The 63,458-nt window shown below is 38.0% G+C and overlaps 4 protein-coding genes and 2 long non-coding RNA genes across 6 annotated transcripts; 3 read left to right on the top strand and 3 right to left on the bottom strand.

Annotated features, from left to right (window-relative positions):
• The first annotated feature begins 2,769 nt into the window (after nucleotides 1–2,769).
• Nucleotides 2,770–7,053, top strand: LOC122092318 ((3S,6E)-nerolidol synthase 1-like). The gene is made up of 7 exons (XM_042662638.1): nucleotides 2,770–2,985; nucleotides 3,264–3,531; nucleotides 4,584–4,956; nucleotides 5,110–5,334; nucleotides 5,447–5,573; nucleotides 5,666–5,923; nucleotides 6,635–7,053. The coding sequence occupies exons 1-7, from the start codon at nucleotides 2,770–2,772 to the stop codon at nucleotides 6,923–6,925; spliced, it is 1,758 nt and encodes a 585-aa protein (XP_042518572.1). The 3' UTR covers nucleotides 6,926–7,053.
• An 11,504-nt stretch (nucleotides 7,054–18,557) lies between these two features.
• LOC122090626 lies at nucleotides 18,558–19,719 on the bottom strand. The gene is made up of 2 exons (XR_006143710.1): nucleotides 19,102–19,719; nucleotides 18,558–18,849 (listed from the first exon to the last, which is right to left on the bottom strand). It is a non-coding gene; the product is annotated as an uncharacterized LOC122090626 (long non-coding RNA).
• A 5,546-nt stretch (nucleotides 19,720–25,265) lies between these two features.
• LOC122092317 ((3S,6E)-nerolidol synthase 1-like) lies at nucleotides 25,266–28,171 on the top strand. Its single transcript, XM_042662637.1, has 7 exons — nucleotides 25,266–25,457; nucleotides 25,568–25,838; nucleotides 26,101–26,473; nucleotides 26,622–26,840; nucleotides 26,945–27,083; nucleotides 27,176–27,433; nucleotides 27,881–28,171. The coding sequence occupies exons 1-7, from the start codon at nucleotides 25,266–25,268 to the stop codon at nucleotides 28,169–28,171; spliced, it is 1,743 nt and encodes a 580-aa protein (XP_042518571.1).
• Nucleotides 28,172–29,216: 1,045 nt separating this feature from the next.
• Nucleotides 29,217–30,772, bottom strand: LOC122090602. Its single transcript, XR_006143688.1, has 2 exons — nucleotides 30,332–30,772; nucleotides 29,217–29,583 (listed from the first exon to the last, which is right to left on the bottom strand). It is a non-coding gene; the product is annotated as an uncharacterized LOC122090602 (long non-coding RNA).
• A 3,902-nt stretch (nucleotides 30,773–34,674) lies between these two features.
• LOC122090721 (organelle RRM domain-containing protein 2, mitochondrial-like) lies at nucleotides 34,675–40,412 on the top strand. Its single transcript, XM_042660405.1, has 4 exons — nucleotides 34,675–35,046; nucleotides 38,664–38,732; nucleotides 38,811–38,917; nucleotides 39,999–40,412. The coding sequence occupies exons 1-4, from the start codon at nucleotides 34,755–34,757 to the stop codon at nucleotides 40,101–40,103; spliced, it is 573 nt and encodes a 190-aa protein (XP_042516339.1). The 5' UTR covers nucleotides 34,675–34,754; the 3' UTR covers nucleotides 40,104–40,412.
• Nucleotides 40,413–41,580: 1,168 nt separating this feature from the next.
• On the bottom strand, nucleotides 41,581–50,276 carry LOC122091743. The gene is made up of 3 exons (XM_042661860.1): nucleotides 50,018–50,276; nucleotides 48,209–48,377; nucleotides 41,581–45,399 (listed from the first exon to the last, which is right to left on the bottom strand). Exons 1-3 carry the CDS (start codon nucleotides 50,129–50,131, stop codon nucleotides 41,780–41,782), a joined length of 3,903 nt encoding a protein of 1,300 aa, XP_042517794.1. The 5' UTR covers nucleotides 50,132–50,276; the 3' UTR covers nucleotides 41,581–41,779.
• Nucleotides 50,277–63,458: the final 13,182 nt, after the last annotated feature.

The raw sequence follows: 63,458 nt of genomic DNA, 5'->3' as shown, positions 1-63,458 counted from the left end.
CTCTTCTGGCACTGGCTCGGACTTGTCGGGCCAGCCGGTGTTTAAGGTCACCCGTGCCATCATAGCCCATAAGGAACCTGCTCTAATTTCCTCTGGCACGGTTCCTGCATGGTCAAACCGGTTCAACCACGAAATCAGACCGGGTTTAAGAAGCGGGGTATTACAATAACGACGTAGGATATGGTCACTAATAATAGCGTAAGGAAGGTTGTCGATGAATTGGGATTCAATCGGAGCTCATTTGGGCTGCAGGTAGGTCATACAGGCGGGTCAGGGAACCCACCAGTGAAATCTACAAGATTGGCGGGTCATACAGACGGGTCAGGAACCCATCGATCTTACCCGTCGATAGAACCAGAGGTGCAGGAGAGACTGGTAGGTCACATCGGCGGGTCAGGCAACCGTTGGTCTCACCTGCTGGTAGAACCAGAGGGCTCAGGTGTGACTGGTAGGTTTTCACCGGCGGGTTAGGCACCCACTGGTCTTACCCGTCGATTTTCTCAGATTTTATTATTTTTCTTCCTTCTTCCATTCCAACACTTGAAACTCCAATGGAGTGATTCCCACACCATCTAAGCTTTATCTCCTGGATTTCATCATGGATCTAAGACAAATACAAGATTTGGGGGAAGAATCATACCTTTGCTTGTAAAAACCCCAAATCTTAAAACCCTTTTCCCTAAACTTAAATGCTACTTCAATAACCTCCAATCTTTATTCCTTTCCTCAAATACTTCAAAGAAAATGACACACAATGGCTTTGTTACCCTCTAGACCAAACGTATACAAAGAGGGTTTCATCAACATCAAGATTCATGGTGTTACTTACCTCAAAATGAAGATCTCAAGTCGTCAGATATTATTCCGACGAAGGAAAGGCGAGGTGTGCCTCCAGAATCCAAGGGGTGAGCCTCCTTTCCCTTTCTTCTCTTATTCTTCCTCTTTCAATGAGGGAGAGAGAGAGAGAGAGAGAGAGAGAGAGTTATAAAGGCTATTTATACCCTAGTGTTATAAATATCTTGTAAGGCCTGTTTGGTTTTGCCCATTTATGAATCAAAACACATTAAATAGCGTTTTCGGGCGATGTAACTGACATCTTTGAGCATACAAGACCTCATTACGACGAGGAGGTCAAAATGTACAAGCTCATCCAAGTAGAGCATGCTGGGGTCCACAAAACCCCAACAGGTGGATCACATTGGTGGGTCTCGCACCTACCAGCGACACACACTAGTTGGCTAGACAAGACCTTACTGTATTTTGGAGGAAAACAGAGTCTTAACATGTACTTCACTCCCGCCACATGTTGTGAGTCAAGTTCCTACCATTCAAGTATGATAGCGTACATTTCCTATTCGTACATGGCCTTGTGATATGTGCAAGGGCACGACTTAGGCATGTGGATCATCTTGGATACCAGCTCAATCTCATTCAGCCACCCAGCATTTGAAGTCACCATTTCCATCATGTACCACAAGGCACTGGCATCAACCCATTCTGGTTCAGACCCTGCAAGATCAAACCGAATCAATCGATCAATAAATCGGGTTTAAAGAGCAGGGCTCTACATCCGGTGGCAGGGAGAAGGTGGAGTTTGAAGGAAAAGAGTGGGGAGATATGATAAGCAAGGAAAGGGTGAGGACTGAGATAATAAACAAGGTTTCGTACTATCTCTCTCTATCTTTCTTCTTCTTCTTCTTCTTCTTTTTTTTAAATAAACTGAAACAAGACCAATTCCGTTCCAAACACTTTTAGGGAAATTCCCAAGTCCATCTCACGGACGATATACTAAAATACCATTTTACGTATAATCTATTACAAAACTAAATATAACAAGCAAAAAGAACATAACCAATCATTAAACCCCAAAATTTGGAAAAAACTTGGTGGTATGTTCATTAAAATAAAGAGAAGGCATAGTAAGATAAAAAGAAACAAAATATGCAAATGGAGGGTCAGGTGATGCTAAATACAATAAAGTACAAAAAATATGAAGTTATGTGGAATTCCTTAAATGGGTAATCAACCTTTATTTTCTAATAATTTGTCCCATCATTTCATAGACCTATGCTTATTATTTAGCACAATACTGGGCAAATGACAATAGTGTCTATAGTGCTCTCCACATCCAAGATACGTTTGAGAATATTGTTGAAATATTAATTAGCATATTACTATAGTAAGGAACGGTGTCTTTGATGGTGAACATACCAGGGGTCGATGTTCAGGGATCGATTGGAAAATGGTAAATGTGTCACTATAGCTTACCTTACTCATATGAAATCCAAAGTAGCATTCAATATCATCTATATTTCAGTAAAAAAAAAATTATCTTAAGTAGAAGACTACCCCCACGTGCATTTGCACGAGTATTTTCACTAGTATATGAGAGAGAGAGAGAGAGAGAGAGAGAGAGAGAGAGAGAGAGAGAGAGAGGATCTTAAACCCTATTATAGGTACCCATCGATCACACCAATATTATTCTCCCCTCGGCCAACACAAAATGGCTTTTAACCATTCATTTTCCAAGACACACCTGATTTGATTTGAAATGTTAGCGTGAATGGCTCTTAACCATTTATTTTCCAAAGAGCCATGCCATATGAGTGGATCCACAGTAACTCCTATAATCTTTCACTGCTCCCCATGATCCGAAAGTGCATTATAAATTAAGCCCATCCCATACTCCTGGAGACTCATCTCTCTCCCTCTATTCAATAATACTTCAAACTTAAAAAATCTTGGAAGTTCATTTACTTTATTCTCTTTATGGCCTTCTCTGGTTCCATTTCATTCCCTTCCACCACGATCTGCACACAAAATGCAATTCCAAAAGATAAGTTCACCACCCAAGTTGCTGTCAGAACAAATCTTTCCACTACTACTACTACTTCTCATCCTCGCATGTCTGTTGCCTGCAAATACAATGAAGCAGCCACCATCCAATCCCTCAACCTCTTCTCTGAACCCTCTCCCGACTCTATGGCAAGCATTGCAACTCATCACTCCTTGCATTTTTTTAGTAGGGTAAAGTATTCTTGCATCTCTATCTAATACTGATCCAGACCCTCTCTAATGACTAATGCTTCAATCACCCTTCCACTTAGACACATGCATGCTTAGGGCTGCGTACTTCTAGGTGTTGGTATGCGTATCAATATATGATTAGAGGATGATTGGAGGAAGCAATAGTTGGAGAGGAGCTGAATCCATCTAATACTCCCTTTGATATCGACTGATCACTTATCTATCTGCTTTTGTAGGATGAGCTTCAGATCAAGCACGTAGAGAAGTGCATGGAAGCTAGGTCTACTTTGAATAAACTCCAAGACCCATTAGAGCGTATGATCATGATTGACGCTCTACAACGCCTGGGCATCCATTATCACTTTGAACAAGATATCAAAACACTCCTACCCAACAATCATGGAAGCCTTAGTTCGCCCACTTACCCTTTTGGCGATCATAATCTGCATAACACTGCACTTCACTTTCGATTGTTGAGACAAGCTGGGTATTGGGTTCCTACAGGTAGGTCTTTCCCTTAATTAACAAACCACCCTAGGTAGAAGGAGTGTGGCTCTTGCACATGGAGGTCAATGGAAATACCAGTAGAAGCATCAACATGAATGAAATTTTCACTTTTCATATGGGGTGGGGGTCATTTCGCCCCCCCCCCCGTGTCTAGGCATAGGGGTTACGCTGTTCTTTTAGGCTTCTTTTTCCCTTTCTTTAATTATAAGAATATGCATGAAGAGATACTAACCATCCAGTGTATCTATTGACTGGTGATGCATGCAACCAAGGATTAAAGTATTGGTATCGGTCACCGTATCGGTAGGCCAAAATTAAGATACGTATCGGAGGGTATCGTATCGTATCGGAGATACACTAAGATACGCTAAAGATACACATATAAATGGATAGGAAACATTTTTTTAAACATTTTTGCATAAAGAATTTGTTAAAAAAAGCTATTGATAACATGTATTATGCATAAACACTAAATTGAGGGTATCGTACTAAGAATTCAAAGTCTGTAGTTGTCCCATAAATGTAAAATCTTTGTTCCCAACCTTGATTTCCACTTTAGTTAGAGAGAAATATGGCTGACAGCAACTTTTGAATAAAAACCCTTAAAAAAATCGTTTTTTTCTGCAAAATTACCCATATTGGCCATTATATGACCGGAGCGCCGATACATATCGATACTCACTGATACGTACCGATATATATATATATATATCGATACTCACCGATACGTGCTGATATATACCGATACGTACCGATCGATACATACCGATACTCATCGATACGTACCAATACATACCGAAACGTACATTTTACCTCAATTTTATATTTTTCATAGAGTCGTATCGAGGCATGTCGTATCGTATCGATGTGTATTAGTGGTGTATTGATGCATATCGGTATGTATTGTAGGATGTATATCGATACGAAATGATTTAAAAAATTCAATGTATCGTATCGGTGTGTATCGTATCGGCTGACTAAATTTAAGATACGTATCGGAGGGTATCGTATCGGTATCGGAGATACTTAAAACCATGCATGCAACACAGATGTGTTTAGCAGCTTCAAGGATAAGAAGGGAAACTTCAAAGTAGAACTAAGAGAAGACATAAGAGGAATGATGAGCTTATATGAAGCTTCACACCTCGGATTAAAGGGAGAAGAGATTCTCGATGAAGCACATGACTATGCTCGCATGTACCTTCTTGGTTCCCTGGTGAACCTCCCATCAAACTTAGCTAGAGCTGTAAAGGATACCCTAGAGAATCCCTATCACATGAGCTTAGCTAGATTCCAGAGCAAACGCTATCTCTGTAGTTTCCATGGCACATACGGCTGGATGGGTCTCTTACAACAACTTTGGAAGATAGATTTTAATTTAGTCCAATCCATACATCGACATGAACTCCTTCAGATTTTTAAGTAAGTTACAGAAAGTCATTTTTAATTGGATTTTCTTTGTGGGTTTAGTACTTTAGTGCCTCTTGGTGGCATCTTTGCCTTAACATTTTTATTTTTATTTTTATTATTATTATTATTTATTTATTTATTTTAAACCTTCCTTTTGTTTCTCAGGTGGTGGAGAAAACTGGGTCTATCACAGGAGCTAAATTTCGCTAGAAACCAACCATTAAAATGTTACATGTGGCCCATGATGGTCCTCCCAGATCCAAAGTTCTCAGAGCTTAGAATTAAGATGACCAAAATCATCTCACGTGTCTACTTGATAGATGACATTTTTGATGTTCAAGGGACATTGGATGAACTTGTTCTCTTCACCAAGGCCATCAACAGGTGGGCATTGATGATATTAATTAGGGTTTTCGTAACCTTAATAATCAACTAATTAAACAGTTAAGTATGGTGATTCAACTAATGAAATAAATAATTTTCCATGTTGATGGGAACCCACTGCCATCGAGGGACTACCAAACTACATGAAAATGAGTTTCAAGGTTCTAAATGAAATCACCAATGAAATTACTGATAAAGTCCTCAGAGAACATGGGTGGAGTCCTGTAAACTCACTAAGGAATGCGGTGAGCTTCAAATCTTAGCCCCTCCCAACTGTAAATGCAATTATGATAATGTGTATACTTAATAACCTAATACCCTATTCTCTTTCCTGTAGTGGGGGAGCCTCTGCGATGCGTTTCTGGTGGAAGCAAAATGGTTTGCTTCAAAGCAGCAGGTGCCCAAGGCGAAAGACTACCTGGAGAATGGGGTGGTGAGCTCAGGAGTGCATGTGGCATTACTTCATGGGTTCTTTCTCTTGGGTGAAGGTATAACTAAGGAGACTGTAGATTGTATGGCACAGTGTCCAGGCCCAGCTCTCATATCTCGCCCAGCCAGAATCCTTCGTCTATGGGATGACTTGGGGAGTGCAAAGGTAATTATCAATTGGTCAACTACTTGTTTAGCTTAATATTGTCTATCAAATTTCAGTATTTGATCAACTGAGGCTGCGTTTGGTAACAATGTTTCTTGTCAAAATGTCTCTTTTTTTTTTAGAACAAAACTGGAATGACGGAACTACCTTTTGTCGTACTGTAAATTCTTTTTTTTTTTTTTTTTTTTTTTTCAAAAAGATCGAAACACGCTATAAATGCACCAAACGCTTTATTCCATTTTTTTCGTTCCCATAGAATGAAAAAACTCCAGAAAACATTTTTTTTAGAACATTACCAAATGCAGCCTAATTATATGATCAATGGTTTTTAGTTGTTCCTTCTGTTTTTGATGGGTGTACTTAAAAAAAAATCTCGTTGTTACCTAATGCAACCCCTGTGACAGCCAAAGAAATGGAATAATTCATTTCTCTGGCCTTAGGTTCATAAATATCCTCCTAACTAGGTTTTAGTATTTTTCAAAATGCAGTTTAAAATTCTATTTCTTTGACTACCATTGGGGTTGCAGCTAAATTTTGTTCGGTGTAATCCCCCATCTTGATGTGCTCCTAGTTTGCTTCTATTTTTGTGATTTACCCGTGTCGCATGACGTTTGTTTTTTATTTTTTATTTTTTAATATATTATTCATTCACCCAAAAAAAAAAATTTTTTTGATCAACGGACGTGGATGTGGATGTGGATTAATAAATAGGATGAGGGGCAAGATGGACAAGATGGGTCATACTTGGAGTGCTACTTGAAGGAACACAAGGGTTCTTCAATTGAGGATGCACAAGCACATGTTTTCCATTTGATTTCAGATTCATGGAAGCAACTCAACCAGGAAATCCTATCATGGAACTCTTTCTTACTCTCACTTACCAGGGTCTCGCTTAATACTGCAAGAATGGTCAGTGTGATGTATGCTTATGATGACAGTCAACGTCTTCCAGCTCTTGAAGAGTATATCAAGTCATTGCTCCATGAGAGTATTCCTTCGTAGTTAAAACCACGTTCAGATTGTGATCAAAACCATACTTGTTTTTCCCCATTCTCTCTCTCTCCCTAAGGGGTGTGTTGTAAAAAAGAGTAATGGAACTTTTATATTAATGGTCAAACATAGTAAGGTAATGGAATGACCAAGTCAATTGCATTTGCACCTGTAGATAATGGAATGACCAAGTCAATTCCAAACTCATGTTAACCTTATCGGTCATCCGTATTACTTGTAAACTCTTAACCTTCGTAAAACTTCTTTTGAGAGGCTTATTACAAATGCAATACTCCACCCCTATCATAAGACAAGAGAAAACACAACACATGACTAAGGGCCGTTTAAATTTGTTTTTAGAAACGTATTTTTTCCATTTTTCTATGCTTCGGAACAAAAAAATGCCCCAAAAAATCGTTTGATTTTTCTATTTCATTTCACTTGTATTTTGGAATAGAAATAGAAATTTAGGTATTTTTCTATTTCTAGAAACAAGTGGGAGGGACAAAAATTGTGACAAACTCGAAACTTCACTCGACCTACCCCAACCCCAACCCCAACCCCAACCCATAGTTAAAACATTTTGCTATCCAGAAGCGGCAACTCCAACCTAGTTGTGCGAAGCTCACAGTTCCGGAGTGTTTTCATCGTTCTGAAGCTCATCTCCACAAAGCATAACTGCAACTCTGACGCCATGCTTCACTCGTGAATTGCTTGATTACCTACAACGTCATGCCTTCACTTGTGTCTTGAACCCAACTATACTATTGAAAACGTTTCAAAAGATAAAAAAATCAAACACATTTTTGCAATTTCAAAAATTGTTTCTTAACATAGAAACAGAAAAAAATTTATTTTCGATTTCGATACATAGAAATTTCTAGAAATAATAAAAACAAAATCAAACGGATCCTTAGTGTCATTCTTAAATTCTATTTGTCTTAATTGCACTATTGTATGTTGTAATTAAATTATAGAGTTGGTAACAATAGCAGACATCATTGGCGGCATCTATATTGCCGGTGGTCTTTTTTCTCACAACATATATACGAAGATAAAAGAGAAATGAAAAGGCTGGACAGAGGAAAATGGAGAGAGAGAGAGAGAGAGAGTAGCAAAAAATAAGAAAGGGTACATGAATTTTTTTTTTTGTAGAAATTAAGGGGGTCAATTTTTAATCGAAATCGAATAGGCTCCGTTTGTTTTAGTGTGTAAAATTTTACATATTGTTTTAGTGTGGAAAATTTACACGAAAATTAGATTTTCCAAAAATCATCTTCCCTTAATCTTTACTCTGCAACCTTCTCCTACCTCGATCAATACAACCATATTCATTCCATCACCATCTCATCAATCGCAAAAGGGTAGAAACTCGTTCTCCTCGGAGTCTCCGTCCCATTCGCTCCCAACTGTACTTGCTTTTCACTGACGACCGAGGAGATGAAATCAAGGAATGTCTCTGTAGAGCTCTTGGAGTATCGTTGGACTTGAGGAATAGCAGAGATGGGGCTTCCTAAATTTGGGCAATCGATCCAGGAGATTCTGTTTGGATGCTCTAATCGGTGTCTTCAGGAGTGTTTGTGTGGACGGAAAGAAAGAAGGATAGAGATAGAGATGAGGTTAGAATTCCCACTTGCACCGAAGCGTCGAGAGGATATGTACGGTTTTTGAGATCGATCAGTTGATCGGAAGCATAAGCTCCGAAGAAAAGCGAGATCTAGGGTTCGGGAAGATAGAGAGAGACGGAGACGAGAGAGAGTGTGTGTGTGTGTGTGTGTGTTAATGGGTTTAAGCCTAGAAACCTAATGGACCCAACATTTAATGGATTTGACCTTAGATCCATCATCATATTGTCTAATGCCTAATGGATCATGAACAATACCCTATCAGGCTCTTTTTGTAACTGAGCCCCCCAAGCCCCGAGGAGCCCGAGCCCGAGCCCGAGCCCGAGGCCTGCTGAGTGCTCTCTTTGTGCCAGGCTGCGGTAACTTGTAATTCACATCTTTTGGTGCGCCTCTTATTCCGTTTGTTCAGAGATTCCTTCTCCATATCTTCACTGATGAGTTTTTAAATTAACTGGCTTTATATTTGGATTATGGTTGATGAGATATGTGGGATAACAGGTTGTCAAGAAGCTTTGAGAAAATTTTTTTTTTTTGGTAAATAAGCTATAAGAGTTGAAAGCAAAGAGAAGTAATTTCCCTCTTGCAAACAAATGCTGGAAAATTTTATTGTAACATTTGACATCCTAATTTCCCTCTTACAAACAAACGTTGAAAAATATTTTCACAACGAAAATTGTACATGTAATTTTTTCCATGTAATTTTACGTTGAAACAAATGGAGCCATATTGAATCTGAAACCGAGCTAAATTAATCGAACCAAATCAAATTGATTCGGTTCAAATTCAGTTTGAGTGTATAAGTATTCACCTCAGTTCAATTCATTTACGGTTCAGGGTATAAGAACCGTTGATTCAAATTGAACCGAACCAAATTGGTATTGATTTGAGTATACGAGTATTCACTTTTTTTTTTGGCTTTTGGTTTTTGTTTTTGTTTTTTGTTTTTGTTTTTGTTTTTGTTTTTGTTTTTGTTTTTGTTTTTGTTTTTGTTTTTTTTTTTTTTTTTTGTGGTAAGTATTTTTTGCAACTCAGTACACATATTCACATGTTAAGATAAGTTTAGAGTTGACAATGACCTTAATATTCATAACCTGAGCCCATTATGACATTTGGTTCATCACAATCATGGTCCAATAGTGGAACCTTTTACATAATCGAATTAAAATTAAGTAACAAAACCGGATTGAAACCGTATTACAGAATTGAATTAAAATTGAAATTAAGCCAAATCAAATTAATTCGACTTGAGTATCCAAATATGGAGCCGAGTCAATTCTCAATTTGATTTCGATTTACCTCATCATCCCTTTAAACTAAATCGAAAAATCAAACCCGAGCCAATTACACCCTTAGTAGAAGTCGACGTGGGAATTAATAAATAGATAATGGTGTTGTCATAACCAATTTCCTTATAGGCATTACCAATTCAAATAATTGAACAGGTACAATCACGAACACAGCAAAACAGAGCTTGCCAGTTGCCAGTGCCTATACTACTATGCTTCTTCTTTCTAATGATTTATCATTATCTTGAAAGTCTTTCTAATGTGTTTGGTGAGATTACCAATTCAAATGATTGAACTGGTACAATCATGAACAGATCAAAACTCTTTCTAATGTGTTTGGTGACATACCAATTCAAATAAGTGAACTGGTACAATCATGAACAGAGCAAAAGAGAGCTTTTACTCTGCTTCTTCTTTCTAATCATCCGTGATCATGTAGTTATTCTTTCATGGTCGATGTGTTGCTCTTAAATGTAATGGTTTATTCATCCATTGATTAAGGTATTGGGATCAGATTGATCAAATTGGTATCAGCTGCAAGGATAAAAAACATGGGAACGGTCAAGTCCGATACCATTTTAGTACCTTTTCAGAGTGGATTGAATCGACCGTATCAAATAGATATACCTCTATTTTCTCAGAAAAAAAAAAAGAAGCTATTTTTACTGTGGTTTTACCTTTTAATGATACATGTGGAACGAGAGATCTGAAAGGTCAAGATCTGGGAACCGTCAAGGCTAATACCATTTCAATCTGGACGATATTGATGGCTCCGTTCTGTTTCTTAGAACCATTTTTTAGCTCAATATGAACCTTTTTGTTTGACGGAAAAAAAAAAATACTTATCATAAAATGAGTGTTTAGATAAATGGGGTAAAAACTTATCATACAAAGACAATTATAATTGTCTATAACACTCAACTTTTTCTCTCCACCCACTTTAATTTCATGGAAAAATTGATTTGTCTCTCCTCCTTCTAGTTCCTCTCTTTTCAATACAATCTCATGTCTCCCCTATTTATTCTCTACTAAAAATTACATATTCTATCTTTATCCAAAAAATAAAAAAAAAATCATATATTTCATTATTTTCTTTCCTGCCCTTTTTGTCAACCCAACCTACAGTATGTGTGGGACTTATCCTCACAAGTTTCTCAACCCATTATATCCGTCAAACACTGCGAACTAAATCATTGGTGTGGTTAGTACAGTGAGGTTATGAGTCTTTGAAGTTTGTCTATTGTCAGTGTCACTCTGAGAATCAGCTAGAATTCAGGATTATTCGAACTGAAGGAGTCTTCCACAGAGACAAAACCATCGTTCGTGAAGTACATGGTTGAACAGCTAGCGGCATATTTTTGGATGCGAGAGGAGCCGGCTGTTGGAATGTAAAAGTCTTCACTGCTTCTATCATGTGTAGGTTATAAAGGAATCTCACCTTCCCTGCGTACTCTCTCTCTCTCTCTCTCTCTCTCTCTCTCTAACAAAACGAGATTTTTTTTTGAAACAAATATGACTCGCGACAAAGTTGTACGAAGGTCCCTGGATGTTTAGATTTTTCAATAAGAAGAGGATTGTTGGATATTTTGAGATGAGATGTGTGTTCATCAAATTTTATTTAATGTGATTAAATTAATTAATTAGTTGATAGTTTATAATTAATTTTTTGTGTAAGAATTTTTGGTTTATTATGTGCAACAATCTAAAATCACTAGTTTTTTGTTCACAACTGTAGACAAATTTTGATACTCTATTATTCGATTTTCGTATTATATATTTTCTCAATAGGGATTGGTGTGGAAATATAGATGCGGCACACATTGATCAATTGAGATTTTCCTGACTGGTTTCATTGCCATTTGTGTCTGGGTAGCTATGGAAATCTCCAGTAGTTGCTTTTTCCATATATGAGAAGTATTTACTATTAATTCATGGCTAATGTGTGCTCTTAAAGGTAATAGTGTACTTATCCATAGATTAAGGTATCGGCTGTATATTGATACCAACTCAATACGAACCTTTTTTGTTTTATAGAAATAAGTGGGAAAATGTTAAAAAAAAAAAAAGGTGAAAAATTTATACTTGTTTCCCACAAACTATTATAATATAAGTGTTTGGATAAATGGGTGGAAACAAATATGGCTCACAAGTCATAACAAAGGTGCATGCATGTCATATAGATTGATCCGAAGGGCTCTAGGTGTATAGATTTTTTCAATAAAAAGAGGATTGTTGGATATTTTGACATTAAGTTAATTAATTAGTTCTAGTTTATTACTATTATTATTATTATTATTTGGTAAGAAGTTTTAGCTTATTATGTACTTTTATAGTTTTCATTTTATAGGTAACAACATAAAATCACCACTTTCTTGTTCACAACTGTAGACAAATTTGGATACTCTATTCTAGGATTGTCGTATTATATATTTCCCCAATAGGGATTGCTGTGGAAATAAAAATGTGAACAAACGTTGATCAACTGAGATTCCTGACTGGTTTCATTGCCAATTGTATTTGGCTACGGAAATCTCTGGAAGTTGTTTTTTTTCCATACATGAGAGGCATTTACTATTGCATGTGCATCTGTGATATGCCAATGATTGATGACTACTGATAGGATTGGCTATTCATCAATTGCTCGACATACAAGGTATGAGTATGAATGGAGGTAACGCTCAATATGATTTTCACTTCCCTACTAGGGAGAACATCTAAGTGAGAGAGTTATTTACTGTAGCTAGTAATTTGGGGCTTTGTACTTGTTTTGTAATAATTTTGTAAAATTATTTTGTTATTAAAATTTTATTAACTAGGAAGGTTTTGTCCACAGCCGTGCATGGTGGACGACCAATAGGGTGAGGGGCCGTGTACCGTATATAGTCATGCCCATCCGTATGACCATGTACATAACATTTTTTCTTAATATTATTTGAGAAATGTTTACAAAGCATTTTGGGTCCAATTACAGATCATGATCAAAATCTCATATGAACTGTTAGCAGAGGAGTTGCAGAACTTAATAACCTTACCAATGGAGGAGTTCGAGTAGCTGTGGGAACACAACTGCATCTCCATTGGATTTCTCTTCATATAAATGGTTACTTTTGACTTCGTTTGGTCGCCTGGGGATTAAAGAAAATGGAAGGGAAATTTTTCTACTTAAAAATAAAATATTTGTAATCATTATCCCATGTGATTATATCATTAACTTCAAATTATTACATATTTTGTTATTAAATTTCACTTTAATCTATAATGTGTAAAATAAAAGTTACAAGTAAAATGTGTTATTACTAAATATGATTAAAAAAATTAAGTAGTTTATACAATCACATGGGATGACCACTGTTAGTTAAAATAGGAACGGCAAAAAAAAGAAATGTACGATACGGGTTTTAAACAGATAAAAACGATAAACGGTACGGTAAAAAAAAGGGTCAAAAAAATAGAGAACTGCAAACGGATGAAAACAAACGGTACGAGTATTAAACGTGTAGTTTTCAAAAAAACGAAACCAAAAAAACGGTAGTATACTCATGCAATTTGAGAGATTATTACCCGTATACATGCATCTAATTAGGGGTGTCAACGGTCCGGTTTGGTGCGGTTTCGGTCCGGTTCCATCGGTTTCGGTGTGATTTTAGACCTGACCGAAACCGACCCATTAAGGATTTATCGGTTTCGGTCCGGTGTCGGTTTCGGTGCGGTTTGGGTTCGGGTTGATACCGGTTTGGTTTTATCAAGTTGATTTCGGTTTGGATCGGTTTTTTAAACCGGTATGGTGGAGCCATTAGGAAACAATAAACTGACCTGCTGAAAACCAATATTTGACAATTCAATTAATATTTGAAAAATGAAAAACAACCAATATATTTAACTTAAAACTAATTAACTATTTAACTTAAAACTAGTTAAAAATTCCCCATTAAATTATTATGTTTGGAGATTGTTAATTAACTAGGACTTGATGAGATAAAGAAAACCAATTCAAAACAAGATTGTATCTATAGAGACCTTATACAACTTGGAGCCTTAGACGAAGACAGGTAAAAATAGTTTGAAGTGGAAAGAAACTAAAAGCAAAACTCAAACAGAATTCCACACTATACTAGGAATATAATTCTCACTAAGACTAGAATTTCTAAAGAAATTTGGAATTTTGAAACAAATGAAACCGTGCGCCATTCTTCTTCTCTTGGCATTGATGCTAGTGCCTTGATACTGCATCTGGATGCCATAGATGTCCTCTGAGTCTGGGTTTGATGGCTTCCATACCTCTGCTAGAGATGATAGTACATTGACAAGTTTCTTTACCACAACTTTGGGAATCATTGAAGTATGATGGCACTGTTACCACAGCTTTGGTGATTTTGTCATTCAAAAACTTTGATGCATCATCCACAAGCTTTCTCAACACCTGAAAGCAGAAAGAATTAGTGTTTTCTCATTAGCAAGATAAATGAAAACTATATTTCAAACCCCACGAGTGAAAAATAAAATTCAAGCATACAGTAGAACACTAATACAGGGAAAAGTTTTCCCAACAAGAACAGCAGCAACTAACGATTTATCTTTCTTACAATATATACAAATTAATTGTCATTGAAAATATTATAAGGCCTAAAAAACGAAAAATAATCTACAAGTAGAACAAAAGATATGACAATAACTCCAGTAGATCCAAAAGCTTTTAAACTAAACAAAGCACACACATGAAAAGCATAGTTGTCAAGGTGGCTAAATGACCCAAGGCGGTGGAGAGGTGAAAAACAAAAATGACACCAACAAGCCGCCAAGGCACACCTTGACAACTATGTTAATAGAAATCTAGATCAATTGTAAATGCTTTAAAATTGAGAAGACTCACTTCCTTCCACAAAAAATGAAACCAAGTGCTACAGTAAAAGATGCGACTGGGAAAAAAATGAACAAACAATTGCACATCAACAAGTGAAGATATCATGTAGAAATATTAAGAAAAAAGTCCAGGTTGATCACCATGAGATCCCTTAGACTGTAAAGCAATAAGGCTATAGTTCCAAAGACAAACCTGCAATAAATATCTTTCCAATGGCTCCCACAACACTGTTGTCATTTATCCACAGGTATATCCAAAGACAAACCTTATCAAATCATCTACAGTTAGACCATACAGAAAATAACAAGCAATAGAGGCATTATAATACCTAAAGCACTAACCAATGTTCAACTAATGAATATATGTAACAGAATAAACTCCTTGAAGATATAAATTTGGATAACCCATGTGGTTGTGCAACTACCACAGCATGCAAAAAGCAATAACAACCAGCAAACAAATCAGAGATGTTAGAATTTGCAGGTATCTAGGAAGGTCTTTCTCTTGTTGCAGGCACATTGAGCTTATCCTTCTCTAGGAGTAGGACCAGCTGAAGAACTAGCTACTGCACCTCTCTCATTTTCAATGTGCAATAGTTCCAGTATATTTCCAAGTGCATTATCCACATCAGTGGGATCATCAAAAGGCTCAGCTACATACAAAGTAAAATAAGACACTAATTAACTAATTAAGACAATTAAAAATGAAAAATATACTAAATGAAAAATTACCTCTGAAGTCTATATCAAACATCCAATCCCGAAGGCATATTAATGCTTCAGCATTGGTAGGTAGGAGTTTGCTCCGATATTTATCAATAACACGGCCCCCTGCGCTAAAAGCCGACTCTGAAGCAACTGTGGAAACTGGTATAGCCAAGACATCACGAGCCATTCGAGCCACATCTGGATACCCTGACCCATTTGCTTTCCAGAATGCCAACACATCATACTCATCATATTCATTATCATTGAATGGGACCTTGGGTTCATCTAGATATATATCCAATTGAGATTTATTTCCATTATCCATCTCAGCAAGCTCGGATACCATAAATTCCTATGAAAATTGAGAAATAGCCGAAATATGAATCATTAATAAGATTAGCAATGAATGTTGAAAAATTGTATTAAAAAATAAATCAAAATTACTATCAGAATGTAAATTTACTTACAAATCTTGTTCTAGATCTCCCAGGACGATGGGTAAGTGTAGGAATATCATAATCACTTGGTTGCATACTCTTGTACTCATCAAACAATTGATATAAAGAATTCCTCACATTGTGGCACATTGTAGATGCATTTAAGTCCAGATTGCAAAGCTTAGAAAATGCCCAAGTCACAAAACTAAGTTTATATCGAGGATCAAACACCAAAGCAATGGCCAAAATTGGACTATATTCACTCCAATATTTGTCAAATTTTTTCTTCATTTCCACTGCCATTGGCTTCATAAAGTTGAGCCCACGTGATACCTCTTCTAATAAACTTTTGTGAATCTCCCAAACATTTTCAAAATATAAATTTGCTGTGGGATACTTGGAACCAGAAAGCAAAATAGTAATTGCATAGAAGGGATACAAAAAACTCGTTAATCTCTCAATCTTCAACCATTGTTCAGAACTAGGACAAGTTTTAAAGTTGTCATCCACTAGTCCAAGGTTCTCAAATGCTTTACAATAAAATAATGCAGAATCAAGCATGAGATAGGTTGAGTTCCACCTTGTGGAGACATCAGCACGTAAGCCCTTACTACTTTGTAATCCCAATTGCTTACAAATTTCTAAGAATTTTACTTTTCTTGCATGTGATCCTTTCACATAGGCTATACTAGATCGCACCAACACCACAGAGTCATCTATGTGTTTCAGTCCATCTTGTACAATAAGATTGAGAATATGTGCACAACACCTATTATGAAAGTGTAATCCTCTACATAAAAGAGCATTCTTCAAATTCAAATTTTTCTTCAGCAAGTCAACAAAACAGAAATTAGCTGTGGCATTATCTAAAGTAATTGAAAACAATTTCCGATCAATACCCCAGTTAGACAAGATTTTTGAAACCATTTCACAAATATGGATGCCAGTGTGTGGAGGTGGCATGATGCAAAACTTCAACAACTTCTTATGCAACACCCAATCCTTATCAATGTAATGGGCAGTCAAAGCAATGTATCCATCATTAGTGATAGATGTCCATAAATCACTTGTCAAAGAAATCCTCCCAGGAAATGAATTAAGTAAATTCCTGATTCTAATGGACTCCAAATTGTATAACCTCAAAATATCTGACATTTGTGTGTTTCGAGCAATATGGGTATAGCCCGGAAAAAGGTATGTAATTAACTCTCTGAACTCCTCATACTCAACAAAAACTAAAGGTAACTCATGTCTCACAATAAGCTTCGTAATTTTGTCCCGCACAAAATCTTGGTCAACTTTTTGGTCTCTTAACATCACTTTCCCATCATTTACACCCAAAATCATTTGGGTGCTTGTGTTTCCTTTGTTTTCCCTTTTTGGGCAATGTAGAATATGTCTCCTAAGGCTTCCAGTTCCATTAATATTACTATCAGCCCTATAAACTTGCTTACATCTTTTGCATTCAGCTCGATTCTTCCCATCATCAAAACCCTGCCCATCAATGATTGTGAAATCATCCCAAACTACACTCCTTCTTTTCCTTTTGGTAGTTGCATTTGTTTCAAGTGTTACGACACTTGAAGGTTCTGTTGATGGAATTCCAGGAATATATGGTCCATCATCAGACATAACATCAGCATCTGACCCACAATCGGGCTCATCTTCTATATTGATGGGCATTTCTATAATTAATAAGAAAACATAAATAAGATATTAATAAAATAAGAATACCAAGCATTACAAATTCAAAAATGACCTCTTTAAATTAGCCCTATATAATACACTATTGCATGCTGAAATTTGATTCAAACACTCATATTTGAAGAAGTTGAAAAAACATAAATAAGATTCAAAAATAAAATACGGAAGGATAAAATTGACTGAAAGGATATACCTGGGTCCTGGAGGCTGGAGTACCAAAGAAAGAGCTGAAATTTGTAGAGAGAGAACTTGAAGGTTGCAGGGGTCTCAAATCGGCTGTTGGATGAGGGAAACATTAGTTCTCAATTAAAACACAAGCTTTACAACTTTACCTGTCGTCGCTGTCGATGTGCAAACCGTGCAATAATGAAGGAGTGATGTAATTTAAATAAAAATGAAGGGTAAAATAGTCAAGTGAAAATGTCTGACGCATCTTTGCAAATAATTTATACAATATACAAAAATAATTACCAAATCTTGACATAGACCTTCAGTGTTTATATGCACCAAACTGAATTGGAAAGTTCTATATTATGATATTAAGGGGGAAAACAAAGTAATACTGATCAATTCAGTCCTTCAATCCCCTCATTTCAATCAATCAGTAATACATAAGATTACTTTTCTTATAATTAGGTAAAAATGACTATAAGGACAAAAGACACTAAATAATGTACATGTAGAGATAGATGCAGGTACAAAAATGGTCTTCAACAGAAAGAGAACATAGATATGGCTCGTGTGCAACTATATATTGACAACTAACTATTGTATCACCAAGAAAATCAGCAAGTTATTTTGCAGTAGTCAAAACTCAAAAGTCACAACTAGGTTTATACAAAACTCACCTTGTTGCCCCTTCCTAATTAGAAGACATTAACAAAGTTTTAAAATGAAGAACTACTTTGTATATGTATAATGCAAACAGGAGCCTAGAAAAGGTACCACAGATAGAGATAATGAAAGAATCATTCCAAAATATGTGCTTGTGTTTGAGAGAGAGAGAGAGAGAGAGAGAGAGAGAGAGAGAGAGAGAGATCCATCATGTATGATATCATCGTTATTATATCATATTTAGCATCTGGAAATTTAAAAGGAAGTTTAGTTGTGACAATTCATAATCATCGAAATTATTGTTCATTATAAACCATAGAAACTGTGAAAGGAAATCTAAGCTCCAAAATTAATAGAAAATATTTTAAATCACCATTATCAATGGCAAAAAGACCGTGACAGGGAATGTCATACTCACGGAGATCAACGATGCAAGTCTATGAAGTCCCGAGGTCATTGCTTGCTGAAGCCATGGTACAAGGCTACAAGCATATGGACCATCAAAAACCAGGTAGAAAGTATTATTGGAACACCCTTGAACAGAGAAAATCCTACAGATTATGGCATTATGCTATTCAAAATAAGACTTAAAGTCAACATGGGCAATTAAATAATTAATAGCAATTCGGTGAAAAAGAACCGCACTCCACCAATGGAAGAACCAGAAGAGTAGAAGACAATCAACTACTTGCAAGTTGCAACTAATACCATGACCTTGGACAGCAAACAATTACCTTTTGCAGCTTAATATAGATTCATATGCCTCTATACTCTATAGCATCAATCTTTGCCAGGTTTCTTTCAACATCATCTAGCATCATTCTTCACATGCATCAGTTTTTGGACTGTAACAAAGGATGTCTTCAAATAAGATTTGCGGAAACTAGACAAATGCGTTTTCTGCAAAAATCGAGCTATGTAATTAGGCACACATTTGACAAAGAAAAAAAAGTAAAACATAAGCATAACACTCCATCGATTTACCGTCAGGGTCAGGATGGCAGCAAGCCAACCCAATCTTAAGCACCTCCTCCGTGTCTTCCACCTTGTAGGCTTGTACTCCCCTGCAATCCTCGAGTCAGGGGCTTCGTCCGCTTCGATGAGCCTCCCTTTCACTGTTTCGCATAAATCTCTTTCACGGTTTCACCCAATCGGCCAATCGATCAGCAGCGGCTCGTCATCAGACGACTTTTCAATGGGTCTCCGGCCGCACGCCACCTCCAGCACAAACACCCCATAAGGCCATAACTGTACTCTGTACACATCGCTTGCCGCCGTCGCTATTACGTTCGCCAACTCCGGCGCTAGGGCCCATGGCCATAACCGCTGGTCCGCTGGCTGTTGGCCGCTGCTGCCTGCTGTTCACTCGCTCACGGCGTCACGGCGTCACGGCGTCACGGCGTCACGGCGTCACCAACCTGGGCTGCCTGCTGCTCACTCGCTCTTTGAAAAATTAGGGATTTAGGGTTTTCAGGTTTTGAAAATTGAAAGGTTGAAGACTTGAAGTGTTTTGGGGTTAAAATGTCGAATTTGCAATTTTGTATTTAGGGGTTAAACGGTGGGCTCGGGTCGGTTTGGATCGGTTCCGGTTTCGGTGCAAATTTCCGGCGCTTTCGGTGGCCCAACGGGCTAACCCGAACCGAACCGAGACCGAATTCAATTTAATATACAAACCGAAACCGGCCCAATAAGCCATCGGTTCGGTTTGGATCGGGCTTAATCGGTTCGGTCCGGTCCGGTTTAACCGGTTCGGTTTGGATATTGACACCCCTACATCTAATATTCCAAAAGCTCTGGGAGTCCCAAGATAAAATAACCCAATGGGCTACAAGAAAATGAAGATGTTACTAGCTTTAGCTTCTCCTTACTCAATGGGCTATAAGAAGATGAGATTTTTTTCCTATAGATAGTATGGAAGTTAAAAACCAAAAACCAAGTACCATATTGTCTTCATTCTTCACTTTTACTAATAGGTTTTTTTTTTTTTTTGAATTAATTAATTTTTTAATAAAATTCATATTTTACCCTTAAAAAACGGATACGCGTTTAAAACGGATTCTTTTGTCGTTTCTATTTTTTTCCGTATTGTATAATAGTATACGGAAAAACGCGTTTTAAACGGCAAAAAAATACAACTGCATTTTAAACGCGTTTTAACTAACAGTGGGGATGACATGAGTAATGATTATAAGAGTTTTTCTTTCTTAAGCATAAAAATTCCACTTCCCTTAAATATCCCTTGCAACCAAAATAGCTTTTATAATTTTATTCTTAGAAATCGGAAAATGTCAGTTAGCTCTGTCGCACCAGCACTATTCCTAATTGAATTTCTGTTTTTCCTTCAAAAAATAGGTCGAACGAGTGGTAAAGGTAGGTTGAGCAAGGGCGATTGATCATATCCAATCATAGATTCCCTGTCTCCTATCAACTACTCGCCTTCGAAACTCTCTTTCCCGGCCGACGAAGGGAATTGTAGCTGGGATTTGGCCGGCATAATGGGGACTATGGGGAAGATATCCGAATTCCTCCCCCTTTCAGAGACTCTTGTTGTTCCTTCGGATTGGCTTGAGGAAGCCACGAAGACTGCTATCGGAGATGAAGGGCATTGAGGAGCCTCTGTTGCCCCTCTCTCTCTCTCTCTCAAACAAGGTGAGGTGGAATGGTACAGTAATTTCTTTTAATTTTTTTATTTTGATTGATCATCTACTTAACAGGTGGACCCACACGTTAGCCTATTTGTCATCCCGTACTCCTCTCTAAACAAAACGGACCCTTAGGCCGGGGCGTGATTCATGAACGACTTCATATGGAAATGATATTTATGGCCACAAATCTCATTCGTAGTACTTGACGCAAAACTTTGTCTTAAGCAATAGGCCATTTGGTCATGTTACAAGAGTAGTGATCGATGTGTACAAGGAAATGGCTTTAAACCATTCATTTTCTTAAGACTTTCAAGGCTTTGATTTGAAATGTTAGAGAATGGCTCTTAACCATTTAATTTCCAAAGACCATAACCGTATGCGTGGTGCTTCATCAACAGCCCTTCTACTTTTCTCTTTAATTTCTTTTAATAAATAAATACTCATAAAAAGAAAAAATTTTGTTTTTATTTTCTATTTTTATATATTTTTTTTCATTTTGAATTGCTCCTTTTTTTTCTTTTTTTTTTTAGGTCTTTGAAATACCAATATTTGATCCTTAATTTCCAAGGTACAATATACGATTTTAATCATTGAGGTGCCAAGGGCATTGATTGGTAAATTGAATTTTAATGATAAGCGTGTATAGTAAACATAGATTCCAAATTATTAGCTTTGACAAGTAATGAAGTGGAAATTAACTAATCAGTCCCATCAGAACAGACCCTCATGATAAGAAAGTCTAATCAAATTGTTTTCTCTTTTGGAGTAAAAGAAAAAAAAGGTGAAACTACATGATTACCTATTTGGGTTGTTCCCCTTTATAAAATTAGACACTTAAAGTTTTAGGAAAAAAAAAAAAAAAACTCCTTTTTTTCTTTTTAAAATGGGTAATGATCCAAAATCAGATTTGAGTTTAGATAGCTTTCCACCAAAAATTTTATTTAATAAAAATACTCAAAATCAGGTTAGGGTTTACAAAACTCACATACACTCACGTATTTTGGTAACTGAAATTTTGAATGGATAATTTTATAAATCTAAAACTGATTTTGGATATTTTTGTTACTAGAAACATTGAGTGGATAGTTTTGTTTTGGGTAAGGGTGTCAATTGGGAATCGAAACCAAATACCAAAACCGATATTAGCTGAATTAATTGAGTCGAATCGAATCAAATTAATTCATGTTCAAATTCGGTTTGAGTATGTGAGTATGCTCCTCAGTTCAGTTCGGTTTTGATCTCAAGTGTAAGAACAATTGGTTCGGACCGAAACCAAACCGAATTGTCTGCAAACCAAAAAAATGAAAAAAACCCTAGTATAATAGTATTGTTAAGACTCAAGTGGGATTTTTTCAATATCCAATTTTGAAAATTCAAGAGTGTTTTTTGCTAGTTCTTTTTTTTCTTTTTAGGTGGTAAGTTTTTTTTTTTTTCAATTTATCATCACATATTTACATGCTAAGACAATTTTGGAATTAGCAATGGCCATAAGGGCCATAACCTGAGCCCATTATGGCCTTTGATCCATCACAATCATGGTTCAAAAGTGAAACCGTTTTCATAATCAAACTATAACCAAAGTACAAAACTGAATTAAAATTGCATATCAGAACCAAATTGAACCGAGATCGAACCAATCCAAATTGAATCGTCTTGAGTATCTAAATATGGAACCGAGTCAGTTCTCTGTTCGGTTATGGTCCACCTCACCATCATTTGGAATTGAACCGAAATCAAACCAAACAACCGGAATCAAACCGATTAACACCCATAGTTTTGGGTATTATTGTTTACTGAACTTTTGGATGAATAATTTTTTTAAAAAAATTAAAAATGAACAATCATATAATTTTCCAAGAAAAAATATAGGGCGAGTGGTAGCAGTACGTACGTATTGCAATCTTATTTTCATTTTCTTTTAATATTAACCGTCCATTTAATATTAGATTAATCTAAACCATTTATTAGTTTTTTAAATTGTAACTGATTCCTAGTTTTTAGGGTGGAGAGATGACGGACGTGGTTACTTAACTTGTCTAATATTTTATATATATATATAAAAAAAAAATCCATTATAAGCGAACTCCTCCATTGATGGGAAATCTCAATTCTCTCTCTCTCTCTCTCTCTCTCTCTCTTGTTTTGCTCTCAAAATAGGATGAAATAAGAAAAAAATCAACATAACTATTTTCAGGCACTAAACATATAAGAGACTTGCCCACACATATCCAAATACCATGTTTACATATTAATCATTAGAGAAGGGATTTGGACAGTAAAGTTTGCATGTATGGCAGAGGACAAATTTGAATTTATAAAGTAAACAAAGCTCTTGAATATCTAGGATTTAATTACACTCCCTGGGTAGATATTATTAACCTATGAGAATTTACCATGGATGCAAATCTTCAATGAGATTGATAAACAAAACTTCAACTATACTGGAGAACGTTGAAAAAGGAAGAAGAAAGAAGGAAGGGCCTTGAAGAAGAAGCAAGGAGAGAGAGAGAGAGAGGATCGAGATTTCTAAGCGGAATCAAAGGAGGAGTCCAAATTGATATTGAGCTGAATTAATTGAGTTGAGCTGAACCAAATTAATTCATGTTCAAATTTGGTTTGAGTATGTGAGTATGCTCCTCAATTCAGTTCGGTTTTGATCTCAAGTGTAAGAACAATTGGTTTGGACCGAAACCGAACCGAATTGTCTTAAAACCAAAAAAATGAAAAAAACCCTAGTATAATAGTATCGTTAAGACTCAAGTGGGATTTTTTCAATATTCAATTTTGAAAATTCAAGAGTGTTTTTTGCTAGTTCTTTTTTTTTTTTAGGTGGTAAGTATATTTTTTTTCAATTTATCATCACATATTTACATGCTAAGACAATTTTGGAATTAGCAATGACCATAAAGTCCATAACCTGAGTCCATTATGGCCTTTGATCCATCACATTCATAGTTCAAAAGTGAAACCGTTTTCATAATCGAATTATAACCAAAGTACAAAACTAAATTAAAATTGCATATCAGAACCAAATTGGAACCGAAATCGAACCGATCCAAATTGAATCGTCTTGAGTATCTAAATATGGAACCGAATTAATTCTCTGTTCGAGTATGGTCCATCTCACCATCATTTGGAACTGAACCGAAATCAAACCAAATAACCGGAATCAAACCAATTAACACCCGTAGTTTTGGGTATTGTTGTTTACTGGACTTTCGGATGAATAATTTTGTAAAAAAAATAAAAAATGAACAATCATATAATTTTTCCAAGAAAAAATATATACTTCTCAATTGTGAAAACTTATGAATAACAGGCACAGTTGAAAAAAAAGTGGACCTAGACAATTTATAACCAGAAACAACGTAAGTTGTAAAAGTCAAGAGCGTCATCCTTGGTTTGCACAAGTCTATTACGTACCTAACTTCTTCATTAATTATTATTATTATTATTATTATATTATTATTATTATGTGGGTAGAAGTTATTGCCATGGTGAAATGTTAAGTAGTTAATAAAAGTTGGTAAGTTAGTAGAAATTAGAGATAAGTATGGAAGTGAAAGTAGTGGAGTGTATAGTGTGGGAATACGTGAAGCAAGGTTTGTAACTACTTATTAATTAATAGGAACTTATATGGAATAAAAAAAAATGGGGGAATGCAAAATTATCTTAAATTATCTCTCTTGATTTTATCTTGAGTACAGGCGGTTACTTCTCAATTAGCCAAACATTCTGCTTCGTCCATAAAGCCAAGAGGTAGACACCTTCTAATTAGCCAAAACCCTATTTTCTCTCTATCTTCTACTTTCTCTCTCTCTCCACCGTGTACGTATCAAGGTAGGTCCATTACGGCTTTGATCTTTATTTGGCTACAGCATACGGGCGTTTTTGGTCAAGCACACCGGTCCCGATTCAGATGTTGTCGGATTCCTTAATAATGTGTTCATGCATGCAACACGTTGTGAGCATGTGACTTACTACTAGGGTCAGTCCTTCCTCATCAATTCTTGTAATTCTACGTCCTTGCGTACAACATTTTTCTTCCCCTTTGTGTGTGTGTGTGTGAGAGAGAGAGAGAGAATCTTGACTGTTGAAATGAGGAATCTTTTTTTGCTGGTTGTGTGGACGATGAAGATCTTCCATGAGAAACACATCTTTCATGGACAGAGAGGCGATAGTGCATTATAAATTAAACCCAACCCTTACTCCTGGAGACACACCTTTCTTTGTGGAGTTCATTCATTCTCTATATGGCCTTCCCTTGTTCCATTTCATCCCTTTCTACACAAAATGGAATTCCAAAAAGGAAGCTGATCACCACCCAAATTCATGTTTCCAGTACTACTGCTCCTCATCCTCACATGTCTTTTGCCTACAAATACAATGAAGCAGCCACCATCCAATCCCTCAACCTTGTCTCTGAACCCTCCCCTGACTATATGGCAAGATCTGCAACTCATCAATCCTTATACTTTTGAGTAGAGTAGTAGTCTTGCATCTATATCTACCATATACTCACTTTGATACTGACTCACTTTTATTACTCTTGTAGGATGATGGGCTTCGGATTAAGCACGTAGAGAAGTGCATGGAAACTAGGTTTACTTTCTACCAACTCGAAGATCCATTAGAGAGTATGATCATGATTGATGCTCTGCAACGCCTGGGCATCGATTATCACTTCGAACACGATATCAAAACCCTCCTAGACAAGCATTCTGGAAGCCTTAGTTTAGCCTCTTCCCCTTTTCGAGACCAAAATTTGCATGACGTTGCACTTCACTTCCGATTGTTGAGGCAAGCTGGTTATTGGATTCCTACAGGTGGGTCTTGCCTTAAATTAACAAACCCTAAATAGAATGAAACTTGATTGCTGATTGGGTTATGGTCAAGTAGTTGGGATCCCTGGTAGTAGCAAGGGGAATGGAATCTTAAGAGTAAGGATGGAAATTTCCACCCTGGGAGGGTATTTTTGAACCTGGGATACCAAAAATTTGGCTGCTACCAGGCAACAGCTAAATTTTTCCACGTAAATAGATATACTAACCATATTCAGTATCTATTGATTGGTGGTGCATGGAACAGATGTGTTTAGAAGCTTTAAGGATAAGAAGGGACACTTCAAAGTAGAACTAAGTGAAGACATAAGAGGAATGATGAGCTTATATGAAGCTTCGTACCTCGGACTAATGGAAGAAGAGATTCTCAATGAAGCTCATGACTATGCTAGCATGCACCTTAATGCTTCTTTGATGAATCTCCAACCGCAATTAGCTACAGCCGTAAAAGATACCCTAGAGAATCCATATCACATGAGCTTGGCTAAATTCCAAAGCAAACGTTTTCTCAAAAGTTTTCATGGCACATATGGATGGATGGGTCTCTTACAACAACTTTGGAAGATGGATTTTAATATCGTCCAATCCATTCATCGACATGAGCTCCTTCAGGTTTTTGAGTAAGTTACCAAGGCATGGGTGTCTTTTCATAGCTTGATTCCATCGACTAACTTTCTTTTTTCTTATATTTATTTATTCACCTAAAAAAAAAAATTGTTTGATTTCTTAGGGATTGTATTAATTACAAAGTTCTTGGCAAATGATCAGGTGGTGGAGAAAATTGGGTTTATCACAAGAGCTAAAATTTGCTAGAAACCAACCTCTAAAATGGTACATGTGGCCTATGATGGTCCTCCCGGATCCAAAGTTCTCAGATGTTAGAATCGATATGACAAAAATCATCTCACTTGTTTACGTGATAGATGACATTTTTGACGTTCGAGGGACATTGGATGAACTTGTTCTCTTCACCGAGGCCATCAACAGGTAGGCATTAATGATGTAATTAGGGTTTTGTAACCTTAATAATCAACTAATTAAACGGTTTAGTATGATGATTCAACTAATGAAATGAATAATCTTCCAAGCAGATGGGAACCTACTGAGATCGAGCGATTACCAAACTACATGAAAATCTGTTTCAGGGTTCTTGACGAAATCACTAGTGAAATTTCTGATAAGGTCCTCAGAGAACATGGTTGGAACCCCATAAACTCACTGAGGAAGGCGGTGAGCTTTTTCTTCACCCACCCAACTCTGAATATTGCAATAATGGTAGTGTGTAAACCTAATAACCTAATACCCTATTCTCTTTCCTGTAGTGGGGTAGTCTCTGTGATGCGTTTCTGGTGGAAGCAAAATGGTTTGCTTCAAAGCAGCAAGTGCCCAAGGCGAAGGAATACCTGGAGAATGGGGTGGTGAGCTCAGGAGTGCATGTGGCATTACTTCATGGTTTCTTTCTCTTGGGTGAAGGTATAACTAAGGAGACTGTAGATTGTATGGAAAAGAGTCCAGGGCCAGCTCTTATGTCTTGCCCTGCCACAATTCTTCGTCTATGGGATGACTTGGGAAGTGCAAAGGTAATTTTTTTTTTCCCCTTAAAGATCAGAATTTTTATTAAAAAGATAAAAATAAAAATAAAAGTAAAATTACATCTCAAAATCAGATTTACAAATCCCCACCTTCGGCATAGCCATCAGCAGTTGCACTTTCCTTGGGGACCTCTGCTTGGTGGGTCACTCCGCTCTACTTCCCTGATCTGATTAAAGCTGCACCATACCTTCTTTTAAAAACTAAAGGTGCGAAGAGATAGACATATGCTTTACCTGTTGTTGGTCCAAAGGCTAGCTAGTGAGAATAAATCAAAAGAAATTAACAAAAATGAAATCTTGGTCTCGTTTCAGCGTCATGGGCAATCTTTGATCTATGCCAGTGTCAACTACTTGTTTAGTTTAATATTGTGTATCAGTTTTCGGTAATTGGTCAACTAATATGATTAGTGGTTGTGGTTATGGATTGATGAACAGAATGAGAAGCAAGATGGACATGATGGGTCATATTTGGAGTGTTATTTGAAGGAACATAAGGGTTATTCAACTGAGAGTGCAAGAGCAAATGTTTTCCGTTTGATTTCAGATGCATGGAAGCAACTCAATGAGGAAACCCTATCATGGAACTCTTTAGCACCCTCTCTTACGAGGGTCTCGCTTAATTCTGCAAGGATGGTCAGTGTGATGTATGGTTATGATGACAATCAACGTCTTCCAGCTCTTGAAGAGTGTATCAAGTCATTGCTCCATGAGAGTATTCCTTTGTAGTGTAAACGAGATTTGGCTTGTCTTTCCCAGTTCTCTTTCTCTCGCTTAAGAAGGGGTGGTGGGAGGGATTGTCAAACAGAATAATGTAACTTTAGTTTAATAAGTCATACTTTTCTGTTTCTCTCTGGGGGGTTAAACAAATTAGTAAGGTTGTACTTTCCTGTGTAATACTATTTAGACAAAAGTTAAATAGTGAATCCTATTATAACCAAAGTGGTGATAATTTTTTTTTTTTTTTCATTTTTTTTATAATGAGTAGAAATATATTAAAAAAAAAAAGGAAAAAAAAAAAAAACAAAAACACAAAAAACAAAAACACAAAATCCAAAACAAAGCAAGCCAATCCGGGAATCTAAGGGAAGGCCATGACTCAAAAATCTAAAGACACCACCAAAAAGGGAGATACATGAATAGGGACAAGGGGATACACGAATAGGGGGCTCAACCAAAAGAGGGGGAGAGTAAAGAAACAAAAGACAAAGAAGATGCATCAAAATTAGTAGGTGAGTAATAAGAGGCAATCCCAAGATTGGGCAAGATGCTTATTTCCTATTCGAGTCGGGGCACACTACACAATTGTGAAGCATTTATTACAATTCTCAAATAAGATAATGTCCCAAATTTGCCTTTGAATGTTTTTGGTATCCACCTCTATTCTATGTCAAAAGGGAAGATAACTCTAGAGGTCGACCAACACTTTTTATTTCTGACAGAGAATTGGAGGCATATAAAAATGGGAAGAAAAAGACTTGTTTACTTTTTGTTCCAAAAACACCATATACAATTGATTATTTTACAACTTTTTTGTCCTTAAATGTAATTTAAAAATATCAATTGTATTGATTAGAATGTGAAAAACTCGTAATTTAAGAGTTTCAAGCCTCTAACAATCATGGAGTTGAATTAGGCCATATTGTATACATATCACCAATAGGGTCTTCTTGGCTAGATAGTCAACAATCCTGTTAATCTCCTTAAAAATTTTCTTAAATCTACATTCATTAAAGTAAGTATTTAAATGACGAATGTCCTTTACAATAGGTTATACTATAATTGGGATATTATTAATTAGATCCACGGGTTACATACGCACGCAACTCTTCACAGTTTGTTTCCATGAGCAAGTATTCCACACTTCCGATAGAGCTTCTAAAAGGCCGTTTTGGATTGCCAATGCCTCCCCTAATAGAATGTTTTCGAAAGTGGTTAGTTCCAACTTTTCCAAGCATAATCACGAGTCACCACATCTTGCCTTCCCTTCTTCTGACCACTAAACCAAAGTTGCGCCCATTTTAAGTTTATAGAAAGAAAAAAGAGGGGGTATCCACATATGGCTATCATTGCGAAGGGCCTCTGCTTCATCCTCAATTAGGAACTCGGTTTGGTCCTACCTCTAGCAGTGTAATGCCCATCTGTTATAGAAAACATCAACAAATATGAAAATAAACAACCAACAGATCCGCACAATACAAATATTTAACGAGATTCATAACTGGTGTGGTGTGTTACGTCCTTGGGCAAATAAGATGTTTCAATATGTAGAAGAGAGATTACACCCAAGCAACGGCGAATATGGGGGTACAATAGGTAAGACGATTAGGGATCATTTCCGTTGTCATTTGGACTAATTGCAAAGAGATAGTTAGGCTTTTAAAGCTGGGTGGAGATGTTTGGACGTGGGAGATTTTCTCTTTTTTGTTGGATATTCATAATATGATGAAACATTTTATTTCAGATTTTGCTGATGGCCATGCTGAAGGTGGTTAAACTTGTAAAGCAGGCAAGCACTACCACCTAGATTGAAACTCCTCATTTATTGATTTAAACTAGGACTTTCTACCAAAAAAAAAAAAAGAGATTTAAACTGGGACTTTCAACAAAGGCCTAGATATAGATTTATGTAATTCTCTTTTGATTAGTTCGTTATCTCTTCTGACGAGCCAATAAATACTTTGCACTTTCTCTTATTATTTTCTAATACCATTCATTTGCCGACTCTTAACAGAAAATTATAAAAAAAAAAAAAAAAAAAAAAAAAAAAATCTACTTGCTGATTCTGAGATAGCGAGAGAGAGAGGAAAAAAAAAAAAAAAAAGGAATTATGTTTGCTCTGATTTTCCCTTTTTTTGTACTATAATGAATTTAGTTTAAAAAAAAAACCTGATGAACTACCAAATTTCACTGTGAGGACATAATTGTAAAAGAACTCCAAACCAAATTCAAATCAGTTGACTGAACGGTATCCTGTGATGTGAAGACTTCCATGGAGATCAAGTCGTGAAGAGGGAGAAGCTCCGCCTCCATAGGTGATGGGTCCCTTCGATGGCTTACCATAAAGTAGGGATCGAAGACAAAGTAACAGTCTCTTGGCGGCCACGTTTTTCATCTGGATATGCTTTCATGCATTAGAGATACTAAAATTCAGAGTATGTAATGGCCACGTCGTCCCAGTGCACAGATCAATTACGGCTTTGATTCTTTGAGATCTCATCGGTCAAGCTGAACACAGTCCGATTCAAATAATGGAAATCCTTATAACCTGTAGCGTACCTTTCGGGTTAGGTCATCTTCAAATCAATTCTGTAACTCTTAAGACCTGATGATCTTGCGTCGAACATTTTTCTTGCCCTTTTGTAGACATAGAGAGGGATAGATAGAAAAAGTAGGTATCCAATGCATGAGGCTCCCACATATGTGAGGTCCAGGAGACGATAGATCATGCATTATAAATTAAGCCACTCCTTTTCTTTTCTCGCTAAAAGTATCAAATTATATTAAAGAAATTGAATGAAAAATAAAAATACATCAAAAAACCTGAAGAGCATAAGACCCACCTTCTGCATTGCCATCAGTAGGGGCGGTCAATAGCTATTTATGAAAACCGATACCATGGTCTAAAAAGAGCTTCCTTCACCACTTCCTCTTGAACATGATATGGGAGACTTGGATCAGTTTTTGAAAGGCCCGATTTAGCTACTGACTTAGCAAGGTAATCAACAATGACGTTAGCGTCTCTAAAACAGTGAATTTACCTTCTACGGGATGGACTGAAGGTAATGATAAATTGCATTCCAATCTTGTTGGACAAACCAAGGGATGTTATGTTAGTGTACAATGTCTTGTATTCCGTTGCAGTTTAATCGAATGAGTACTGGTGCAGACACCTCGACAAGATAGAACGATGCCTTGAATTTTTTATTTGAGGGTAGTTTTGTACTTTACAGATTAGGGTTTTTCGTTATATATTTATAACGATGTTTTTTTTCTTATAATGCAAGCAATACGAAGAGGTGTGAAGATGAGCTAAACGTTGTACTTTTCTATGATCATAGTGCCCCTTCTACTTTGCATGAAAAAGTAAATAAATAAAAAACCTCTCCCTCTCTCTCTCTCTCTATCTCTAAGATCATCTTTTGGCCACTACCAGCCGAACCCAAATCTTAATCTGTTGACTTAAGCTTCCGAAGATTAAGGCAGTTTCCATCAGTAATGAGTCTATTTTCTTGGAATGAAGGTGATGGGTTTCTCGGAAGTAACCAAATTAGCCGGCCCCACCCTCAAGTCTCTACTGTTTTTTTCCCGTGGGAGCGATCGTAAAGGTGTCTCCATTAGAACGCTGACATGTTTGTAACTTTCTGCTATTTGATCAGAACGCTGACATGTTTGTAACTTTCTGCTATTTGACTACCCAAAATGCTACGACGCCGGCCCTAACTTCCACCACCCCTACTCAGTCGTTTCGCCCTTGCTGAGTTCGAGAGTGACGATGACAGCATGGCCATGAGACCTGTTATTGGGATATTTGGATGATAAATCCCGTTGTTTCAGCATTATTGCAGTGACCTTATTCTTCATATGGAAACATCGAAATGACATAGTGATGGCAAAGTCTGATTTCAATCTGCATGCTCTTTTACAGCCTATAAACTTATGGGGTGTATGATCTTCACTTTTCTACAAATACTGACTCACATCTTTCTGTTGTTCCTATTGCAGATGATCCAGCAGTGGTCATAATATAATACTTACCACTCCACTTTTTGTCTTCTCATATAGTCATAAGTATTGGTATCTCTAACTTAGTGGCATCAAAAGCAGGTTGGGGATTCGGTATTTTGTACAAGGGAAGTTTTAGGGGGTCTTCGGTTTGATAAATCAAATGATGTATGTATCGGATATGAATGTCAATCTTTTGATAGACATTCTTCTTAATTATGTTTCTTTCTGAAAAATCGTTTGGTTGTCTTGAGGCTAGTACATGTTTCTCGCGGGTTGAGATATTGACTTCCGTAGAGAACGTCTTTCCGCTTTCTCCTTTTATACTAGGTGGTAAAAAGGTTGCTCAAATATGAGTTTAAGTGTTGAGGTAAACTTAGATTTGAAACACATCCTTTGTAATATGGTTATTGATGGGAAGTAGGATGCTCACTTATGAGGGTCATCCTAGTGGAACCAAACAACTCCAAAAATTAAGAATTATCATTCTAAAGAATGTCATCCCAAAGATTTACCGAACCAAGCACCCCCTAAGATCATTCGAATAGGCCTCGACTCTTCGCAGACGGCTGCTGAAGCGGAAGCCTATGGACTACTCCAGGGACTTCTTTCTGCCAAAGCTAACGGATGGGAGATCCAGGAAGTGTGGTTCAATGCGGCTTCATTGGCTTACATTATTCCTAAATCTAATGGCTCTAGCTGGCCTTTATTATCTTTTGGATTTTTTGGGGACATCTACTCTCTGTCTGGAGGACTACATTTTGTATATAAACCTATGTCCGATTCCCCTGCTACTAAATGTTTATGGGATGTTATGATGTGTGTTAATCGTAGGGACATAAACAATGCAGCGTACTATGATGTAATTTCCGTTGGCTATTGATATTTTGCTTTCAAAAAAAAAAAAAAAAACACTTAAAACTTTGAAAGAAACCAATTGCTGCAACAAATGTAGCACAAAAATGTGGGACCCACATCTTCACTCTTCTCCTTTTTCATGAATACCATTGCTATATCCTCATCCACGAGTAGGGGCGTCAATTCCAGGCCTAACTGAGCCTAACATGCTTATGGTCCTATCTAGACTGGCCTGATTGAGCTGCCACACATGTAAATAGTCAATACATTGTGCAATGTTGATATTTTTGCTATAAAAAAATTTATAATTAAATATAAAATCATTTTTAAATTGTTGATAATTTAATAGATATATTAAATTTTCTAAAATCTAAGATAATTAAATCACGTTTAAGATTTCAATGGTATATTAGTCATTTAAGACCCGATTATGGCCCAATTAGCCTGATTATTAAAAGCTCAATTAAATCCTAAGTCCGACCTTAGTCCGACTAATTTCTTAAATAGACAGCCATAATGAAAGTCAAGAGACCCAAACTTCATGGAGAGGCTTTAATTTTTACCATTTAACGATGAAAAGAATCATGGTTTTAGTAATATTTTACTTACCTGGTTGTTGGTGAATGCCAGTGGCAATTGAGGGTCATAGGGACCATGTAGGCTAACCTAGTTCAAACAACCCCATCTACAGATGAGTACTTGAAGGATTGATGGTTTCATCTTCTGGGACAGTATTTCTTGGGACAGAATTTTTTTTTTTTTTTTTTTTGCAACAATACTAGATTACAGAGGAAGTACTTGAATGCCAAGGGAGCAACCCAGATCTTATATTTGGTCCTTCCATGATCTTTCCGCTTTCAAATGATCTAGTTACTTCACCAATTGAGAATCCTAGCACCTGACTACACCTGAAGATGCATGTCCAAGCCTTTGAATTAATAGGTGGGAGGTAAATGGTCGAAGTTGGAGAGGATCTTTTTCCATCAACTATCTTTTCTCTAACATGTATTCCTGCTAAGGAATTAGTAGGGCTTGAACTTAGGGTCCAACCGATTGTGATCCAATTTAGATCTAGATTAGTCAGCTTTCGGCTAGATTCCGTTTGAAGCCTAGAAACCCATCACCCATTCTAAAACTATAATAAAAATGAACAGTTCAAGAAAGCCATGGATTTAGGTATCAATATCATATTAGCCATCAATATGGATTGGCCAACAACCACTAGCGCAGTTGGTTAAGGTGCTGCTTGTTGAAGCAGTTTCTGCCATAGCATGTCTTCAATTAGAGTCCCCCCACCCTCTTCCCTGGCCGTCCTTCCTTAAGTTGGGAACTTGGAACACCACCTAACTGTCTTTGGGCTGCCATCTTAGTTGGCCTATAACCTTTGATAGAAAATATCAGAAAAAAAAAAAAAAAAAAATGGTATCATCCGAGGGTAAAATGGCCTAATCTGAATATCGATATTGGCCGAAACCAATACCACCACCGATACCATAACTAAAACCAAGACCCACCGCCGGGCCGGCACTAGCAGAAGCCCAGGCCCATGAGTTTCCACTTTTTGGACACAAGGGGTATTCTCGTCTTTTCAACCATAGCATGATCGATTATAAACCTAGAAGCAAGGGTAAATAAGTAACTTGATTCGGTTCTGTAGGTGAAAAACCCCAGCAGCTTTTAGTGGCTTGGTTTGGTTGCGGAGGTTGTGGTGGTAACGAAAGAGAAAGCCATGGCGATGAGAGCATCTGCGGCGGCACCTCGTGGACTGAGAAGACTGTACTCAAGCTTCGCTTTCGCTTCTCCGCCTAGCACCGCTGCTAATACAACCCCTCTTCCAGCCGAGCCCTCCACGAGCTTGGTCGTCTCTAGCAAATGCATGACGATGAGAGCATCTGCTGGGGCGGCGACTCCTTGTGGAATGAGAAAACTATTCTCGAGCTTCGCTTTCAATCCTCCGCCCAGTACCGCTGCTAATACAGCTTCTCCTCCGGCTGAGCCCTCCACGAACCTCTTCGTCTCAGGCACGGTCCTCTCATTCTTCTCCTAACCGTGCTTCACTATTGCTTTTATTATATATCGAATAAGGATCATTATCTGGTCTCCCTGAATTGTTTTGAAAATTGAATTACTGTATCTGTTACGCGATCAGTATTGATAGTATCCATGTAGGGTTTTAGCGATTTTCTCAGTATCTTCTGTTGTTTTAGTTCGAGAGAAGTTTTTTTTCTCAACTTCCGGAGCTAATTAATTGCTAATTGCTAATTGCTCATTGCTAACCTATGCATGTGTAGAAAGTTATGGATGCATAGGATTCGTGACCAAAAATAAATAAACAAAAGACTTCAATCCTGATAGTCACCTGATAGTCATTTCTGTTGTCAGTGGATTAGAGCATACTCCGAATTGGGATCATGGGAACAACATTCCTTTGGAAATGAAAAAGAAAAATATATTGTTCGAGAGGGAAATGAGATTTTTTGTTCCACCACAAAGAATTATTTGATTCTTGTACCCCAAGAATTCCCCTGACCCATAAAAAAAAAAATCAAGAATATGGATTGTTTTCTTTAACAATCTTCTCTTTAAGAACTAGTATATTGTTGGATACAATGTGCTCCGATCTTCTGATTTCTAACTATTCCTGCTTCTTCGAGTGATGACCAAACAATTGGATCTCTTTTACCTATGAGCATCCAATTTATCTCTTGCTTTGCCTTTCTACCCATTTCTCTGTACCTCTACCTCTTTTATCACGGAGCGATCAGGTGCCTTAGCTGGTGATCCAGGCTATTTCCCTCTCGACAATGAAGCTTATACCCCATTATCTCATTGGCTAGCCTTGACCCCTTTTTAGGGGAACATATCTAGTATTCAGAGTTTTCCTCGATTTGGTAACACCATCACATCGAAACAATGAAATGGATGGTTTTGACTTTGGAGGCAACATGGTAAATTTGTTAATTTCATTTTCTTCCATAGCGCTAACATTATAGGCCATAGTTTCCATTCACCATTTGGATCCATTCTAACTTGCCATATTTTATGTTGATAACCTCCATGTTAGGTTGATCTCCTAGATCCATTTCCCTAAATCCTTGAATTCTAATAGGAGTTGGAGAGTCATAAGAGGTTCTATTAATGATTGGGTCAGCATCTTTGAATAGTAATTCATAGTTTGGAAATTTATTTACTTGTGCAGAAGTGGGTTTTTTAACAAAGCTAATGTGAGAGTGGGTTGTTTTCGTTTTGTATTCAAAGATGGGAAATGTCTTGTACAGGATAAATCCACGCATCTACAGGTCAACCTTTGATGAGAATACAGGATGAGAAAATTCATTACACAAATATCCTGTGAAATTTGTGCATGATCTTATAAACACATGCACCACAACATACACCTTATCCTCTTTTTAGCCCTATGGAAGCTAAGTCGGTGTTGCTTCAAGAGAATGACAATCTTGATGGAAGCTAGCTTACCTGAGTACAATGGTGAATATATAGATGTTCGTTTTTTCACCATTTATCTTCAGAGTTTAACGGTGAAGTTTCATGCAATAGGGATGGGAAACAACTATTGTGAATGCCCATGTGGAATAAGAGGGAGAGAAATGGCAAAGCCTTGCCATGTTAAGGCCAAGCAGTAAACATATTAGGACCACTTAGCAGGGCTTGGGGATAAATTGAATATTATATGAATGGTGTAGAAGTGTCTATTTGAGTAATCAGTTTTTATTTATTTATTTATTTTTTTTTTTTAATGGAACACTTAAATTTTCTAGCTACCAAAAAATTGTATCATATTAAGAATGAAGGATAAAGAGAAAAAAAAAAATGTTTTTCATTCATTGCAACTTACTAATTATGATTATGGCTTGGATGCCAATGTCATTATGACACAATTGAAGATTTTATCAAGATGTGGCAAACAGATACCTCTTAGAGTTGAAACAGGAAAAGTGAGGTTGTTTAGAACAGTGAAGTAGAAGAGGACAGGATTTGGTAGCGGCTATTAAGATATAGGTGTATTTGAAAGGGTTGAGACTTTTAGGTCCTCAAGATGACATTGGTGCTACCGACCATTTGAAATTCTGTTGAGAATTAGGATAGCGGTTTGTTGTTCAGGACAGCAGGGATGGGTAACATCATACATGTATCAAGGTCTTGTTCATATATTCTAAGCCAATAAGTTTGATGATCAATTGATCATGTACTTTTGACTCTTCTTTTATGTGCCTCGGGGGGGGGGGGGGGGAGAGGTGGGGTTGCCTTTTCCCTTCTCTTTGTGGGCCCTCACCAGTTCAGTATTTTTTATTTCAGGTCATAGGATTTAGTTTGTAGTATGTTCGGTTAAAACAGTTCTTTGATTGGATTCTCTCGAAAGGGAGTTTTATAAAGATTACCTTTACAGGTCAGTTTGTAATATTTCTGGACATGGAGCTTAATGGGTTTATAATTGTATTTTTCAGTTTGGGGTCCCATTTTGTAATGGGAATTATTTGTTTATTTATCTAGCTATTTAGAGTCTGAAAAATTTAGAAGTTTGCAGTTAAGAGCTCTATCTTCAAGTTCATGACCTCGTGTATAAGAACTCGTGTACTTTTGACTCTCCTTTTATGTGCCCCCCCGGGGGGGGGGGGGAGGTGGGGTGGTTGCCTTTTCCCTTCTCTTTGTGGCCCTCACTAGTTCAGTATTTTTTATTTCAGGTCATAGGATTTAGTTTGTAGTATGTTCGGTTAAAACAGTTCTTTGATTGGATTCTCTCGAAAGGGATTATATAAAGATTACCTTACAGGTCAGTTTGTAATATTGCTGGACATGGAGCTTAATGGGTTTATAATTGTATTTTTCAGTTTGGGGTCCCATTTTGTAATGGGAATTATTTGTTTATTTATCTAGCTATTTAGAGTCTGAGAAAATTTTGTATTTGCAGTTAAGAGCTCTATCTTCAAGTTCATGACCTCGTGTATATGAGAACTCCAGCAGTAAATAGGCAGATTTCCAAGAGATATTTGTCTCCTTTTCAGTTTCTTTTCTCCTGTATTTTTGTGTACGGCAAATACCAGCCTCCACTACCAGGTTGTATCCTCTACTTTTCTTTCAGCACATCACAAAACTATCTACAAAAATTGCTTATCTTCTCAAACCCATAACCTAAGTTCCACACTTTTGATCAACGTTTTAATTCATTTCATCAGATTAGCCGGTTCCCCTCTTTCACTGTTCTTACAGTTTCAAGCTAGGAACCCTTAAAATCTATCTTTTCTGCCTTCGGTGATATGCTTTATCCGCCAACTCAGAACCCAGAGCCCAAATTTCTGCAATCCTAGTGCTACTATGACTTCCTATATAACCAGAACAGCTGCTTTTCTCTCTCTTAATCCATCTGGGACTTCATTAATTCAGCCTTCTTCTTTGTTTATTCCACCACACTGTTATATGTTCTTGTGGTATGGCTATTAACTTGCTCTTTCAGAATTCATTGTTCTTGTGTGTTGACCTTTAATTGCTTTTGATGACATAATATGCTTATTTGAGTTATTGTACCAATTTTTGAGACAGGATGGCAAGTCATGAAGGTTATAATTTAACATGTGATTTTAATTGACTCATTCTAAACTCATCAATGATGTTTCTGCAGGGCTTAGCAAACGTACTACTTCAGAAGGACTTAGAGACGCCTTCTCAAAATTTGGTCAAGTGGTTCATGGTAATTTTTTTGGTTCCAAAAGAATTATTTAGATTGGTCAAATTGAATATTGAGGTCCAATCTATCTGTGATGTGCAGCTAGAGTTGTGACGGACCGTGTCTCAGGATATTCCAAGGGGTTTGGGTTTGTGCGCTATGCCACTTTAGAGGAGGCTGCAGAAGGTATAAAAGGCATGGATGGCAAGGTAACATTAACATCAAAAACTTCTATTTCTCTAATGGGGATGAGTGCATATTGTCGTTCTTTAGGTTTTTCATTATAACACACTGAAGTTACAGGCTAGATGTGAATCTGTTCTTGGCTGGAGCCAATATTTTTTGTTCCTTCAATCTGACTACAGGATCAACCAAGGACTTTTGGGGATCTTTAGACTTATTTCCTCTTTGACCTGTAGTTTTTAGCTGCACATGTCCCATTTTGTACTTGAAACCCAATTTGAAAAAATAATGGCTGATATGTCTCTTGAAAGCTCTGTTGTAAGAAGTGAAATACTGAAATGTTAACATTTATTGATAAATGGATTCAAGAAGCAGGTCTTTGAGAAAGAGAAGGTTAAAAGATTTTTTTCAACGGCATGCTAATTGATAATGTTGCTGGAAGTGTTGGGACCAGTTTCAAAAAATTGTAGGAACATTGGTAACCGAATATTGTTAGAGAACATAAGTGGTAAAGTTAACAGCACTTACAGAATTGATACAAAATTGTAGTTTTAAGAAAACTTGGTTGCATGATCAACCCGAGGCCAACCAAAATTGGTTTGAGCTCTTAGTAACATTAAGTGGTAAAGCTAGCAACTTATATAATTGATGCAAATTGTAATTGTAAGAAAACTTGGGCTGTATGATGAACCCAAGGCCAAAAAAAAAATTGTTTTGTGCTCTTAGTAACATTAATGATGTTATTTAGTTGAAAACATATAAAATACTGAAGAGCAGTTTGTGGGAGTAAGATCTGGATACAACACCTTATTTAACCCAATTCGTCTGCCACCAAGTCAAGTTTATATTTGAACATGCATGCATCAAAAGAGGCTGTCAGATGCGGCCTTGAGCAAATTGGGTGACTAGAGGCCTGATCCTGACCAGTTCCTATTTAATGAGTGGACATTTTCGACCCTAACCCAAACCATCTTATGAAAGGCAGGCCATATTAAGTTGATCCAAATGTGGTGCTTTATTATGATTACCATATTGATAGTTTCACAATGTTGTACAGATTTACTAACAATTATCAATTAACTCTTGTTTGGTGTTTGTGTTGCCTAGTTTCTGGATGGATGGGTTATTTTTGCGGAGTATGCAAAACCTAGAGAAGCACCCTCGTCGTCACCTTCAATGAATGCTGGAGTTCCTCCATTTGGACGTCCTTGAAGACGTTGAATGTGAACAAGCTTATCAGCCCCATTTTTTGCATTAAGAGAGCTCAATTGTATCCTATTACCTGGCATAATTATATTCTTCTGGATGGCACTGAACGGGTTGAACTGAATGAGGACTAGGATTGCATGCCATCAAACTGTATTGTGAATTGTGGACCATGTGTTTGCTATTTGTTATGTTTATGGGTTTGACATTGTTTACAAAGTACTGTTACAGCAAAAAACTAAGCTAGAAAAAACAGAACATACGAATTCTAATAATAAGTAGGGAGAGTGTTCTCTGAACCTACTCCAATTCCTATGCCTTTGCACAAAACTTTTTCTGAACCTACTCCATTTCCTATGCCTTCTCACAAAGTAACCTTTTATTGATTCTTTTAAGAGAGAATGATAAAATGTTCATATGCGAGAGGGCATAGGGAATGCCTTGGGCTCAGAGACTTGGTCTTACATTTCTGGGTTACTTTTTTATGATATTTTTATGGATGCATTTTGTTGTAATGGTGAATTGAGAAGTTGTAACCTTTTGATTGTTTATTATTTTACTCTCGATCATTCTTTTAGTCAGGTAAAAGATTGTTTTACCAGCTTTGTGCAGAATCTGCCGATTCAAATGGTTTTTCTTAGGCCTGTGTTTTTATGTAAAAAAATTTAGAACGAAATTTTTTATGTAAAATCTTGAATTTTTTTGTGTAGATTTTGTTTGCAATTTTTTCTCGTGTGATTTATATTTGGAAGCAAGCGTTATTTGAGAAAAAGAAAATTCTGAGTTATTATGATGGCTACTTTTGGTGGGGTGGGTAGTCAACTAATGGGGAGGTTGGGAGATGGGTCGTCAGTAGAGGGTGACGAGGGAGAGAGAGTGAGTTGCGCAGCCTATGCTCCCAGCTTAGAGACTTCTTTCCCTTTCAAGTTTTTTCTCTGCATAACTGAATGCTATAAAATTCCTCTTCAATTTTATCCAAACAATCAAATAAGAAAATTGATCTCATTCTTCTTTCCCAAATTTTTTTGCTGCCAAATGATTTAAAAAAATGACATGGAGGTATTCTAAATCATTTACTTCATTTTTTGGGTTAGAAAAAAAAAAAATCTTGTTCTTATTTATTTGAGGTAGTGAGTTTGGTTACCTTCATGAGACGAGGGTTGGGATCTTCAATATGGCACTCAAGTCTCAAGTCTCAAGTCTCAGCCTATCTTAATCCAACTTTTATAGCTAATGCTTGTCTAGATGTAAGCGGATGGGGCTCCTCTACTGTGCGGCAGAGGTGGCAGCACACATCCGACGGCCTGGAGCTCCTTAAGCATGGCCCAGCTGCTCCAGTCCATCAGATGTGTGCTGCCACCCCTGCCACTCATAGAGGAGCCGAATCTTACTCTTCATTGTGTTTGGTAATGCGACCCTGCCCTACAAAAGGTGCGAAGTTTCAATTAAATGGCGTTTTATATGTATCATGACAAAGACTGAATTTTACCTCGAGCAGAAGAGCTCCATTGACCGATTAGAAAAGCAAATAATTGTCATACCTGTAACTCTGTTATACACCTCACATTTCCTTTTGTCTACAAACAAACCTCAGGGAAAATTCCCCTTCTTTGACATTCTCTATTGCTAAAAAAAAAAACTTTAGATTGTACAACAAAAAAGGATTTTATTAGCTATGAAGCCTAGGGGTTTAGCTTCTTCTCAAGCTGTTTGGCCCGCCGAAGCGCATCCAAGGCCCCAGCTTGGTTACCAGCCCTTTTCATATTAAGTGCCTTCACCTTCTCAGCCTTGATTTTCTCCTCCAGTTGACTTCTCTCTTGGCTGGAGCTTTCCCTCTTACTAAGGTTCTGTTTAGTAGCTTCAGATCTTTCTGGGACCTGAGAAACAATGTCAGCATCATGCACACCAACTGCTTTGAGGGCAGATAAAAGCTGAGGATCTAGAAAATCCTCAACACCCATATCATCCCCTAATTCTGCCTCCTTGGTAGATTTACTGTTGTTCAATGAATCATGACCAGACAATTCTTCCAACTGCATCTCTAGACTCTTGGCCAATTCAAACTCAGCTTCTGCTTCTTGTATCCGACCTTCCCTTCTTAGCTTCAAAGCTTGACGTTTATGAGCAAGGGACTCCTGCTGCAACTTGAAACGATCACGACCAGATATTGCTTTTGGACCTTGATTTGATGTCTTGCGCTCTCCTTGCCCAATAGAAGCATTGTTGACAGTAGAAACTGAAGGAGCAGAAGGACCTACAGCAGCCTGGGGATGTTCGTCATTTAGAATCTTCTCTAGGCGCTTGGCCTGCAGCAGTTCAGCTCGAGCTTCTCCTAACTTCCCCTCTCTCTTCAAAGAAACTGCCTTTCTTTTGTGAGCCACTATCTCTTGTTGCTGATGACTTTTATTGTCATAAGAATTGGGCTCAAAAGAAATATTCACTTCAGGGGCCGGTCTTACAGGAACTGATTTCTCTCTAATCTCTGAACCAACTGCATCCCTGCTTCCAACTTCCTTGGCAGTACTCTTGACGGTACCTTTACTTTCCCATTCTTCAACAGGTAATTGAAAGGTTTCCCACCCATCCCCAGTGAGCAAATCTACTGGGTTTAGAGATTTGCCTGATTGAGCCCGATGAAAATTTTCCACAGTGGGAGACTCATCTACTATTGGCCTAGAAGTTTCAGGGACTGAAATGACAGAACTTTGAGGAGGTTTAGCGTCGTTTCGTTCTTTCCAACTAAACCCCTTTGACAACTCAGTTGCATCAATCATTGGACCCATTTCTGACTCAGTCACTCTATTCACTTCCTGTGCTTTTATGTTTTGATTTTGTGATTGCACAGCCAAAGAAACCAGACCACCCTGTTCCTTACCCTTTCTAGAGTTGACTGGGTCATCCTTGGGAGCTGCCATCTCTTCAATTTGGGCCTCTAATACCTTTGCCATCCTCAGGACTTCTTCAGCCTCCTCCCCCTCTCCTTGGCGTCTAAGGGTGAGGGCCTTTCTTTTCAACCCTAAGAGCTCCCTCTGGATTTCAGCTTTATTCCTCCTTGGTGCCACAACAGAGATCTCAGAAGAGGCTTGGATAACTGGAGAGCCAGTGCCATGTCCCGAATGATCAACAATTTGCTTCAAAGCTTCCGCTGGCATCCTTACAGGTTCAGCATCATCATTCCATCCCAAATTCAACACTGAAGAAAATGCTGGATCATGCATATCTTCCGTCATACTCTCTTCATCCTCCACAAGATTCCTCAGGGGGGGTTTAGTGGCTCTATTTTCCGAAACAGAGTAATTGTTTCTGTGTCTCTCTTGAGAAATCAAAGATCCAGAACCAGCAGGTTCTTTATTAAGGTCACCAGGCAATTCTTTCTTTGGAACTTCCATCTCTGCTATTTGGTCCTCCAATACCTTTGCCATTCTTAATACTTCCTCAGCCTCTTCCGCCTCTCCTTGGCGTCTCAGAGCAAGGGATTTTCTTTTTAAGCCCAGGAGTTCCCTTTGCAATTCAGATTTACTTTTTCTTGGACCCACAGCTGGGATTCTAAAAGGGGCTTCAGTTTCAGATGGGTCAGTGATGCGCTCAGAATTAACAATCTGTTTGACAGGTCTCGATGGCAACCTAACAGGTTCAATATCGTCATCCTTCCATCCCAAATTATTTAGCAGAGAAAGGAATGCTGGATCATGCATATCTTGATCTGTCACATCCTCATCATCTCCTTCCTCTCCAAGAACCAAAGTAGAAGAGATGTCTTGGTGTTTGTATGCTGGTTCAATGTCCCTGCCACCAAAATTTGTCTCGGTGGACCGCACTTTTGGTGCACTCTCCATCTGTTCAAGTTGGAGTTCAAGGACTTTTCCTTTCTTCAACTCCTCTTCGGCCTCATCTAGTCGTCCTTCCCTTCTCAAAGCAAGGGCCTTCTTTTTCAGACCCAGAAGTTCTTTCTGAATCACTAATTTACTCTTCTGTGGGAATTTAGGATCTGTATCAGGTGAAACATTGGTTCCCACATGCACCTCCATTTTCCTCAATGGATTTTCAGTAGTTTTAGAGGTCAAACCCTCTACCATATCTTCTGGAAACTGGAAATTCTCAAGGTCCCTTTCAAGAATTTTTGCCTTTTTTAGCTGTGACATTGCTTCAGCAACATTACCTGCCCGTTTTAGGTTAAGTGCTTCTCTTTTCAGAGAAAGAACTTCACTTCGTAAAACTTCCATGTCCCTTGGAGTAGCCTGTGGCACCGCACCCCCATGGGATTCAGAATCTTCTGTCCAACCTACTGATTCCAAGGCTGCAACCATCTCTGGATCATCCATATCCTCATCTGTCACTTCAAAGTTACCGTCAAGACCAAAATTATCAGGAATTTCAACAGGGTCATTAAAGCCATAACCAAGACCCTGTTCAATCCTAATTGAGAAATCATCTGGTTTCTCATCATCCATGCTACGGATCAGAGAAGATAACTCATCATCAGAATCATCAGCCTCAGCCAATAACTCCTGTTCCTCGAGTTCCTTTTCTAGGACTTTAGCTTTTCTTAGTTCTTCCTTCGCTTCTGCAAGCTTCCCTTCTCGCTTGAACATAAGTGCCTTCTTCTTATGAGAAAGGACTTGGGACTTATCAATACTACCACCTGACTTACCTGAATTAGGTTTTCGAGGCATTTCGCGAAGAAGAGCAGACAGTTCACCCTCCACACTCATCTTTCGCGGATTTTTATCTGCATCATGAAGATCTGTATCAGACCATCCCAGTTCTCTGAGTTCAGCGGTAAGGTCAACCTTTTCTTCTTTAACTAATTGGGGAGAAAGTTTACTCTTCCTTCCAGATTCTTCAGAATTAAGCTCATCTTTCACTTTCTGGACATCAGCCAGACTACCAGAAGAGATGGCCTGTTTGCGTTTCTTTCTTAATGCAACTTCTAAAGCTTCAGCTTGCCTCTCAAGCTCTTTGCCACGTTTAAAGGCTCTTAAAGCTTCGTCAGGCTTTCCTTCTCCCTTGAGAACTCTGTATTTCTTTTTCTCTTCAAGTGATTGTTGACGCAAGTCCTCTGGGCTGGTACATCCTGTCTCATTCAGAGCATTACCATGTGTATCAACAAAGTGACTCCTAGTTAAAGCTCCTTCCCCATCCTCAGTGAAAGCTTCATCATGTAGACTTGAACTAGATGCACTTCCCATAGAGGTAGCTTTAACAACGGATTCTTGTCCTGATAGCAGTGAGTTCTTTCCATCACTGTCAAGAATCTGATTTAGAAATTCATCCTCATACTTCGGTGTCAGTGTTGGGCCACCTGAAGAAACGAGAGGAGAAGAGAACATTAGAAGTTGAGCCAATTTAATATGAAAATTTAGCATATCACTTATGGGGTTTATTTATAAACCAGAGAGAAATAAAGAGGGAACTTTTCCCCCTCAGAACATAAGGAACTTCGTACTATCAAACAAAGAAGGTTTCCAAAGACTACTCCCATGAACGTTGCCTTCAGGAAGCACATTTGGAGCAGTCTTTTGCTCAGTTGGGTACACTAAAATTTAAGACTACTTTAATGCTCAATTCTCAGAACTAATATAAAGCAGGAGAACTTAATTTATCTTTTCTGAAGAATAGGAAACTTAAAATTTACCATCTATAAAGTTGATAATGAGCATCGTTTGAAAAAAAAAAAAATCCCAAGGAATGAGTCAAAAGGTGAATAGATGATAGAGAAGGAAAAGGAGCAGAAGAGTAAAAAGTCATCACAGGGAAGTCTGACACAGAAGAACAGATCCTTAAGGCTCTGTTTAATTAGAAGTGCAGTCAAGGCCTGGTTTGGTTTAAAGTGAAGTGTACATGAAACGGAAAAGGAAAAAGAGGGAACTTTTCAATGAACCGTTAGGTAGTAAAGTGGAAAATTTTGTTGGCTTGAGTTCACTTTTGGCTGTTTTAACTCACTTCATTTCTCGCAAGCTGACCTTAAGGCTATGTTTGGATGTCACGAAAAAAGAAAAGAAAATAGTAAATAAAACATAATTAGACAAAAATCATAATGACACAATCATTGATTTATGTGTCATCTCAATCATTGATTTATGTGCCCATCTCTCTCCTCAAATTCACTTTTTTTTAAAAGATTAACGGTTCTTTTCTTTTCTTTTCTTTTCATGACATCCAAGCATAGCCTTAGTTTAAAATTTTCATCGGTAAATTAAAATGAGATCAAGTTATGAAAGTGCAGGAGTGGAAATAGCCTAAAGTGAAGTAGAATTAACAAGTTTTACATCAAAACTAATTTGCATATGGTTGCAGTGCATGTTTCTGTGGGCCACTTGTTTCTTGTTGGATTATATGTCACCTTTTCTGTCTTACATGCCAGGGTTATATATTACCTGAAATGACCATTTTCATATTCTGCCAAATCTATCATTAAAAGTTTGACCTCTTACCTTCTCTTTGTTATAGGCCACATATGTTCTCAATACCACTTCACATCATAAAAAAAATTCTTTAACTATTCATTTTGGGGGGGGGGGGGGGGTGTTGGGGGGAGGGGTTAAAGCTTGACCATTCATTCTACCAAAGATACTTCAATACACTTCACTGCTTTCCACTTATATCCAAATGTAGCCTAATTGAAGAACATTGACTCCTTAAATTTGAAAATTAAAAATAAAATAAAATAAAATAATAGAAATATTACTTTCCTTTAAACTATATTGAGGATTCACCTCAAGCTAAAGTTTACCTCCAGGTTCAACTTTATAATCTCGAAGTCTACATGGATTACAAATGCTTTCTCATAAGGAAAGGGATAAATTATGAGATAGCTATACTTTTGCAAATGCCGAAAAAGTCCTAGTTCCTGATTCTAACCGTTCAGAAAGGATTCAAGAAACAAAGCCCACATCTTCTGAGTTATCATGGCAAGTGAAAAGAGTCCACTACTGCAAAAGCCACTCTTGTCAACCTACCTAATCTCCCTCCCATTTTCTAACCTAGCATCAGTCTTAGCTATATTCCATCAAGGTCAATATTAAAATAAATATATTAATGTTCTTTTTCTTCTAAGACTAAAAAATTATCTAAGTTTCAACAATGAAAAATGATAAGTTTACATCTTTAAACAATCCCTGATATTTCATACACAAAATGAATCCAGAAATCCAAATTTACTGACACTTTTTGAAGTAAATCTGTCAGTTTAAGCCAAGGGGGGCTGATGTAGATAGGAAGAGGAAGAGAAGAAAGGTCCAGCCAGCCTGCCTATGCTTTTAAACCCAACCATTGGTAGGCCCATTACTACATCTTCTTAGTCCTTGCGTGGGGAAATTTAATAGGTTCTATTTGTTTTAGATTCTCCTCCTTTTAGTAATAGTTTCTGATTCAGTGACTGTTTTTATTTTGTTAAGTACCTACAGGTTGATTCTATTTTGCATTCAGTTTCTAATTTGAGGATTACTTTATTGTAAAAAGACCTCTTCTCCACGCAAGGAGGGATCCAGGCTTCTGTTTAGCTTCAATTATTAATAAAAGAGGGGCTTGTAGCCAACTTGAAATTTTCTACTCAATTTCTATGTTTCACTATGACACCACAAGTTTGATTGGCTCTCCCTGATGGCTTAAACCCCCAACCGCCTTTAGATTACTGTGTGGGCTAAAAAAAACTACATTAAATAATTAGATATATAATATGAAACAAGTGCTTTTTTTTTTTTTTTGGGAGGGGGGGGAGGGTTGGGGGAAGGGAGTCAAATAAATATATTCATCATCGGTGATGGATGTCCAAAAGTCACTTCTGTGTTTCGGCTAATATGGGAGTAATCAGCAAAAGGTAGGAGATCAAGTCCCTATACTCCTTCTAGTCAATGAAAATTAAAGGCTACTCATGTCTGGCACTAAGCCTGGTGATTTTTATCTCCTTCAAATGTTCTCCCCGTTCTAAATTATATGAACAACTAAATTAATCTCTGTTCAATGTATGCTGGAAGTACATAGGATGTAATAGATACAAAATTGTAAAATGTACTGGCGAAAATTAAAATATTAAAACACATTTGAACAGAGATTTTAGGCTTCAACATGCATGACTTAACTTAACTGAGCAAACAAGTTATTAAACAGACCTCTTCCAGTTCTATTCTTATGTCCATGTCGCATCTCAAACCGTGCAGCCTCCACTAGATTTTTACAAGGATCACAAATCCGAACCGGCGAGTCACCTTGGCCACGTAAAACCATTCTCTGCTGGGTACAGCTGTTGCAGAACAGGCCCCCGCACCTGCGGCAATGATGCTGAAAATCCAGAATGTTAACATCCAGAAGTGGAAAGGAGTAAAACTTAAAAAGGCCTACCTAAACTTTCTCTTAAAATACTGGCTGAAAGCCTAAACCAGTGAGAGAATCTTTACCACATTTGATAGTAACGGATCTACAACCACGTTTGACATAACTGATCCAAATAAAATACTGTCAGGCACCCACTCCTCCCAACATCTATGCATTTTTGTAGTCCCCAAATCAATTACAGCAGTTTCCGTTTTTCTTTTCAGTTTTTCTTTAACCTGATTCCTTTGTAGTTAAAGTATTACCAGCTTTTGAGCCAGAATAACCAAGTACGTAGGGAACAGAAATAAGGTAGTGTTGATGCAAGTTAGGTAAACACATGCATAGTGGATGGGTATGGATCCAAGTTAAAGCTACAACATTATTGGACCAAATTTACCAAGTACTTCAGGTCTTCAATACAACCATGTTCTCAGTGTGCATCTAACTCTTTACGCATTAGAACACAGAAAAAATAAGGGCATACAGGCATATCGCCACATACATTTACCACAAAACTTCTTCTTTAGAGAGTAGTAAATCTACCACTTCAATGTAGACTTTCAACAAAAAAATTTCAATGTACAGTACCTTAAACCAGTCCTGATGGAATCAGTTCCTGTAGGATCGTCTTTCAAACTATGTCCTAAATTTACAGATAAGTAGGGTCTGTGTAAATTTTCTTCAACTCAACAAAGCCTTATCCCAACTAGTAACAAATCTAATCAAATCCAAAAGTAAAGAGAACATTGGCGGCAGAGTCATTATTTATCAAATCTAATCCCCAAAAACATGAAACTGTTAATTCTTTCACGCACAGAAAGATAATGTCAGTAACAGATATTCGCCCAAAAAAAATATGTCAGTGACAGCTCAATGAATTTCTCTCCACTTTTCAATTAAGCCAGTCACCATCGACCACCACACAACGAAGGAGCAACTCAATGACAGGTGAATTGCTCAATATGCTATCTAAGGGATGATAAATTTTGGGAATATGTCTAATATTCTATATATAAATAGTAGAAATCACTGGACATGGTTCACACCACAAGGGCAGATTATATTGAAGATTTTCTACATAACAGGTCTAACATGAAGAAAATCTTTATCCATGGCTCACAAGTCTACACTGCATTAAAAAATTTCTCAAGATCATGAAATTCTCCACTTAGTAAAGAAAAACCAGTGGGAAATTTAATAGCTCTAACTATACAACTTCTTAGATGTTAGAGATTTATATATTGATGTTATCTCCCACGGAAAAGAAATGTCTACTACTAGTCTCCATAAGCTACAGGAGGGTTATTATTGAAGTATATGTCGGAAGCCTCTACAGGATTCAAGCTCAGACAAAATTAAACCTTTCACCAAGTACAAGTACCAAAAAAAAAAAGCGAAAGAAGCTTTTTGAAATCAACTAACAGCGAAGAATGGAAAAGTAACGATGGAGAGAAACTCGATTACCTAATCAGAATCTCTAAACAAAAAGGAACGAAAACAAATAACTTTGTCAGCAAGATGGGTTTCATAAAAAAAATGAGAAATCGAACATCAATTCCTAGTTGGTTCCCTGAGTTGTGAGACCAAAAAAAGAAAAAAGGACAAACCTTCCGATTAATGAAGGTAAATTGGGAAGAACATCCTTGACAATGAGATGCAGCGACTACCCAATTACTTCCTCGCATAGAAGGCCTCGCCGGCAATCCGATCTTCTCCAACATCTTCGTCGATCAGAGGAAAATGGTATCCAGGGAAAACGACGGTGATGAAGAGAAATAGTCACCCGAAGCACGAAGCGAACGACCTTTTGTTCTTCGTATAATCGTACCTTGTGTTTGTTTCTCTTTTCCTTTCTCTTTCTTGGTGGATTCGTCCCCTAGTCATTTGTGAATTTTGTCAACATCTACGGATTAAGTTTTCCTTCACCTGAACAAGAATCTCTTCGCCAATGGTGATGTGAAGTTACGGTAGATATATTGTCCAAAATACCCTTCTTCAATCCAATCAAAAAGAATAGATGAGGTCCTACCAAAAAGAAAATGATTAGATGAGATTCTCTCTTTACCGATAGAAAGACATAGGGTCACAAGCATGGATTTAGTTCTCAGTATCGGTATCGGTATCAGTATTGGTATTGGAATTGGGGAGGATCGATAGGTATCGATCACTTTTGCCCTTTATTTTTCAAAAAATGCACATTTTTTCGACTGTTTTACCCCTGATATGATATGGGTAATCGATTTGGATTGGTCTCAGGCGATATAGATATGATACGGTCGATATGATGCCAATACTTGAAACGAGATGATGACTTATACTACGAGGGTTGCCAACGAAGTACTAAGGGAAGCAGAAGGTAATTGTCAAGCCCATAGAAACATGGTGGTGGGATGAAGAAATGCAAGAAGACATCAAGACAAAGAAAGTTGTTTTAAGACATTGTAAAGGACTGAAGACTTGAGGATAAGAAAAGGTATTTTAATGCATAAAATGAAACTAAGAGGATTGTGGGGATGGCCTGGACAAAGAAATATAAAGATTTGTAGAGTAACCTGAATACAAAAAGAGGGGGAAAAACTATGCTATATATAACATAGTCAAATTGTGAGAAAGAGTATTATAAAAAAAAAAAAAAATTGTGAGAAAGAGTAGGGATTTTGACCAAGTAAGGTATATCAAAGATGATGATCGAAGAGTAGATAAGGGATGGGGACATTATGAAGAGATGGGATGCGTATATTAGTATCCTACTAAATGGAGATACCCCGAGTAGGATTGACCTTGGAGATTGCTCTACCCATTAAGACTATACGGAATAGATATGTACGAAATATTAGAGCAGAGAAGTTAATGAAGCCTTAAGAAAGATGAAAGCAGGCAAGACACCAGGTCTACATGAGATCCCAATTGAAGTGTGGAAAACATTAAGAGCTTGCGATGTTATTTAGCTAACCCAGTTGTTTAACAAGATTATGAATACAAGAAAAGATACCATATGAGTGGAGAAGAAGCATTGTAGTCCCAATCTACAAAAATAAAGAAGATATTCAGCATTGCAACAACTATAAAAGCATAAAACTAATGAGTCACACTATGAAAGTATGGGAGAAGGTTATTGAAACTCGCTTGAGAAGAGAAACTAAAATCTCAAAGAACCAATTTGGATTTATGTAGATCCACAATAAAGGCTATCTACCTATTGACGAGGGTCATGAAAAATTATAGAGCCTACAAAAAAGATCTCCACATAGTCTTTACAAACCTAGAAAAAGCTTATGATAGAGTTCCCAGGGATCTAATTTGACATATATTGGTAAAGAAAGAGGTATCAAGTACGTATGCGAAGATAATTAAGGACATGTATAAGGGTATGATGATTAGTGTGAGATCTGCGGGAGGTCAAGACAATGAATTATCAATTATGATTGGGCTACATCAAGGATAGGCCTTAAGCCCCTATCTATTTTGGCTTATCTTGGATGAGGTCCCCTGGTGTATGCTATTTGCCATTGATATCAATTTAGTAGATGAGACTAAAGCAGATGTCAACACTAAGTTAGAGTTATGGAGATTAACCCTAGAAACAAGATCTTGTAATGGAATGGTGAAAATCAATGAGACACGGATTTCGCGAAGTAACAATTTTAGATATCTAGGGTCATTACAAGTAAATATGGTGAAATAGAAAATGATATTTCTCAAAGAATAAAAGTGGGATTGTGAAGTTGAGAGGTGCTTCTGAAGTGTTTTCTGACACGTGTATCCCTTTAAAGCTTAAGGAAAAAATATATAGAACTGTTGTTTACCCAACCATGATATATAGGGTGGAATATTGGGTAGTTAAGAAGCATCATATAAAGAAGCTAAGTGTAGAAGAGGTAAAGATATTAAGATGGATGTGCAACAACCATGAAGGATAAAATCAGGAATGAACATATTAGAGCTGATTTAAGAGTTGCCCCGATCAATGACAACTTCGTAAAATTCATCTGAGGTGGTATGGCCATGTCCAGAAGAATCCTGAGGACTCCCTAGTAAGGAGGAGTGATCTTATGTAGTTAGAAGGAGCTAAAAAAGCTAGGGGCATGCCTAAAATGACATAGGTGATGTCACACCCCGTTCACATAGAGCCGGATAAGTGACCGGGTTCTCTCCGAGTAACCCAAACCATCAGAATCATTTGATACAGTAACCACAACACAGCAAACCACAAGTGATCAATAGAATATAATAATATAATATAGCAAAATCTTGTCATAAATGATTAACTGTAATTCTCCATATACTCTTGATACCCAAATTGTTATACATAGTTTAATTACATGTTGGCCCGTAGATATGATATTTACACATGAAATAGCAATTTAAATATCTAGAGCACAAAAAGGGAAAAATGCCAAAAGAATAAAAAAGGAGTACAACCAATAAAATCCATCACTACTGCCCTGCAACACAATCCTCACACGGACAGCCTTTAAGGTGTTCAAGTTCATCAGGGACCCGCCAATCCCCCACTGCGGTTTCGTTAGTGGGACCTGGCATGGGCTCTTCTACGGCGTATCCTGTAAAATCATCTAAAAATGTGTGTATATGAGGGGTGAGCTTACTAGCTCAGTAAATGGAAAGAAAGACGCACACAAGCAATGGCAAGCAAATGATCCTATATGCATGAGATTCATTTTAGTCATATTCCACCTAAACAAAGCATTCTAGGTCATAGGTAACGTGCTACTCACAACCACAGTGCGCGTATGCCCTAGGTCCAAGACTCGTTCTTCATCCCACGATACGCCCATAGGATTGTCGAAGAAGGTCCACCATGAGTACTTAGAAAAGTCAATCATGGTTGAACCACAACAGAAATGTAAATCGTGATCGAACCACAGAAAAAAAGTAAATTGTGGTCAAACCACAACAGAAATTAAAAGCAGTACGATTGGCCCTCTGAATATATCACCAAGGTTTCCAACTGTCCCAATGATCAGCCAACCGTACTTCTAACCACCACGACGGTCCGTGACCGACGCTTCCCCCTAATGATAACCCGACACGTAAATCCCTATTGGGAACGATCATAGCACGAGGGAATATGAAATCCTAACCACATGCTCCTACATGAGATAGTACAACTGCATAGTTCTTCCGTGTCCCATTCCACGGTGAATCAATGCATTTATTTTTAAGTCGACTATGACATCTAATCTAAAAATCCCACACATATTCAGCAAGCTGGCATCATAAACATCAAATAATAAATCTATTCTCAAGATTTCAACATATAATAATGCATACAGTACATCACTCATTCATCAATTATATGCATGAGCATGGCAATCAATATGTCAATATAGTCCATGAATGCGAAGGATGAAAAAAACACTCCAAAAATTAAGAATCAAAGTCCTCTCCCTACTTACATATTCTTGTGGAAGAATTAGCACTCGCGATACAGGTAAGATCCGGAGTGAGAAGATGAGTTTCTTGAAACCTAGCACAAATAAAGGGTTTAGAAATGCATCCAAATCAGGATTATAATCAATATAGGATATAGACATAACGCGTATAATAGCGTGAAGAAGGTTGTAGGCAAGTTTGAGTTCAATCAAAGCTCATTTGAGCTATAAGTGGGTCATACAGGTGGGTAGGAGAACCCACTTGTGCAGTCTGCCTAGACCAACGGGTCATACAAGCGGGTCAGGAACCCATCGATCTTACCCATTGGTAGAATCCAAGGTGTTGGAATGACTGGTAGGTCACATCGGTGGGTCAGGCACCTGCCGGTCTTACCCGCCAGTAGAACCTGAGGGAGTAGGTGTGACTGGTGGGTCATACTGATGGGTGTCAACCGGTCGATTCTCTCGAATTTTGTTGTTTTCCTTCTTTCTTTCATTTCAACTCTTGGAACCCCAATAAGGTGATTCCCACATCATTTTCCACACATTCTAAGTTTCATCTACTTGATTGTACCATGGATCTAAGACAACAACAAGATTTGGGGGAAGAAATCATACATTTACTTGGAAAAACCCCAAATCTTGGGATCCTCTTCCCAAACTCAAATGCCACTTCAATAATCACCAAATCTTTGTTTCTCTCCTCAAATACTTCAAGGAAATCACACAATGGCTTCATTATCCTCTAGATTCAAACATATACAAAGAGGGTTTCATCAAATCTCAAGGTTCATAGTGTTACCTCAAAATGAAGATCTCAAGTCATCGGACACTATTCCGACAACAGAAAGGCAACGTGCGGCCCCTTCCTTCTCTCCTTCTTCCTCTTTTCTCCCTCTTCTTTACTCCTCTCACCCACTTTGCTAAAAATCATAAATGAGGGAGAGAGTGTAATAAGGCTATTTATACCCTAGTGTTATGAATATCTTTTAAGGTCCATTTGGTTTTGTCCATTTATAGACCAAATAGCATTAAACCGCATTTTCGGGCGAGGTAGCCAACATCATAGGGCATACAAGACCTCATTACGACGAGGAGACTGAGACACACGTGCTCATCCAAGCCGAGCATGTTGGGGTCCATAATACCCCAATAGGTAGGTCACACTGGTGGGTCTCACACCTACCAGTGACACCCACCAATTGGCCAAACAAGCCAACCTTACTGTATTTTAGAGGAAAATTGAGTCTTCACATGTACTTCACTCTCGCCACGTGTTGTGGATCAAGTTCCTATCATTCAAATACGATAACATACCTTTTTTACTCATACATGGCCTTGTGATATATGCAAGGGCATGGGATAGGCATACAGATCATCTTGGGTACCAGCTCAATCTCATCCGGTGACCCCTCATTTGACGTCACCCTTGCCGTCATGTACCACAAGGCACCAATATCAACCCATTTCGTTTTAGACCCTGCAAGACCAAATCGAACCAATCGATCAATAAACAAGGTTTAAAAAGTAGGGCTCTACATCTACCCCCCCTTCTTTAAAAATTTCATCCTCGAAATTGAAGTCATCTGCTAATCTGAAAAGATGAGGATATTTAGCCTGGATATCAGCTTTTTTCTCCTATGATGCTTCCTCAAGTGAATGGCCCATCGCACCTTTACGAAAGCAATGGATCAGTTGCGAAGAGTCTTTATCTTCCGATCCAAGATTTCAGCAAGCTGCTCCTCATAAGTCATATCAACCTCTAAGTATTCTGGTTCCACGGTTAGCATGTGTGATGGATCATGTACATACCATTTCAGTATTAAAACATGGAATACATCGTGCACGTTGCTGAAAGATGGCGGAAGGGCCAGCATATATGCTACTGAGCCAATCTATTTTAAGATCTCAAACGGGCCAACATATCTTGGACTCAACTTGCCCTTCCTGTGGAACCTGTGTAAGCCCTTGGTGGGAGAGATTTGGAGAAATACTTTCTCCCCTTCTTGGAATTTAATGTCTTTTTTGCAGTTGTCCGCATAGCTCTATTATTGGGACTGGACCGCCTTGATTTTCTCACAAATAACATCAACTTTATCGTAAGTCATCTGTATCATCTCCGGCCCAAGTATTTTCCGTTCTCCAACATCATCCCAAAATAAAGGAGTTTTGCATCTTCTACCATACAATGCCTCATATGGAGCCATTCCGATTGTGGCTTGATAACTATTATGATACGCAAACTCTATAAGAGGTATGTTTTCTTCCTAACTGCCACTCATTTCCATTGCACAAGCTCTGAGCATATCTTCTAGTATTTGTATGGTTCATTTAGATTGCCCGTCAGTCTGTGGATGGAAGGCAATACTTAGATTCACCTGTATTCCCATAGCATACTGGAGGCTCTTCTAGAATTTAGATGTGAACCTTGGATCTCTATCCGATACTATACTGATCGGTACTCCATGTAAGCGAACAATATTCTCCATGTAAAGTTATGCTAGCTTATCCATGGGGTAGGTAGTCTTAATTAGAACGAAATGGGCAGTCTTAGTATGTTTGGTAACTATCACCCAAATTGCATCCCTTCCCTTAGGTGAACGGGGCAACCCGGTGACAAAGTCCATAATAATCATATCCCATTTTCACTCTAGTACTGGGAGTGGTTGAAGAGTGCCATATGGTCAGTGTTATTCTGCCTTGACTTTCTGACACGTAAGACATTGTGCAACATATAGGGCTACTGTGATCTTCATCCCTGGCCACCAATAACTTTGTTTAAGATCTTTGTACATCTTAGTGCTTCCGGGGTGAAGCGTGTACTCAGAACTATATGCTTCCTTAATTATTTTGTCTTGGATCCCCATAACATTGGGTACACACAATCTGCCCCGAAGCATTAGTCCTCCATCATCGGCTATTGTGAAATCAGGATCATCCATCATATGCTCTTAGATTTTGACTCTGATTTTTCGCAAGTCAGGATCCATGAGTTGTTTCATGATTATGTCATACCTGATGGATGGTTGCACCTGTAGGGCTGCTAGAGATAGGGTTAACTGCTTAATATCCTCCAACTGTTGATCAAGCTCTAAGGTAGATCCCTCATTCAAAATGACCTCATCCATCAACCTTGCTTATTGCTTAAGTTGTGGGCTGGTGGCCAAATAAGCAAGTGATACAGTTTGAGATTTTCGGCTCAATGCATCAACCACCACATTAGCCTTACCTAGATGGTACTGTATATCACAGTCATAATCTTTAATGAGTTCAAGCCATCTTCTCTGCCTCATGTTTAGATCCCCCTGGGTGAAGAGTACTTGAGACTCTTGTGATCACTGAATATCTCGTACTTTTCCCCATATAAATAATGGCGCCAGATCTTCAAGGCAAAGATAACTGTCGCCAACTCTAGATCATGAGTGGGATAATACTTCTCATATTCTTTCAACTGTCTAGATGAATAGGCCACTACCTTGCAGTGTTACATAAGAACGCAGCCTAACCCAATTCTGGAGGCATCCGTGTAGACTGTCATTCCACCAATACCTTCTGGTACCGTCAGCACTGGGGCTGACACCAATCGTTTCTTTAGTTCTTGAAAACTATCTTCACACTCCTTTGACCATTCAAATTTCATCCATTTTTTAGTCAAATTGGTCATTTCGGTGGCGATTCAAAAAAAATTCTCAATGAACCGCCGATAGTAGCCTGCTAATCCCAAGAAACTTCTGATTTCGATGGCATTCTTGGGAGCCTCCCCCTCTACGACTGCTTTCACCTTCCCTTGATCAACTTCGATCCCATTCTCAAACACTATGTGCCCTAGGAATCCAAATTGTTTCAAACAAAATTCACACTGTTGAATTTTTCATATAACTGTTGTTCTCTCAATCTTTGAAGTACCATTCGTAAGTGTTGTGTATGCTCTTCTTCTATTTTTGAGTATATCAAGATATCATCGATGAAAACGATGACCCATTTATCAAGAACATCATAAAATACTTGATTCATTAGATCCATAAAGGCCGCTTGTGCATTGGTTAAACCCAAAGACAGCACTAGGAATTCATAATGACTATATCAGGTCCTAAAAGCTGTCTAGGTATATCATGCTCTTTATCTTGAGCTGGTAGTAACCAGACCTAAGATCGATCTTTGAGACTACTTTAACTCCTTGCAACTGATCGAAAAGATCATCTAAGCAGGGCAGTGGATACAGGTTCTTGATGATCAACTTATTCAATTCCCGGTAATCGATGCACATACGTAAACTCCCATCCTTCTTCTTGACAAATAGAACTAGGGCACCCCAAGGAGAAACACTTGGGTGTATGAACCTTTTCTCTAACAAATCCTACAACTGAGTCTGTAACTTCTTTAATTTGGGTGGTGCCATTCTGTATGGAGTTTTAGACACTGGTACCACTCCAAGAACCAAATCAATGGCAAACTCTAACCCCCTGTCAGGCAGAAGTCGGGTTAGATAATCTGGGAAGACGTCGGGAAACTCCCCAACTACATTCAATTCCTCTAATAGTGTGACCTTTGCTTCTACATCTTGTACTAATATCTGTCTTCCAATAACTTTACCACTTGTAATGCAGAGATAAGAATCTTTCAAGGCCATTTTATCTTATCCGCTTCATACACAAGCTCTTCACCATCATCACTCACCACTTTGATTTGTTTCTCGGCACATAGGACATTTACCCGGTGAGTAGATAACTAATCTATGACCAATAGAACATCAAAATTTTGTATATTAATTTTGATAAGTTGGGCATCCAGCTTCTTCCCACCTATTTCAACGGAACATGGCTCGTACACTTCATTCAACTGTGTTACTTTGCCCATAGGTGTACTAACAATCAATTTACTTTCTAAAGTCCTAGGTGTCACATCAATCTTAAAGGTAAATCTTTTAGATATAAAAGAATGTGATGCACCAGAATCCAATAATACATAAGCTGGCATTCCCGAGATAGATAGGGTACCTGCTACAACATCGGGACTTGCCTCAACTTCTTCAACTGACAAAGCATACATTCTTCCATGAGGTGGATCACCTTGAGTCAAGGCGGGTCTAGGAAGAGGAGGCTGATTCTGCACCACAGCTGGCTTGTATGGGCAATCCTTTGCAAAATGCCCAAGTGAATGGCATATATAACACCTGTTCTGAGAGGCTAGCACTGGTAATGGTGCCCTTTGTATCTGGCCCTGTGTAGTAGGAGGTCGAGGTGGCCGGGGAGCCATGAGCATTGTGCTAGTGTTCGGGCAAAAAGAGGTAGTACCTAATCTACTAGCTGGTCGGGGTATATAACCCGATGATCTATAGGGTTGTTGATATGATGGACCATAATTATATGGCCCACGAAAGCTCTTGTTCGGGTTGCTTGAGTTTTCATAGAGATTGGATCTCTTCCAAAGTCCAGGTGTAGTGGAGGACTCTCTCTTCTGCTTGTCTTCTATAGTCTTGGCTTTCTAGACAATCTGAGCAAAATCAGTCAAGTTCATAGCCTCCAAAATTGTGCCAATAGATACTTTTAGCCCTTTCAGAAATTTCTTTGTCTTTTCCTCTACGACTTTCATGTGTGGAGGGGTAAAGTAAAAAAACTCCTCAAACTGCTACTAGTACTTAAGGACAGACTTATTTTCTTGAGTCAAAGCAGAGAATTTAGCCTCTTTGTGATCTCTCAAGCTTGAGGGGTAATAATTCGATAGGAATATTTCCTTTAATTGTTCCTATGTTGGTTTCGGATGGATTACCAACAAGATAGGCTTAAAAGCCTTTCACCATGAATCATCTTCATTTCTTAACTGTAACCCAGCATAGATGAGTTTCTGAGGTTCTGTACATTTCACCACCTCGAATATCTTTTTCAATTCTTGGATCCACCGATCCGGCTCTAATGGATCACTCCCCACCTTAGTGAAGATAGGTGGCAAGTGCATCTTAAATGATTCCACCTACCTTGCAGTAGTGACAGCTAGTGGATAATATGGAGGATATGTCAGATAATACTAGTACGGGGGAGGCACCATATATGAAGGTGTGCCATGAAGACGAAACCATGGAGTAACCCAAGGTAGAGTACCTCCAGGCTGGTCCTGTGGTGGTACCGCAAGTAATGCACTTCCTTGTGTCTCAACAGGTGGTGCTCGAGGAGAAGCAACCCTGACTGAACTCCAACACCAGGTACAACAGGAGGCTCTTGTGGGAAAGGCACCCCACTAGGGTGTTGACCCATATACATAGGGTGCAACTGTTATTGTACAACATTCATAAAGGTCTGCTATTGCTGAAAAGCCTATTGCGACTGTTGGATAAGAGCCACAACATCATTAGGAATAACAACAAGAGGAGGATCCAAAATTCTAGGGATAGGTGAGCCCTCAACTATATCTTCTAGTCCAGGACTCACCCGTGGTCGAGGTTCTCGAAGATTAGGTGGTCATCCAACAAGACAGGAATCATGTGGGGCCTCTCTTGCATTACTGCCGAATCTAGTACGTATCATTATGCTTCATACTTGGATTGCATCAAGATTTAGTACAATTAAGTGCCACATTCACTTCATGTAAGCATAATATCAAATCATATCATGCCTCACAGCACGCAATCGTAATGCATTTCATCATCGTAGCACGCATTCCCAAACATTAAGTTCTACATTGTATCACAATTACCCCACATGAGCATGCATGAAAATTCATTGCGCAATAGTTTATAATTCTCATAAAAATGGGGTCTATAAGGCTTAAAAATCAAACCCCTCAAATTTGGGGGATTCTCGGTCCAAAAACCTACACCGACGGGTTATACCAGTGGGTGGGTCATTTTTATGACCAGCCGGTCTTGTCGTAGATTCTGTTTTAAGGGTAGAAAAACCCACATTTTCAAAACCTTTCATTTTCCTCTTCTTCTTCTCTTCTCCAAATCGCCCAAGGCACCCAAGGAGCATCCAAGAGCACCATTTTCAGCCCTACTCACGCCTCTCCCTTGGATTTGCAGTCTCTATACTTCACTATCAATATAAAGTAAGTAGGTTTTCTCTTCTCCTCTTTGGGATTTTGGTTGTCCTTGCTCAATAACCTTAAATACTCCATTTTCTTTTAAATTTCTTCCCATTAAATTGAATATGGTATGTGGAATGGTCATTTCCTTGATATTCCTCCTTTCGAGCATTACATATGCCATCTCTACGGCTTACTTAACCCCATTTTCTCAAAATTCTTGTTTTTTTTTTCCCATTATTCTTTTATTTCTTGTGAAATGTTTAATTCGATGAGTCTATACAGTCACATTTGATTGTATAATAGTGGTAGGAGTGCTATATTGCACATATAATTTATTTTTCTCATTTTGGCATGGATCTTCCCCATTTTCTGGGTTAATGTTCTTGGAAATTGGGGGCTTTCCCTCATTTCAACCTCAATATGCCATAATATTCACATTCTCATGAAATTGACCCTTTTCTCAGATATTATTATCATCATTCCACAATGATTTGGATATACTAGGTTATGCTACACTTTGTGAAAATTTTCCATTTACTCTTCTTTTTGGAAAAATATGTCAATTTCTTCAAGTGATAAGAAATCTTGGTATTTATTTATCCATACTTTAAATATTGTCTCGTTGCTTGTCTTTTGTTGGTGTAGTACCTTAACATTAGAATCTCTATAATGTTCATTCATCCTTATATGGTTCTCCCCATTTGCCATTCCATGTAATTTCATTATGTCAATGGTATTATACTCGTAGAGTTATTCTCCTCATTTGTCATGCTACATGCATTGTTTATCCAATGTTGATTATCATAGGGTACATCATTTTCACTAATCATTTTTTTGGGATCATAATGCTTTGTTTCCTCACTTTCACCCTTTGCTTTACATTTTTCTCTTAGCATCTTATCTATTTTTCTTACATACTCTTTTCCATCTATTACAGGATGTCTTCCCACAAAGGCAAAGGGGCAGCTTCCTCTTCTAGGAGCGAACAAGCTTCTAGCAGGAGAAGGAGGGGTTCTGCTTCCAGCTCCTCAGCTTCCTGGGCTTAACCCATTAGAGACCTATTCGACGAGTTCGAGGATTATGATAACAGTGTGTTTCGCAGTCTTAAGGCTGCACCCTCTTGGGTCAAGTTCAAGAAGAGACTCGTCTTGTTGGAGAAAACTGTTATAGTGGAGGACTTCGTTCGAGTTTGGCTACTTGAGCGATTCACTGCCCTTGGTTGGCAATCCATGTTATCCTTTGATCGTCGCGGCTATCCCAACCTCGTGAAGCTGTTCTATTACAACTTGGAGGTGGTCTATGACAATAGGATGTACACCATCACCAGCAGGGTAAAGGGTCGAAACATCAAGCTTCCTATCGATTTGTTAGCGGAGATCCTGGGCATCTCATTAAAGGGTACGTGGTATTATTGCCCTCCCAGGGGTAAGGCCTTGGGTCCCCATATGAGCGAGAACTTCTAGAAGCACGTCTACCAGACCATCTGTGGTAGTGAGGCCCAACCCGAGTTCGAGACTTCCTATCATATCGAGGTTTGAGTTTTCAACTGCCTGGCCCAGTTCAACCTGCTTCCTCATGCTGGGCACCAGAACCAGGTGAACTTCATGGCTGCTTATGTGGCCTACTGCCTCTACACTACATTAGATGGTCCTCCAAGTTTGTGCATTTTATATGTGATTATAAAGATGATGGAGAATCACGCAGCCCATCCTGCAGAGGTAACTACCCCTACTCTCGGTCGCTTACAAAGATTTTTGAGTACTTTCATGTTGACCTAGAGGGTGAAGTGGGTAGTTCCCCCTCAGATCGATTTACCCGGGGCATCTTGCACAAGATGGAGCTATTCCATCTGATGGAGCCAGTGGTAGGGGAGGCAGCCCAGGAGGAGGGTGGTGACGATGAGGAGGAGGAGGAGGAGGAGGACAATGATCCCCGAGGAGGAGGAGGATATAGAGATGGATGGGGAGATGGAGGATGAGGTCCCCCTCAGAGCAGTTCCACCATCTCCAGGCAGAGGGTTTGATTTTCAGGGTATGATGGCCAGTTTGAAGGCACTTCAGTAGGGTCAGGAAAAGCTCCTGACAAGGCATGCAGAGATGAAAGAAACTCAGGCGAGCATGATCATAGACATCGACGACGTTCACCATGCCTTGGATTTATCCTCTAGGGACATGGCGATGAGTCTCAAACATCTACAGGATGACGTGGACTTAGTGAACCGTCGATTTGACTACTATGATCGTCGCTTGGGTATTAACTTAAGAGAGTAGGTGGAGGAGGTCATCGACTTGGATGACATTGATGATGAGGATTAGTGATATTATTACTATTTTTCTTTTTCTTTTTTCCTTTTCTATTCTCTTTTATAGTCTAAAATTATTAGAACAATTCTCTAGTGTGTAGAGAAATTTCTGGATGTGTTTATGTTGTGAATTTTCTTCTTATATATGGAAAATTCTCTATAGTTATGTAATCTCTTCTCTTTGTATGAAACTTTTGGTACTCTCAAATTACAAATACATCATGGAAATTTTTTTAAGTTTTGTGTACTTTTAATTTTATTTAAGGTCTTTTATGGTTCTCCCCAACCCCTTGTCTAAATTTAGGTTTCTAAGAATTTAATTCTTGCAAGTTG

Source organism: Macadamia integrifolia, chromosome 10 (assembly GCF_013358625.1).
Source record: "Macadamia integrifolia cultivar HAES 741 chromosome 10, SCU_Mint_v3, whole genome shotgun sequence".
Classification (NCBI taxonomy): domain Eukaryota; kingdom Viridiplantae; phylum Streptophyta; class Magnoliopsida; order Proteales; family Proteaceae; genus Macadamia; species Macadamia integrifolia.
This window is presented reverse-complemented; position numbering and strand designations above follow the sequence as displayed.

What these genes read in the sequence shown, in the direction of transcription:
- LOC122092318 (XM_042662638.1), top strand. Translation starts at nt 2,770, where the DNA reads ATGGCCTTCTCTGGTTCCATTTCATTCCCTTCCACCACGATCTGCACA. An exon ending in AAGGCCATCAACAGGTGGGC is followed by an intron (nt 5,335 to 5,446) that starts ATTGATGATATT and finishes ATGGGAACCCAC; the next exon opens with TGCCATCGAGGGACTACCAA. An exon ending in TAAACTCACTAAGGAATGCG is followed by an intron (nt 5,574 to 5,665) that starts GTGAGCTTCAAA and finishes TCTTTCCTGTAG; the next exon opens with TGGGGGAGCCTCTGCGATGC.
- LOC122091743 (XM_042661860.1), bottom strand. Translation starts at nt 50,131, where the DNA reads ATGTTGGAGAAGATCGGATTGCCGGCGAGGCCTTCTATGCGAGGAAGT. An exon ending in TTACCTTCATTAATCGGAAG is followed by an intron (nt 48,378 to 50,017) that starts GTTTGTCCTTTT and finishes CTGGATTTTCAG; the next exon opens with CATCATTGCCGCAGGTGCGG. An exon ending in TAAGAATAGAACTGGAAGAG is followed by an intron (nt 45,400 to 48,208) that starts GTCTGTTTAATA and finishes TCGTTTCTTCAG; the next exon opens with GTGGCCCAACACTGACACCG.
- LOC122092317 (XM_042662637.1), top strand. Translation starts at nt 25,266, where the DNA reads ATGGCCTTCCCTTGTTCCATTTCATCCCTTTCTACACAAAATGGAATT. An exon ending in TGGTTATTGGATTCCTACAG is followed by an intron (nt 25,839 to 26,100) that starts GTGGGTCTTGCC and finishes TGCATGGAACAG; the next exon opens with ATGTGTTTAGAAGCTTTAAG. An exon ending in TTCACCGAGGCCATCAACAG is followed by an intron (nt 26,841 to 26,944) that starts GTAGGCATTAAT and finishes TCTTCCAAGCAG; the next exon opens with ATGGGAACCTACTGAGATCG.
- LOC122090721 (XM_042660405.1), top strand. Translation starts at nt 34,755, where the DNA reads ATGGCGATGAGAGCATCTGCGGCGGCACCTCGTGGACTGAGAAGACTG. An exon ending in CACGAACCTCTTCGTCTCAG is followed by an intron (nt 35,047 to 38,663) that starts GCACGGTCCTCT and finishes ATGTTTCTGCAG; the next exon opens with GGCTTAGCAAACGTACTACT. An exon ending in ATTTGGTCAAGTGGTTCATG is followed by an intron (nt 38,733 to 38,810) that starts GTAATTTTTTTG and finishes TGTGATGTGCAG; the next exon opens with CTAGAGTTGTGACGGACCGT.